Source organism: Salvia hispanica, chromosome 1 (assembly GCF_029641045.1).
Source record: "Salvia hispanica isolate PSC_SH4W2 chromosome 1, Shi_PSC_v1, whole genome shotgun sequence".
NCBI lineage: Eukaryota > Viridiplantae > Streptophyta > Magnoliopsida > Lamiales > Lamiaceae > Salvia > Salvia hispanica.
Window position 1 is genome coordinate 46209669 of NC_142692.1, and position 72089 is coordinate 46281757.

Sequence of the window (72089 nt, forward strand, 5' to 3'; positions counted from 1 at the left end):
AATGGGGTCGGACAACTTAAACTATAATGGTTGGTAAGATACAAAGACCACATTTTTTAATTATAATATTTTGTTATTTTACCTTTTAAGTTCTTGTTCTTCTCTCATTAAATAGTTAAACAAAGGAGAAACTTTTAAGAACATGTCACGGAGGACTCAAAAATTGACAATTCTATCATTAGAGTAACACTCCTTTATTCTTCTTTTTCTATGTGCAAATAAATAAAAATTTAAACAGTATGTCATGACGGGCTCGAACTCGAGTCGATTTTTTATCTCAAATATTAACCATTTTACTACTAGATCACCCACTAGAGAGACCTCAATATTTTTCAATGAATTTTCTTTCTCTTTTTTCTAAAATCTAAACGAGTCTTTATCGACTATATTAGAGTCCACATAATTTGTGGCAGTATTTTATCATATGATATTGTCACATTTTTCAGGATTTTTACAATGTACCAATGATGTGACTAATAGCTAACTAGTAAGCTACCAGTCTTATTCAGTTTTTTTTAATAGAGGACTCAATATTATTGAGGCTGACAATTAGAGCCCATGAATTAATAACCCAACAAATAGGCTGAAATAATATGGGTAGGTAAAAAATATGTGAACGATTTTCAATTGAAAAGGTGCAGACCTTTTTTGTAGGCCGCAGCAATTTATCAACTTGCTATGTGCTTTTCAATTTAATTTTCTCTTTAAGTATGTCGTGATATCCGACCTGCTTTATAATAAAATCGGAACCATCTTATTGTATTTCAGGCGTGTATAATAGTATGCTAGTATAAATTATATGAGAATCAAATCAAATCAAATCATACTTATTAGTTAAGGCTTTGCTAACTCTAGCACAGAACCTTAACGCCTAATCTACAAATTTCAGTCGGAAGGGGATTTAATCTAGGTAAGCAAATGACTTAATAATTACAGATAATCCTTGAGACATCTAAAGATAATAAGAATTAATTGGACAAGAGTTTGGGATTATGCATTGGATTAGGGCTGGGGAAAAATACCGAAATACCGAAATACCGGCCTTATCGTACCGAAAAAATACCAAAAATACCGAATTTTCGGTATACCGTGACTTTCGGTGCGGTATGATACCTTACCGAAAGATTACGGTGAGGTAACGGTATGAATTTTCAAATACCGAGGTATACCGCTACATACCGAAATTCGGTATATACCACAAATATATAAACACAATTATATATAAAATATATTTTATATATTTTTAAATTATAAAATATATTGTGAAATATAAATATAATTATGAATAAATTATTTTTAAAATTATAAAATATAAGTAATATTCTAAAAACTCTAATTTTCTAATTTAATTGATGCTGAAAGTCAGGTATACCGCAAAAGTATGGTATACCGAACTTCGGTACGGTATACCGAAAATGAGGTACGGTATCGGTATGGAAATTCGTCATACCGAATATAAGGTATACCGAAGTTCGGTATGCCGAAAATTTTGGTAAGGTAAAGGTATGACTATTTCGCATACCGTATTTACGATACGGTATAGGGTATGGTGGTTTCGGTAAGGTATATCGTATCTACCCACCCCTACATTGGATACTCGAGTTATGCATTTCTCCGCATTATCACATCTGATCATTGTTTATTTGTCTTGTTTATTTATTTTAGAGTAAAGGTCAAAATTGGTTCTGAACATATGGTTATTTTACTTTTTTTATCCTAAACATTATCTTTTGGATTTTTTGGTCCTCAACATATGGGAATTTGATCATTTTGGTCCTCTGTTAACTTTTCCGTTAAAAACTAACGGTCAACGGATTTAAATCCGATTTTGGCCAAATTTAAGTTTTAATTCTATTTTTTAAATCCTTAATTAAAAACCCTAACTATTATTAAAAATATTCTTTTAAATCTTTTAAAAATCTTTTTAAATCCTTAGTTAAAAATCTTTTAAATAATTTCTTATTTTTCACATCGCGATCTTCTTCTTCCTTCTCTTCGCGACCAGGGTTAACTGTCAAACCCACAATCTACACATTCCCTAATAAAAATCCACAACAAACAACGAAAGTTTGTGGATTTCCAAGCACATTTAATTAGATTGATTTAATAAGTGAAATGCTTTACAAAACCAGAACAGTCGAGCCCTAATATGTATAAAACGAGATTGATTTCCAAACACATTTGATTAAAAGTTTCACCTGCACAATAAGTAGTCGTCGCCCATCGGTGCCACTGGATTACGTGGTCAGGGTCGATTTTGAGGGGCAAGTGGTGGTAGCTGCCGATTTCCAGTAGGAGGAGGCAGATCCGGAGGAAGCGGATTTTGAGGGGCAAGTGGTGGTAGCCGCCGTCGTCTGCCTTGGATTCACCGTCACCGATTGGAAGAAGGAATGATCGAAGTGAATCCTTGAGCTTGAGAGAGCGAGACGTTTTGCGTAGAAATTTTCCAAGTGTTGAGAATGAAAAATTGTGTTTTGTGTTTTACAACAATTTTCTCATATAATTTCTAATTATATTTAAAAGAATATTTTTAATAATAGTTAGGGTTTTTAATTAAGGATTTAAAAATCAAAATTAAAACTTAAATTTGGTCAAAATCGAATTTAAATCCGTTGACCGTTAGTTTTTAACGGAAAAGTTAACAGAGGACCAAAATGATCAAATTCTCATATGTTCAGGACCAAAATATCCAAAAGATAATGTTTAGGACCAAAAAAGTAAAATGACCATATGTTCAGAACGAATTTTGACCTTTACTTTTTATTTGAATGTAGTTAGATTACGTATAGTAGAAATAGAACCAAAAACTCATTTTTGATTATCTAGATGGTAGCAGGTGAAATTGGTTTATGGTACTTGTAGTTAAGTTGATACATTTAGTCTCTATGGAATACGATACTCTTGCTCATCCCTACAACAATCCCATACACTTTGTGGATAGTTTTTGTAGTAAAATACAAGCGAGTCACCGAGATGGCAAGTTGTGCGGTCACCTTGAGGAACCTACTTGACTTGAATCAACTTGATTTGTTTGCTTCCTTCTGTGTCTCCACGCTAGTTGGATTCGTCTAGCTGCAATACCACGCCAATGAGGTGATTCATACCTGCAACAAGAGAATCAACAATTGAATTTATGGGGGATATCGAACAAGGAAACAAGAAGCTATGTGATGTGCCTTTAAAGTGTATTTCCATTCGACTCCAATAGGTGATAGACTCCCGGAAAACTTGCGTACAGCCCCCTTGAATGCAAGACGAGAACTATTGAACTTATATACATATATAAGGTTCAAGCTTAGGTCGTTTAGAGTTTCCACGACCTTATGCTTGAGCTTCTATAGCTGTTGAGCTAAAGCTAGAGGAATAACCTTGTGAAAGTAGCGTTGGAATTGCAGAATGGGTTATAGTTGGTGTTTTCTTTGTCAGTTTTTCACTTACAAATAATAAATCTCTTTTCATACTGAGATCAGAATCAGAAGGCTTGTTTATTCCTTCATTCATTTATGGACCCACTTTTAGGCTTTTACTTGGAATGGCTACAAATAAAAGTTACCTTATGGCGCTCTGAATGCGTGGATTCTTCAAGAATCTTATGAAGAGACCCGCCACTTCTTCAAAATCAGCAGCTCGTAATACAAAGGCTTCGACGTTTGTTAAGCAAGTAACATGCCTGTCGCTCAACAGCCCATGTCGTGGAAATCTAATACTCGTTCCATCTGAAGATTATGAATACACGAAAACGACGTATTATGAGTGAAATATAAGATGTGAAGTGAAATTACGAGAGATAAAGCTACCTGACAAAAAAGAAGTGGAAAATGGGTGCCTAAAAAAAAAAGTGGGTGATTTGAGTTTTTACCTTTACTAACAGAAGAATGTTCAAGGCACCAGGTAAGTACTCCCTCCGTCCCGGCTAAGATGACACATTGCTTAGCCGGCACGTGATTTTAGGAGTTATTGGTTAAAGTGTTTAATTGGAGAGAGAGAAGGTAGATGTAGGTATTAAAGTAGAGAGATAAAGATAGATGAATATTTTAATAGGAGTGAGAAAAAGTGGTTGAGTGTATTAATTGGAGAGAGAAAGTTACCAAAAAAGGAAATGTGTCATCTTAGTTGGGACAAACTAAAAAGGAAAACGTGTCATCTTAAGCGGGACGGAGGGAGTAGTTTTTCTCCGCAAACATCGCCTTCAGACAGGATAGAATCGTTGCCATCTTCTCCCGTGCTCTTCATCTTTCCACGAATTATAAATACTCCCTCCGTTCCCTCATAGTTGAGGCGAAACTTTTCGGCACGGAGTTTAAGAATTGAATGTTGAGTGTGTTAAATAAATAGATAAAAAAGTAAGAAAGCGAAAAAGGCAGAGAGAATAAAGTAAAAAGTGAATAAAGTAGAGAGAATAAAGTAAGAAAGAAATTTTTTTTACTAAATATGGAAATGACTCAACTATGAGGGAACGGAGGGAGTACTATTTTATCAACTAGACCACCCGGATATAGTATCTCACTGCCTCTGATGTAGGATCTTGTCTTCAGCTTCTCTTGTATAGCATCAATGACAGGTTCATCGAGAAGTTGAAAAATCCGTACCTGTAAATGGCGTATCATATCAATGATAACTAAGAAATATCTGTTAAATATGTAGTTAAGGTGTTGAGAATTTAGTTTCTTGACTAACTTAAAGAGATGGCGCCTAATATTTCGTTGAAGGTCCTCTGGGAAGTTCTCTATCATCGAGTCTTTGTTTACACCCCTACCTGTTGCCCAGTTGAAGCGTTCTGCGTCTCTGACTTGACTGCAAGGGAACAAACACACAACACATCTGGTCAATTAGGTCATACATATAGTTTCTAGCTCCTATTGTGATTTCATAATTGGAACAATAAGAAGCTATTCAAGAGCCTACTGCAGTTTGTTGTCAAGTTGTTCAATATACACTTGAGAAACCCTGATGTAACCTACTGCTAATGCAACTCGGAAAATACAACATTACTACTTGCAATAAGCATGAGACTAAAAGGTAAATTAGGAAGAGTAAAAAGCAAAGAAATGAAACAATCAGCAATGATCATAAGAAAGAAAGATAAAGAATATGGAAGCTTCGAAGATTATCAGGTAAGCGAAGATGGTTCATCCATTGTTCAACTTCGCGGCCTCTTAAAGACTTTTCTAACCTCCTGAAGGAATAAAAATGTCATTACTTAGTCCCAAAGATTTTTCTTTTACGAGCACTTGAAAGAAACTAGCTGGGAAGTGATTAACTCCACTTAAACATAAAGTGACTGGGAAACTAGAGAATAGAGATACGAAATCCAGTATATACACAATTATCATGTCATTCAGTCGAGTGTGCACCTGCGTCCAAGTTCCTGCAGAATGGTCTGCATATTTCCAATCAGAAGAGAGAAAAGCAGCAGACCTATCCCTATTATGATCATGGTGAAAACTACTTCGAGAGGCATGTAGCTCGGCTCCTGATTCCCAGCTAGCGTACTAATTTGCTTCATAAACAATCACAACACGGATTTGTATCGACCGTGAAGTCAGATTATTAAAGAATAAACAGCATAAACCAAAAAACGTGTATAACTAAGTTACCTGGAACCCCCAAAACAGTGAATACAAGTATCTATCGAAAATGTCCCTGTGAGTGGTCAGATTAACAGCAGCTTCAAATATCCCAAAGTCAAAACTGTCTTTCATAAAACAAACACTTGCATTTTCATTATTTTTCCAGTCATCCCAGTCCGGCATGGGTGTAAACCTCTTTCATAACGGTTTTACAATTGTATTTTGAATTATAAGCGCGCCGACGCAGAATAATATTGTCACAAAATTGTGTGTAATCTTTTTTTTACTCTGTACCATTTAAATTAGTATTATACTGTATCCTAGTCGAGCTCCATTTCATTGCAAAATAGTGATCCTATACACTGAAAAACCCAAATCTTGAAACCTAGCTAAATACTAAACCCTTAACGTTAAAATGTACTCATCATGACCAACAAATGAGCCAAATATCAATATAATTCTCATTCGGTCCCAGTTCAATTTTACCTTATTGATCACTTTAAAACAAACTTTAATAATAGAAAAAAATAAAATAAAAAGAATATCATAACTTCATGTTAAACTATATGAAGAGTATTGGAAAATATGGATGGAGTGAAAAACATGACGAAAAAAAATATGTGAGTTGATAAATTACCAAATGTCATATATTTATAATCCAAAAAATAGAAGATAACTACAATAATTTCCGCCATTGTATTTCTATGAAATTAGTAACGAATAAATGTGTAATAAATTTTGGAAAATGAAATGGAAGGCCATTGAAGCAATAATCTCATAATTTACTCTACAACTTTTCGGTTAATCCTCATGATACTCATACAATAAAAGGTCGTTATTCCTCATATCCAATCAATGGCAATATTAAATGTTCGTAAATATCATTATGGATTTTATAATAATTGTATAAAATACTTCAACACCAATGTAGAGACTTAAAGATAATGGGAATATTGAAACCTCAATCAAAATTCAATATAAAATAATCACAGTGTTGGGCTTTTCTAACCGAGATATACAAACTAAGTAGTCACAGTTACATCAGAAATTATACATATTATGTAGCTTTTGATATTAATGGCATTATACCTAAATATCAAGTCATTCAAGTAATTATTCTATAATTAATATTCAAATTATAACTGAATCCACGAATACAATGTTGTAAGCTGTAATCAAATTTTAAAGAATTATTTCGTTGCTAAATTTGAAACCTAACAACAATTTGAATTCCATAATTATAGGGATGGTTCCATAATCATAGGAATAGATTGTAACTGATTTATATCTATCATCATCTACAACAAAATATACGTATATTCAAAATATGAAAAATATCATGGCATTACAATTTTATACTATAGTACTATAAATTTATTTCTAAATTTATTAGCTATTTCAAAATTGTTTTATCCTAATTAAATCCTTAAATTATGACACTCTTCTAATGAAATAACCAATGAAATGTCCCTCTTCTCTTTATACAATCTTCCAATCCAATAAAAGATACATATGCCGCCAACAATATCCCTCTTCTCATCTTTTACTCACCATTCAAATCATCCAGGGGAATTCAAATCATCTGGAGGAGTGTTTGTCGTTGTTCTTTATCGATTTTCTTTTCCCTTACCTTTTTTCTTTTTCCCCCTCTTCTTCTATACGGTTTGATCATGAGGGAACAAAAATATTGACATTGGAATGCAATGTCATGAAAAAATTACGTTAGTAAACAGTGTAACTCCAAATATGGAATTGCATTGCTCAAAAACCCATCGGCTACAGCATTAATCATTTTTGTTGTTGAAGTTTTGATTGAAAGAATATGATTTTCAAATGAGTATTTATAGAGATATGCTTTGTTTCTACTGACTCTACGTATTTCTGTGTTAATTAGGTAATATGATTGAGTCTCTTCGCTTCAACAAATGACCCTTCTTATTTCTATGTTAATTAGCATTATAATGAAGAATGTAGAATGAAAACCGTTTACTCTTCTATTGTTACAATATTTGTAATAATAATTATAATAGCATTGATTGTAGAATGAAGATTGCAAAATTAAAACCGTTTGATTCCTTCTGTTGTTACATTTTTTAATGTTATTTTATTGCAATATTCATAATGGCATTTTTTTTATTTCTCCAAAACTAATCTTACATAATCTCCTCAAATGACTTAAAATTAAAAAGCATTTTTGGAAATTTAGGCTCATTGTCTTGAAATCATCTTAATGTGGTATGCATGATTTGTAACTGGATTGCGAGGCTGATTTTGCCTCACGAGAAAATTGCATATACGGAGAATACCCTCTTCCCTAATTAGTGCACCAAACCTTGCTTGTAGAATTCGTGGAATAGTTGCTTGAATCCTTATGCCTTGAACACAAAAAAAAGTCTATAGCAAATGATTTCATATAACTTGCAAAAACATAACTAAAAGGCACAAAACAACATACCATTCAATAGTGAAGCACACATTCTAAACTCACGATATTGATTTTGTCTCTAGGAACGGCAACTTCATAGACATGGATACACCGGACTTTGATAATCGAATTAGTTTTCGTTAGTTGTAGATCATCTAGCAAGGTGTGGAATGGTTCCATGATATCAACCTTGCTACTCGTGGGAAAAACAAAAAGATGAAGCTTGAGTTATATAAGGTAAATAGGTACGTGTGAATAGATCAAATGTCATATTTATAGGAGAAAAAATGAACCATGAGGTTCTTTTCAAACTTTCCACATTCTCCACTTAGGTTAAAATTAAATTTGTTCTTAATTTAGGTTTCTCCTTTCGTTTGTAAGCAAAATATTAGGAAGAATCTTTTAATTTCCTAAATTAAACTATTTTTTTTCATAGTATACGTTAAAAATTGGAATATAGTTTGATATAATTTCAACGGCAGGTGTGCATTGAATAGATTATACTAATGAATATTAATTTTTTATTTTAAATTTTCTAAATGCATGAGTGGGAAAACTAATGCTACTACATGGAGTAGTACTAATACAAATTCCTAAACGCATGATTGGGAAAATTTATTGTTTTTACATGGTGGATTGCATTTATAGTGCATATGAAACTGCCTAATGTGATTTTAAATTTGTAGCTGAAAGTCTAGATTCTAATTCTAAGTTTAAATCAGTTATATAAATTATAAATTTTTTTAATCTTGATTCAGAGTCTTTATTCTCCAATATTAATAAAATTCCAAGCGTTTATTTTTTAAATGGCCGACTAATCTAACGTAGCTAACTTATATAATAATGCCACTAAAGCCAAACAATTAATTATTGATTAAGAGAATGAGACTAATACAATTATCCTAATGATGATTTGGAAACGCCATAAATGTATATAAATATATTATTATAACTGTAAATATAATGAACCATGAGGCTCTGATTTGAAAATAATGATTTTGAAACGCCATAGAAGGTCATTCTAGCATCAAAAATTATATTTTCATAAATACCCTAAAACTCCTATTGATAATTTCATAAATACCCCCAAAACTCTCCTTTTATATACGTAGAGATATTTTTTTATTTTACCTTTTAGTTTCTTGTTCTTCTCTTATAAAATAGATAAACAAAGAGGAACTTTTAAAGAATATGTTGCGGTGGATACGAACATTAACAATTCTATAATTAGAGTTGCACACTTTTGTTCTTATTTTTCTATGTGCAAATTTAAATAGCACGTTAGAGCAATAATAGGCTAGTTATAGGCCAGCCATTCTCTCTTCTTGTCACGTCAGCAGCACTAAAAATCCACCTGCCACATTAGCATAGGCCAGTCATAGGCCAACCGCAATAAAAATAATTCAAAAACAACTACATTTTACGGAATAAAATTAACGATTAAATTACGGAATAAAATTAACAATTAAATTACGGAATTAAATTTACGAGACATATACGGGAAAATTCATTCATTTCATTAAAAAAAAAGGTACATAGTTTTAAAAAAAAATACATGATTTTTTTCAAAAAAAAAGGGCTTCCACACACGAGCCCCGCCACTCTCTACTCCTCGTCGCCGCCGCCGTCCTTGCCGCCGCCACCCGGGGTATCTAAGCCCGCGTCTGAACCCCCCACCAGTGCCCTCGAGGCATCCAAATCCACCCGCATGTTCTCGAGCATCGAGTAGAGGAACCTCTTCTCCGTGGGGTCGGTTGCAGCCTTCCACTCTTGGAAGACCGCGAACATACGTTCCTCCGTCTTTGCACGCGATAATAACGTGTACGCGCGTGGGGTTGGGGGGGCCGAGATGACCTCATGGGGCGATAGGGGGGATCCTCCTCTCGCTGCCCGTTGCGCCCGCTTTTGGCCAACCGGGTGAGGGCGACGAGCAACGGATGGAGGGGACGGAAACTCCTCAGCATCCGGGGGGAGGTCGTGGGATCCGCCGTTGCTGCCGCTGTAGTCGCCGGAATAGTTCAGCCTCTGCTTCTTCGGCCACCCAGCGTCGCACCCCGCCCGGAACTTCTCGGAGTCCTTCAGCAACACATAGCATTCCCAGAAGAGGAACTCATTATACTTCCCCGACAAGGGGAACTGACTCTCCGCTATCCTCCGAGCGTCCTCCTCATTCTGCCCACTAGTCAGCTGGCGGAGGGCGTTGGCATACAACCCCGAAAAACGGTCGACCGTGGCCCTAATGCGCTCCCACCCCTTCCGGCACTACTCCCCGCTGAAGTCCTTCCCGTGCGGGCAGTTCCTCCTGTAGGCAGCTCTAATCTTCGCCCACATGTTGACGACCCGCTGGTTGTTTGCAACCAGCGGATCGTCGCACACCGTCAACCATGCCTTGGCCACCCCGGCGTACTCATCGTTCGTCAACTTCCTCCGGGTGGGGGTGTCGTCAACAGCGGGCTGCGACGACTCGCCGACCGCCTTGGCCTTCCCCTTCGTCTTCTTCTTCTTCGGCGCGGCCCGACCCGCTGGAACGGGAGTGTCCGGATCCCCGAGATCGATCCCCATATCATGCAATGACAGAAGGTCATCGCCAGTAAACTGCGTCTCCACTGGGGTCGACGTGTGAGACGAAACCGTCAAAAAATCAAGAGAGGGACGGTATACCGTGTCCCCCCCTCCCGGTGGCCCCTGCATACCGTGCTGCATCCCTCCCTGCCACATCATCCCCATCATCTGCTGCATCATTTGGGGCATACCTCCCCACCCCGGCACTGACTGTCCGCCGCTCCACTGGCTCCCCTGCCCCCCGCCCGGCATCCCCACGGCATACCCCCCTGGTTCCCCCCTGCATCCCCCCCGGCGCTCCCGCCATCATCCCCATCAACTGCCCACAAGGGACGTTAAACCCTGGGCCCATCTGGCCCCATCCAAATCCCACGGGTACCGTGGGCATATGAGAGCCTCTCGTCGCCGGACTGGACTCGTTGTTGTTGTCCATCGCTCGATGATGCTCTTGTACAGAAAGTTAGAGAGAGAGAAAACTCGTTAAAACAAGTGGTTCAAATGAAAATGAAACTAAAATCGCGTATATATAGGTTTTCAAAAAATTAAAAAAAAAAAAAAACGAAATAGGCGCTGGTCGATCGGCACGCCACAATGGCGGCCAGCGCCCCTGAATCGGCTAGCCCACGCCGATTTTCTGACCGATTCGCCGCTGGCCGACTGCAATGGTTCGGCTAGCCGATCGGCTAGCGACGTGAATCGGCTAGCCGGCATTGTGGATGCTCTTATTGTGGACTCGAACTCCAAGTTGACTTTTGGTCTCAAATATTAACTATTTACCACTAGGTCACCCGCTAGATAGACCTCAATATTTTTCAATGAATTTTCTTTTCTTTTTTTTCTAAAATCTAAACGAGTCTTTATTGACTAGATTTGAGTCCACATAATTTGTGGCAGTATTTTATCATATGATATTGTCACATTTTTCAGGATTTTTAACAAATGATGTGACTTATAGCTAACTCGATCTTAAGCTACCCTTTTTATTCCGTTTTTTTTATAGAGGACGCAATATTATTGAGGCTGACAATTAGAATTTAGAGGCCATATTTTAATACCCAACAAATAGGCTGGTAGGTCAAAAAGATGTGAAGGATTTTCAATTGAAAAGGTGCAGACATTTTTGTAGGCCGCAGCTATATCAACTTGCTATGTGCTTTTCAATTTAATTTTCTCTTTAAGTATGTGGTAATATCTGACCTACTTTATAAAAAAAATCGCAACCATCTTTTTATATTTCATGCGAGTACTGTATAATATCTCCCTCCTTCCCACATTAATTATCACTATTAATATGTACACGAGTTTTAAGAATTATAAAAAAAAAAAAAATTAAAAAGTTAGTGAAATATGGGATTCACTTTTTTATAGTGATTTTATAATAAAATGTGAGTTAATGAATTTGAGACATACTTACCATTTATACTAAAAATAAAGTGTGACAATTATTGTGGGGCGGACCGAAATAGAAAAGAGTGACAATTATTGTGGGACGGAGGAAGTAATAGTATAGATTATATGAGAATCAAATCATATTAGTTAAGACTTAGCTTACTCTAGCACCGTACCATAACACCTAACGAATTTATCACTTCGGGAGGGGTTTTACTTCGTTGACCTTTCAAAATCGTTGGAACGCAGTAACATATATATGCATGATTGTTTTCAGCATTTATTAGGTCTAAATTTAAATGGATAATTTTGTCAATTGATAAATTATTAGTAAAAGATAAATAAATAAAAGAAGAAGAGAAAAAGAATAAAAAAGCAAAAATCCCTTAAAAAAATTTGCCTGCCTCAATCTCATAGTATTTCAAAGAGTCAAATTGAAACTCATATTCTGAAATTTCTCTTAATCTAGTTAAGCGATTGACTTAATAATCCTAGATAATTCTAGAGACATCTAAAGATAATAAGAATTAATTGGACAAGAGCTTGGAATTGCACATCGAATCCTTGAATTCAACATTTCTCCACATTACCACATCTCATAATTGTTCATTTGTTCTTGTTTATTTATTTTAATCTAGTTGCATGTGTTTAGTAGAAATAGAACCAAAAACTCATTTTTGATTGTCTAGAGTAGTTGAAATTGGCTTATGGTAGTTAAGTTGATACATTTAATCTCCGTGGGATACAATACTCCTACTCATCAGTGCAATAATCTCATACACTCGCGGGTAGTTTTTGTAGTAAATAAAGCGAGTCACCGAGATTGCAAGTTGTGCGGTCACCTTGAGGAACTTACTCGACTTGAATCAACTTGATTTGTTTGCTTCCTTCTGTGTCTCCACGCTATTTGGATTTGTCTAGCTGCGCGTGCTCGCCAATAACGTGATGCATACCTGCAACAAGAGAATAAGCAGTTGAATTTATGGGAGATATTGAAGGACACAAGAAGCACTATGTGATGTGCCTTTAAACTGTATTTCCATTCGACTCCAATATGTTATCGACTCCCGGACAACTTGCGTACAGGCCCCCTTGAATGCAAGACGAGAACTATTGAACTTATATATATGGCTCAAGCTTAGGTCGTTTAGAGTTTCCACGACCTTATGCTTGAGCTTCTATAGCTGTGGAGCTAAAGCTAGAGGAATAACCTTTTGAAAGTAGCGTTGGAATTGCAAAATGGGTTATAGTTGGTGATTTCTTTGTCAGTTTTTCACTTTCAAGAAAGAAATCTCTTTTCATACTGAGATCAGAATCAGAAGGCTTGTTTATTCCTCCATTCATTTATAGACCCACTTTTAGGCTTTTTCTTGGAATGGCTACAAATAAAAGTTACCTTATGGCGCTCTGAATGCGTGGATTCTTCAAGTATCTTGTGAAGAGACCCACCACTTCTTCAAAATCAGCAGCTCGTAATACAAAGGCTTCGACGTTTGTTAAGCAAGTTATCTGCCTGTTGCTCAACAGCCTGGGTCGTGTTAATCTAGTACTCGTTCCATCTGAAGATTATGAATAAACAAACACGGCTTATTATGAGTGAAATATAAGTGGAAAATGGGTGCTACAAAAAAAGTGGGTGATTTGAGTTTTTACCTTTACTAACAGAAGAATGTTCGAGGCACCAGGTAAGTAGTTCTTCTCCGCAAACATCGCCTTCAGACAGGATAGAACCGTTGCCATCTTCTCCCGTGCTCTTCATCTTTCCACGAATTATAAATACTATTTTATCAACTAGACCACCCGGATATAGTATCTCACTGCCTGTGATGTAGGATTTTGTCTTCAGCTTCTCTTGTATAGCATCAATGACAGGTTCATCGAGAAGTTGAAAAATCCGTAGCTGTAAATGGCGTATCATATCAATGATAACTAAGAAATATCTGTTAAATATGTAGTTAAGGTGTTGAGAATTTACTTTCTTGACTAACTTAAAGAGATGGCGCCTAATATTTCGTTGAAGGTCCTCTGGGAAGTTTTCTATCATCGCGTCTTTGTTTAAACCCCTACCTGTTGCCCAGTTGAAGCGTTCTGCAGCTCGGACTTGACTGCGAGGGAACAAAAACATACACATCTGGTCAATTAGGTCATACATATAGTTTCTAACTCCTATTGTGATTTCATAATTGGAATAATAAGAAGCTATTTGTCAAGTTGTTCAATATACACTTAAGAAACCCTGATGTAACCTACTGCTAATGCAACTCGGAAAATATGATGTTCACACTTGCAATAAACATGAGACTAAAAGGTAAATTAGGAAGGGTAAAAAACCAAAGAAATGAAACAATCAGCAATGATCATAAGAAAGAAAGATAAAGAGTATGGAACCTTCGAAGATTATCAGGTAAGCGAAGATGGTTCATCCATTGTTCAACTTCGCGGCCTCTTAAAGACTTTTCTAACCTCCTGAAGGAATAAAAATAATGTCATTACTAAGTCCCAAAGATTTTTCATTTACGAGCACTTGAAAGAAACTAGCTGGGAAGTGATTAACTCCACTTAAACATAAAGTGACTGGGAAACTAGAAAATAGAGATACAAAATCCAGTATATATACAATTATCATGTCATTCAGTCGAGTGTGCACCTGCGTCCAAGTTCCTGCAGAATGGTCTGTATATTCCCAATCAGAAGAGCGAAAAGCAGCAGACCTATCCCTATTATGATCATGGTGAAAACTACTTCGAGAGGCATGTAGCTCGGCTCCTGATTCCCAGCTAGCGTACTAATTTGCTTCATAAACAATCACAACACGGATTTGTATTGACCGTGAAGTCAGATTATTAAAGAATAAACGGCATTAACCAAAAAACGTGTATAACTAAGTTACCTGGAACCCCCAAAACAGTGAATACAAGTATCTATCAAAAATTTCCCTGTGGGTGGTCAGATTGACAGCAGCTTCAAATATCCCGAAGTCAAAACTGTCTTTCATAAAACAAACACTTGCATTTTCATTATTTTTCCAGTCATTCCAGTCCGGCATGGGTGTAAACCTCTTCTCATATCCATGATTACAGCTGATGAATTTTGTACAGTTACTGGTTTTGTTCCCGCCATGGCATGCATCTTCAAAGCATTTATTGACCCTCTGCGCTAGTAAATCAACAGATATCAGGTGGGAAATGTTTCCAGAATGAGGGATAGCGCTCTGATATGCAAGAACGAACCTGTATGCTAAGAAAATACCAGCATGAGCCAACCACATGGCTCGCTAAAATGTACGTGAGAAGATTCATGAGGAAATTTGCCCAGTCTGACTCAAAAATGAAGCCAGTTGGGGAAAAACCAGCAACCAAAGGTAAGAATCTGCACAGCCTTGGTATATACTGAACGAGAATTGCCAATGGAAGGACAAATTTTAAAATTCCAATTCCAGGTGACAAGTCAGAGTGTGGTAAGACAAATATTAATATAATCTACAGGAAAACAGATGAGTCGATTTTAGTAGACATCAAGCTTGAGAGGTGCTTGCAAAGTAGTACATGTAATTCGTGGATACGAGAAAAATAGAAGACATTCTCCGTTCAATAATGTAAGATGATGGAAGAAAAGGTAAAAATCCAGCATAGATGTAGAGACACACCTGTGGCATGGGAAGTACGACAACTAGATCAACAAGAAAGTATGTCGTGAAATAATTCCAGGCTATCATCTTAGGATCATCAACTAAATCGCCAGACCCTGCAACTCTCGTTTCAGGAGCAACATAAGCTAGCCTGAACTGCAAAGTGACAACGCACCTTCACTAGTAAAACATGCTGAGAAAAAAGCACCAGAAATCACATTGAAGCGCAATTTCGATCATATGTGTGCATGGATCATACTAAAGGTAGAAGCAAGTGCCCATTTTTGTAACAGTCGATGTAATTGTTCGAATACCAATCCTACTTCAGCTATTCAGCTTTTAGATGGACAACTGGCTTATTCTAAAATGAGGGAAAGATAAAAAATTATTACATGCATTATATAAGTACCACTCAAAATGAAAGACACCTTTTTCTGCATAAGAAAAGGCAAGAGGAAATGCTTCTACGCAATGTGACAGTGAGACTTATACCTGAAGGAGGATATGCATGAAATAAACGCAGTCGATAATGGTCCTCAAGATGAGAAATTCTCGTGTCTTAGGCCAAATTAATTCGACGCAGTTGTAATCCTGCCGGACAATGGTCAAATCAAGCCAATTGCAACTGAGTTTGTTCACATTCTTTAATCATACATAAAACATTTAATAAAATTTATAGTATTACGTAAAACATATAGGGGTGATAGTATTGACAAGGAGACCACAACCACAAAAAAAGAAACATACCTTGCGCACAAAAAATAGGAAAAAGAAAAATGGATCGAGAAATGACGCAACAATGCAACAGATAACAAAGAACTTTTTCCACCATTGAACGAGTTTTGCATGAGGATCAATAACCCCAGGAATGTAAGAAAGAAAACACGAACGAATTCTCTTTGCCCAACTTTGTGCATCGCCATAGAGCATATTGCGATACTGCAAAAAAGGGTCACACACTATGAGGGCAATGCCTGAACTTGTTAGCAGAAATAGATAAAGCAAGTAGAAAATATCAACAAATTTTCCACGAAAACACCAAAACTCATAAATGAGACTTTTTGAACATCATGAAGAACGCAAAATTTATAAGACTTAGTAGTTTGCTACCGAAAGAAATGCCAAGAAAAACATTTTACAAAAATAAATCTACTCCAAACAAAAATAATGATTGGAACAATCTCAGTACCAATCCCGTACTGAGATCGCATTGAAGCGCCATAACTGAAGGGGATGTGAGCAAACACAGCAGCACAAGACATATCTCTTTGTTTTAGTCATTTCAAAGCTAAAATGAAGTCACGTAAGCAAGGAAATCATTGGCTTCAATAACACAATTCAATAAAAGAATTGTTAAAAACTAAAACTGTGCCAAGATACAAAAAATGACACTATATTAAAAGATTTGGCATCTAATTTGAATATTTAATACAATTTCCCAATCTATTCTGATGCAGACATCTCTGTAAATTCATCACTCACCACTCAATCATTACTAACACCCTCATAAATCAAGCATTCACATATACTCTCCACAAACTGATAAATACAAAAAGGCCATGAATGCAATAAACAGTAATACCTCAGCATCAAACATCTCTGTGGTCCTTGACGGCTTCTGCTGCCCCTTAGCATCATAGAACATGGGACAAGCGGTGCAGTAGGGATCACTGCACTTCCCGAGCTGCCCAGACCTCCAGAGGTGCTCATTCTTTCCCACGTAGTCCCCATCACCATTCCTGGCCCGATTCTCAGCCTCAGCAGCTGTCTGAGGAGGCCTAAAGACAAGCTCGTTGTTCCGGCCAGGATATAACGGACCACTCATCTGTACTTGAGGATTTCGCTTTGCAGCCCTCAAAGGGCCAGTGAAACCAACTAGATTTTGCTGGTATTCAGATGGATGTGGAGACTCCGTAGCGAAAGACATTGACACACTCCTCGTCCTACCAGAAATTCCTCTTCTTGCAGAGGAGCCGCCATTATCGGACTGTAAATGTGAAGCTGGCAGCATAGGTGCTTCATCTCTCGATGAAGCATCCATTGCTTCAAATACACCTGCAAACAGAAATTACTCTTATTCTTTCCTTTCTGTTTTCTAATTCTCCATCAATCTTTCCCAAAATCAACAAATTCCATCCACAAATAGCAACATGACAGAAGAGAATATATTACCTTTCCTAGAGACTTTTCAAAGAAATAGACCTCCCAATCAAAATTGACACACAATAGTTAAAAAAGAACAGCAACAAATGCAGTAACTTTTCAGTTAATGAAAAATCTGTGAGCAAGAATTTCACAACCATCCTCTCAAAAAATATCAACAATCAGAGGCTCATAATTTCCTACACATATATAGAAGATAAATAAACAAACTCCACCAACAAATCGCAACATAAGAGAGAGAAAGAGAGGGGGGAGCATAGATTACCTTTGTCGGATACTATCGAAAGCAATACACATCCCCACCAATTAAAATTCACACAAACAAGTAACAAAGAGCCAACAAATGAAGTAAGAATTCAACAATTATTTTCACACATATATGCCAAGAAGCTAAATCAACTCACTTTCCAAAATATAATCTTAGGATAAACCAAGTGAGGAAAAAGCAGAGAAAGGCCAGCCATTTTCCCACGGCCATCAAAGGAACTGAAGGGAAACAACGACGAAAGATAAAACCTTATTTTAGCATTTTCAGCTCAGTGCTCTCAAAAGGTGACAATAAAATAGGAGTATGTCCTTCCAGAAAAGATTGTTTAACAAATTCAACATGGCAATTATTTAGTAGTAATTGGCTAATTGCAAGCAAATGGGTAAGCCGGGACTGAACGTAGTAGTAGAAAATAGTAGTCGTATTTATGCGTAGAAGAAAAACCGTTGAGCTAAGCCATCAAGATTAAAAAAATGACTCGTGTAGCGCCGCCGTGGACCGGAGGAGTTGAATGCAGCTCCATTTTGCCGGAAAGTATGAGTTCAATTCAATCGTGTTTGTTGAAGGTCGTCTAAATTTGTAATGCGGTGGTTCGATCCGAGCTTCAAAACTTGAAGGCTTAAATTTTAAATGATTATTTATAGACATGTAGGAAAATAGAAAAAAATGGAATATGAAAATAAATACTCCCTCCATAGTCCATACCACTCAAAAATTAAAAATAAAGAGGAAAAAAAATAGACATGTTGAGTGGACGGAAGGAATACATATAAACAAATTACCGAATTAAATTACACATATTGCTCTATAGATTGTGATTTTAATTATATAAGGTGGATTTGAGAAATCAGTAATTTGGTAGAAAGAAATAATGAAGATTTTCATCCCTAGGTTAAAAGTAAAAGAAACTTTGTTATACTAGTACTCCCTTTGTTCTATAATATTGGAGGTATTTTCTTTCAGTATGAATTATAAGAAAAAGGTGTATATAGTATACCCTCTGTTCCGTAGTAATAGAGTTATTTTGCCATTTTGGTACGTTTTTACAGGAATAGAGTCATTTTTCTTTTTAGTAAAAGTCAACGCATTTATTCACACCTACTTTACTCTCTCTTACATTTTTCTCTCTTCATCTCTCCACCTTTTTCACTTTCTACTTTCACTACAAAAAACACGCAAATTACCAACGGCAAAAATCCGTTGGTAATAGCAATTTATCCGTTGGCAAACAGCATTACCAAGGGATCACCAATGATTATAGGACGTCGGTAAAATGCACGACGCTAATTTTTTTTCCAAGGGAATTTAGACGTCGGAAAATTTCCCAACGGCAAATCCGTTGGTGATTATTGATTAGGGTTTAGGATAATTACCAACGATAATCATCCGTTGGTAATTCTTGATATTTATATTTTCAAATACCAACGGCATTTTACCGTTGGTAACCTTCCAGAATCTTTATTACCACATTTTATTGGTCTTCAACGTACCTATACACAAAATCATATTTCTAACTAGACCATTAAAGAAAAAACCAATAAATAATGGCCAACAAAATGAGAAACATGATAGATAAAACCTCAAAAGTATTAGTCAATATACAACTAACGTGCAAAAGCAAAAAGAAACATAAAGTATCGAGTTTTGAACTTAGTTCGTGAGACATCAATTCTATGCAGATACATCATCATCAAATCTGGAGCGCGACTTGATTATTGGGGCTGCTTGGATAGAATCATGATAGAACCTCACAAGTATTAGTCATAAACTGCTTCATCATCTCTCCCATCTCCCATTTTTTCCCGCGCCTTTGCTCGAATAATTCTTGCTGCAAAAAGGGTGAAGAATTAGTCCTAAATGACTAAATCTAGTGTTCATTTTGCCTTCCTTTCTCTAACACAAGTAAGAATTAACAACAGTACATGTTTTACCTTCCTTTTTTCACTCTTAAATGACTAATTCTAGTGCTCATTTCATGAGCAGATTCTGCTTTGTGTCCCAATGGGAAGATAGGAGGGAGAAGAGCTACATTAATAACAAAAAGACTTATCACTTAAAACATCAAGCCTTATAATTGCATATAGCTACAGTAATAGCTTTTACTCAGTCCCTGGTTCTAGCATGTTGCCAAAAACTTGTAATTTTACGGTTAGTTTGAAATCTACCTATGGGATGCTCTCTCTGGTTATGTAATATAACAGATAATGACCAAAAACTTGTGATTTTAAGTAACCAGACAGAAATCTTAGTATATGAGGTAAAACAAATTGCAGAATATTGATTATTTAAAACATCAAAACTTATAATTTGCATATAACTACAGTCATAGCATTAACTTACAGCCTCTGATTCTAGCATTTATCCAAAAAGGTTGAAAGAATATCTGCCAACATAATTGCAAAGTAATGATTAGCAGGAAAATAATCAATAGTACAAATACAGAAATAGTTTATTTATAAAAACATGAAACTAGAAACATTAAAAAAAAAAAAAAAAAAACTTGTTTCTCTCAAAACATCTACTATTATTTTATTTGCAGACTAGATGTGTACAAACAATTAGAGACACATTCCTAATTGCGTCAAAGATAACTAATTGCAATTAACATTATTAAACCACTTCTTCACAACAGGTCGGTGGAGCCAGCAAAGCTCCACCCCAAAGCTAGCCACCAATTTCTAACACCCTAAGGCATGCTCTTAAATAATGAAATCATGGCACAATTGGGCCATGTTCCAAAATAACTAAAATAAAAATAAAAGAGATTCACCTTTAGAGTTTATATCTTCACTTCAACTTTAAGCTCTAAATCTCATAACTTTGCTCCTCAAATAAGTGTGACAACCCTGTATTGAAATTAATATACTTATATTATCTTATGTAACATAAGCTGCTTTAATAGATCATGAGTACTTGCATGGTATTCCACTAAAGTGATAGTATGTATGAACTATTGTTTTTCTTATCAGTTATATCACCAAAGAAGATGCATCTGACAGTGCATATAAAAAAATTAATGGGCAGAAGGCTATGCAAGAGCCAACAGTGGGCAGGTTGTGCTGGTAATTTCCACAGATAACCAAGGAGATGTGAAATTAATGTTACAAGTAGTTTAAAAATTAGTACTCCACTTGCTCATAATTTAGTTTACATCGCTCACAACCAAAAAAAAAAGGGAAACGGTTCAATATCAAGAATTGTTAACTCTTCCTCTGCCTGATTGGGCAAACCGAATATTACTAACCTTTCCTCCACCAGCAAGAAGTTCGAGAATAATTTATTGTACCCTCTCCTACTCCTCGTCTCCAAACTAATTAGGAAGAAATGAAAAGATGGTGATTCTTAGACAGTGAAATAAGGGGGAAATTCAATTAAAACTAAATAGAGGGATAAGTATGAAAAAAGCAACGACAATTCGTATATACATCTATGAACAGAATTCCAATTCTGACCTTTCATATACTGACCGTATAGTTTCTACCACGGATCTATTGAGGACAAGATCAACTTCTTTATCACTACTGGCCCGAGACTCAGCAAAATCAACCAACCCGTCCCTTGGGCCATTGAGAATAGCCTTCATCCAGATAACAGAGTTTAGGGTCAGACTATAACGCAAGCACTTTTTCTGAGAAAAAAGAAGATTGCAAAAAAAACAGTTAAATGATTTCACATCTCACAGAAGAAACCATAAAGACTCCTTGCATGTAAGCAGACTCCCTAAACAGCTAGAATTTACCCCAAACTCATTTCAACATATATCAGAAGCAACAGATAAACAATCTTTAGCACAAATTACACACATCACAGCTTACTCAAGCAAGCCCCAAATAATAAAAATGTGACTGCGGCCGTTTACAGAATAATCTGAGCTAAAGTAATCGACTAGTAGTCCGTGTGCGGATAATTTTCTTGCAACTTACTCCAACTCTCCAAGTAATTCATGAAATGGAACATCAAGTACAGAAAAAAAATTTAATCCATATCTCGGCACTTAATTCTGTTCCTTGTGTGCATAAGTTAACATCTTACATTTCCTATGTGTTACAGTCCATAATTTGTAACTCTTAACATATCTAGAAATGAATATGGCCAGCAGTAGAAGTCATTGCATATATAGCTTTGTAATATGTCAGGAACTTAAAGAGAAAAGGTAATAAACTACCAAACTTTAAATTTTCAGATAATTGGCATGAGTATGGATGCATACTCAGTAATCTCATAGATCTGAAAACCTGATCCTTGAGCTAAAGGAAAGAGAGAAAACTGGAGCTAAAGGAAAAGTCCTTAAAGAAGCAAAGACTACATCGGATCATTGTTAACACTTGTAATGTGATAAATGCATTAAGCTCAGCACATACCTTATCATGATTCAAAGCTAACACGGATTCTGTAGGATGCTCTTGTTAGTTCTTCATCTAGCTTGGTCTTATTGGTAGTGCTGTAAGTTATCAGACAGATAAACAACAAATCAAGCCAAACTCATTCAAGAACTACTAAAATCAGATGAAGTAAAACAGAGATAATAACCACACCTGAGAACTTGAAAAACCAATCTGAAGTGAAGCACACAAATATTGACTCACTCCATATCTGACAAACTAAACCGCAAATGAAAATGAATCAAATCACAGTTTCCTCCAGCTCAATTCATTATACATGTTCTCTAATAATCTAAAATTAAATATTGATGCACTTCAAGTAAACTGATTAAATGATTTTAATAGCAGCATTTGAGCCTGATAAATCCAAGTGGAAATGGTCGAAATGAAAGTTTTGAAGCAGGCGCATCTACAAATCGTGGTGCAATAACTTAAAAGTTTTTGTAAAAGTTGTTGAAGATGGAAATACCAACTCCATAATCAAGGAGTGAAAAATACGATAGAGAGAAAATGAGAATTCTGATTCCAGATCTCAAAAAACTCAATTTATAATCTCATCAGATCTCAAAATACGAAACATACTAACATATCTCTCCTAATTAACTACAAAAAAAGAGGGATAAAGCAAAATTGAAAAGGACAGAACAATCACCACAACTCTCTCTCTCTTAGCTGCGAAGTGCCACTTTCTTCCTCTATATAACAGTTTTGTTAAGCACCAACAGGGGCTTCCGATTCCAATTTTCCCCAAATCGTGTTCAACAAAGATCATTAACCTAAGTTCAAAAAAATCTACGGAAAAATATCTTACCTCCACGAATCATCTGCCAGAGATCTCTTCCACCGGAGATGCTCCAGGAAAGTATGCCGGATTGGAGGACAGAACGCCAGATTGGAGGAGAGATCTATACTCAGTCGGCGTCGTAGAATGGAGGAGAAAGAGAAGAATGCCGTAAAATTAGAGCTAGGGTTGAAAAGAAGAGTAAAAAGTGAAATTAGCCTATTTAATTTAATTATGATTACTAATGGCACATATCCTAGGTAAATAGTAGTTGTTTAAATTTCCAACGGCAAAATTCCCTCGGAAATATATATAATACAATAATAATAATAATAATTATTAAAAAATAATAGTTTTACCCACGGAATTCACCGTTGGTAAAATAATTGGCCAAAGTCCGTCCCTACTCCGTTGGAAATGATGTCGGTAAAATTACCAATGGCTAATCCCTTGGTAATCCATCGGTAAATGCCGATGGATGTATTGTCGTCAGTAAATCCCTTGGTAATTAGCTTGTTTTTTGTAGTGTTTATTCTCTTTTTATTTACACAATTTTTCTTAATATATGTGCCGAAAAGAAACGCCTCCATTACTATGGAACAGATGGAGTATTTCCTTATTTCTAACCGTCTTTAAATGTTTATAGGCTAATTAATTGTGAATTGAAGTTCACCTATCACCGAAATTCATTGAATGCTCAATATATCGTTATTATGTGATGTTTGACACTTGAAAGAAGATATGATTGTTATAAACTCAAAAGACAGACGACGATGATAAAAAAAAATCATAGGATATGGGTCATGTAGACTATATAAAGAAAATGTAGCATTTTGGTAAATTAATAGTAATATAGAATATGGGTCATGTTCTTGAATTAATGAACTGCATTAAACGTTTTCCGGCCATCAAATATATTAACTTGAGAGACATAAAGAGTTCCATTTTTTATATGTAGATTTCATGATTTGAAGCCTCTCAATTTTTGATAGTTCATCACTTCTCTTGGCTCCTCTTCTCGCTTCCTCTTTGGGAGAGACATTATAGCTTTGGCCAATGCTACCTTCCTCACAAGCAATCTCCATAGCTCATCACTTTCTCCCCCATCCGGCACCTCCTTCGACTTGAACTTTCTGTGAAAACACGTGTTATGCACGGTCGAATATTTACCAAGAATATATCAAGAACAAGAACAAAGACAAATTATTAGCAATCAACAAACATAAAAGTATGATGTGAGAGAACTGTTCCTAATTTTTGGTCAAGTCTTGAAACGAGCACGAATGAGCATCAACATCCGTAGGATGACCTAGCGCGACCCTAACGTCTTTCCTAGGATAAGAAGTCATGCCCTAGTTGGTACGTCGCTGGTCAAGGATAGAAATATCGAGCTAAGCCATCACGAATGAAAGAATGACTCGTCGCTTACCATTACTTTGGAAGAAAGGCACACTTTAGGAGACATGAGGTGACAATGACCATACATGTCTTTATTCATCATAGCTTTTGTGATTGAGAAGAAAGGTAATGACCATAAGTTTTTTAGGGGAAAATGGCAACAGTCAAGTACTCCATATGGGACCAGGTCTGGTTGTGGTATCAAATAATAAATCTAGCAAGATTCCAAGATATACACATATCTATATATGAAAGTAAAAGCTGATCAATGATAATATATATTACCTGCATAGAGGGACTCTGCATTCATCATAATTGTCACAAATGGAGGAATGCAGCCTAAAGAGCTGCCACATCCGTTTACAGTGCAAACACCCTCCATTAACCCTTTTCTTGCAGCCACCAACGTGCTTGATCAGAAGCTGGAGGCCGTGGCAAGTCGAGAACTTGCTACAAGGCCCCTTTTCTTTGCTCCTATCCATATCACGTGGGCCAACCCCTCGGAGCATATATGTTCGAATCGAGGCACTACATAGCCTCACTTAGCTCTATATACAAACTCTGCTCCTTTCTTCGCTCTTCTTCATCTATTCCATGAGACTAAAACATATTTAGACCAGTTTTTGATAAGGAGATGTATTGATAGGGTAGGAAGAGTTATTTAAGCTGTTCCACGATTGTTGGGGTTTCAATCTATTATATATATAATTAACTAAGTAATCTTAATTAATGCTCCTAGTAAATGAATAAATAAAATACTGACCTGGACGAATAAAAGAAACTGGATGAACACGGAAACTGCCACGCCAAGTATGGGAATTTTCCCTTCGGAGCTCCGCCGCTTCTGCGACCGATTAATCATGCTCTACAGCGGCCTGCAAAATTTCGTACTAGAAACTACCAATCATTACCATATTTTATCAAATCCTTTTGTAGCACCGGCATTTCGGTAGCGCCACCGTGGACCGGAGGAGTTGAATGCAGCTCCATTTTGCCGGAAAGTATGAGTTCAATTCAATCGTAATTTTTGAAGGTCGTCTATATTTGAAGTGCGGTGGTTCAATTCGAGCTTGAAAACTTGAAGGCTTAAAATTTACTAATGATTTGTATAAATATGTACTATTATCTCCGTATTTTGAAATAAAAACCTTTGCAATTACGCAATCTATCTATACAATCTATCATTGAGGAGTTTTAGGAATATTCACATTATTACCATTATGAAATTGTTGTAATATTAATGGAAAAAAAAAATTATACGTGGGACCTTATCTCAACATTTTATTAGTAAGAGTGCTAATCATAGGGACAGTTTGGGATTAGTGGAGTGGTGGATGTCATAGATGGAACTACTTCTAATCCACTCAAACTTGAGGTCATTCCTATAAATCTATAATTTAAATTCTATGTGCAAAATAGGTGTAGTACGGTTGTATTTTGCTTTAGAAAATCAAGAGAGTTGATGTGTACATGTGAAATGGTAATGTAGCAGAGAGAGAAATCATGGTTTGCATCTTCCCTTAGATTAAGAGTGCAGTATGTTGGAGCCTATTCAAGACTGTCTGCTGTTGCAAGTGAACAATCATCCTAGTCTCCCTCTTTAGATCCTTCCATTGGACCAGTTGTTGCATTTTGCATGCTCCTATTTGACCCCATCAGGTTCATACATATTCTTATCATTAAACGTGTGATTAAGTGGAGTGAGTGAGAGGTTTTAATTTACCATGTCACGTGTAATTAAGTGCAGTGAGTGGGAGGTTTTACTATGTCATTTAAATTTGGTTTAAACGTTTGATTAGAATTCCGAATAAAAATATTTTTTGTCCTTTCATCGAATGCATGTGGTATGACTTGTTCGATTGTGTATTTTCATGGGTCTCATCTTATACTTTACACTACGGATGATCGTTTTAATACCCTGAGAGTAAAGCCTCCCACTCACCAAACTTAATCACATATAGCCTCCCACTCACCAAATTTAATCACGTATTAAATTGTAAAACTTCTCACTCACTCCACTTAATCATACATTTAATAACCTTTAAATTATATATATTTAATTTAATATAATTTTTTAAATAAAATGGCAATCTTGTAAATTTTTCCAAAACTCCCTTTTTTTATATATCGTATAGATACGCAAGAATGCATGATTTTAACTGTTATTCTTAAGCTAGAATCAATAACGAGGGTATAACAATTAACAAATTGGTGGCTTCTTGAGCCTATTAATCAATCTCATTCACGTTAGGCAAATTTGTAGAGTTTTTAGTGATTTGATAAAGGCCCATTAAATAGTCATGATGGATTTTATTCATAGAATTATCCAACATCAGAGCCCACACGTAATGGGCCAATATATGTCCATTTATTCCACTCGTACCTAAATATTGAATTGGTGAATTTTGTGAATGGTTGGACTAGTGGAGAAATATTTAAGCGCTAAAATTGCATTATTTTGGTACAAAATCGTACAAAGTGGTGGAATTAATTAGTTTGAAGTTTGAACTGCAGGTGTTTAATTCAACACAAAAAAAAATAAAAAATCAATGCATACGTCCGCAATAATTAGATATAATAAATGATAATTAGGGATAAATTAGATTTTATTCATGCAAAATTGGAGCTTATTGATTTATAAGTAGAACACAAGTATAAAAATTAGAACTATAGTATAATTAAACTTTTAAAAAGGAACATTAAATGTCCATGCCATGCATGCAGACAACGGCACTGCGTTAATTATATTAACAAGCATTAATTACATCTATATATATTGATGATAATTGTTAAAGTACATTTGGTAAATTCTGTATGCTTAATAAAAATAATAATATGAATAAAGATACGCCGGAGGAGTAGTAAATAAATACTCCTAATACATTATATTGTCGGACTTTGAGTAGGTACTACTACTAAATTAAAACCGAGAATAGAGATTGCAGCTAAAAGAATAAAAAAATGATTTTGATTCAATAGAAACTCAATTATTGCCTGATAATTAGGTAAGTCAATTAAAGTCTTTAAAAGCTAGAAAGCGTCTTGAATTTAAGATACACAGTAATTTGTCAAAGCTTTATTGAATCTATAATGAATAAAAGCAGCCCCACAAAAAAAGAAACCATGTGCCTTTGCTTAATTTTTCCTTACAAAGCCCGAATATTCTTCCAAAATGTCACAGATAATTAATTTCAGTCCACATTTATAGTGCCTTATCTAAAAATGAACCTTTCTTAACTAAATTACAATTTCAAAATAAATACAGTGTCGGTACTGAGATCATAAAACAACTTAATTTTATTTATTTTTTAAAGAAGTTTCAATCAAACAAGAAGAATACTGGATAAATAAATCCATATATTCTTACATTTTAGCACTTAATTTGTTACCAAATTAGTTTTAATTTATTACGAATTCCATTGGACTTTCAAGTTTTATATTCAAGTATATTTGTCTTTACCACGAGAAGAAACTTATGGTCGCTATTGATATGCATACCATGCTTCAATGTTCAAACAAATAGCTAGACAATAAACATGATATACTATAATATATTAACAAAATGATTTCCCGAAAAAAGAAACATATTTAATTAGGATTTTTCATCAAAAGAGAGACATAATATACATTCCAATTCTTATATGTACATCAACAATGCATTACTTGCTTTTATTGTAGATACATTTCAAATTTAAAACAAAAAAAAGTGGAAGACCAATCAAATATGTGGTGTTCTTCAACCCACATCCAGTCTTCTTGTGCCGCACTCCCACATTGCATGTAATAGTGAGTTTGTGCATAAATATACTACATATTCATATTTATATAGATATATATGCACACACTTTTAGCAGCGAGAGCCCTTCCGGCATACGAGAGCACCGGCACCGGAGGTGATGGGTCCCACTAGGCTTGATGGCCGAGCACCTAAGCTCGACGCCTTAGCATAACTCGACGAGGCCCCCACACCCGAAGCTACAAAAAATGCACCATTTAGCATTAGGTCTCCCTCCGATCTCCAATTCCAGTTCTTCCACTGGCTTTCGGGTGCGTCCTCGTGTTTTGTAACCTATTAGTACATGTTAATTAAATATCTATTAAAACTTTGTAACATAAAACCAGGTGAAACATACTAGTATAATCCTGCACATTTTATGATATAATTAATAAATTTGAAGTATAATTAATAAAGTATACATATTCAACCTGTTTGTTAAATCTGTCATTAGGGGCAAGAAATCTATTGCCTTGGCTATTAATTGTGGGGTCAGCACTCCCTCCAATAGCATACATCTCCCAATGAGTGTAGTCATTGTTCACCACATGGAAGTAGCCGTGTCTACATCTGCATGCAACAATATATGTAACCATAATTAAATTTCATGTCCCCTAGATATTGTCTTTTTTACATATAATCTGTAGCGTGGTAGAGTAGTTAATATCCGAGATTAAAAATCTCAGATGGAATCGATAGTGACGCAAACTTAAATTTCTTTTTATAGTATGATAAAAAAAATGAATAAATAACAATTGAATTAATTACCTTGGCATTCTTTGTACAAGCCCTTCTCCAAAGTGATTGAATGCAATGGTGACTTGCATGCCCTTATCTTGGAGATATGTATCACTATGCCCTAAAAGCATGACCTTATTATGATGAGTCATATAATTATTAGAGATTGTAATACCCGTGGACCCATGGATTGCATCAATGAGCCCATCATTGCAGTTAGACAAGGAACAATGATCAACCCACACGTGGCTCCCGCCAAAGATCGACACCCCATCACCGTCGGATAAGGTCCTCCACCCGAAGTGCTCTGGGGAGTCCCGCACCTTAGTGTTCCCGCCTTGCTTACAATCATGTATGTGAACACCATGGATGATGATGTTGGTCACATATTGTATGGTGATGCATGGACCGTTTGCAATGTGCACACTAGCGCCCCTACCATCAATGGTCTTAAATGAGTTCATGATCAATTCCTCCTTCAATTGAATGACCATGTCACGCTCGAATATGATCCACAATGGCTCGTCTTGGATCACAGCATGGCGGAGCGTCCCTGGCTTAGGGTTCACGGGATCATCGTCTTTTGAGTCCGTCACAATGTATATCTTGCCATCCCTGCCTCCGATGGCGTTCTTACCAAAACCTATGGCACAGTCGGCTAGCTTCTGGCGATTCTGCTCCCAGTTGGAGTCGCACCGCCAGCAGTCATCGATTGGGTTACCCGTGTTGCATGATAAGAATCCCAACTTTCTTCTAGAAGCATTTAATTTCCTATACATTTAAATAAGGTTAAAAAATATTATCAACAACTACTTATGAATAGAATAATGATACTTAGATAAATACAATTGAGATAAATGCGGTTGAGATAAAATATTGCAATGAATATATCCGTCTAATACAACAAGTTAAATTTTAAATATAAGACAATGATTATTCACTAGTACTGAGTGCAATCTTGGTTGTACATACCTATGTACTTCTTGGACTACAAGCTCAGGGTCTTGTAGGGTTGGCATGGCGGCAATGAGTGATGTGAATAGAAAAAATGAAATTAGGATAAGTAGGGATTGGATTAGTGAAGAGAGTGCCATTTTGTTGAGAGTGAAGAAATAGAGTAGATGTGAATAAGAGTGAGAGTTGAATGGGGATTATAAAGGGGATAAAGCTGGACACGTGTAGGTGATTGCTGGTGGGATTCATCATTATAGTAACTACGTATATCAAACTATTTTTTTTAATAATAGTGGGATATCAAAATTAAAAATATAAATAAAAAAGAATACTGTGCATTTGTTGGTACTGGTAGTTAGTGTGTCGTTGTACTAGTGTAACGGGCCATGGCTATATTTTTCTTTTTAAGGTAAAAACTTCACAAAACTTATTTTCAGATATTAAGAAAGAAACAATTTGTCACTGTTTCAATTTACAAATCCTTCACAATTTTGGCAATAAAAATTTATGGATTCAGCACAAATGTCAGGGTGAGCAGAGGCATGAGTCCACAGCACGTCGCAAACGGAAAATAAGGCATTCGATAAGTCATGGATGGAATAATTAACACCATGAACTAGTGTTAAGGTTTGTTTAATAAGTCGGATAAAAGTCTCCGACTAACATACTCATTTTTCAGATGTCAAACTGCAAAAATTGACAACAATAGAGATCAGTTAAGACAATGAGAAAACATCTTAATTATTAATTTTTAGTTTGGATGTTGAATAGATGTCTAATTGTCAACTCAAAAATCGTTGAATTTCAAGTGGCATAGATTAATACTCCACAAAACCAAACAAACATTAGCAAATTTTATATGCAGCTAACTTTTAATTTCATATGATATTCTGATTAAATCGTCATAAAAAAAATCTCCATCACCAAATCAAATTATGTAAAAAGTAAAAACTAGTAACTTCTCAAAATTTTGAACTTAAGAAAAAATTCAACGCCGCACCTATGTACTTTTCTGCATCCTTACACGTACATATGTATATGTTGATTTTTGCATCGATTTTTTCATGTACTTTAATCGACTAACGATATTATAGAATATATATTTAGTAATATAGAAAGAAAAACAAATCTATGATAGAATACATAAGTGATAAATATTGGAATCTGCATCTTCAAAGATAAATTTGGAGGTGAGCTGGTAAATTCGCAAGTTAAATGTCTAGCTATTTTCTAATTTAACTTTGTTTGCCAAAACAATAGTAATATAATTAATTATTTTATAAGTGAAAAGTAAGAATCATGTGTATATATTTATACACGGTTATGGCATAAATGCATATAGAGCCCGAATATTGGCGGAGATGGCAACAGGCAAATATTATTAAAAGAGTATAGGCCAAAATTGGTATTGAACATATGCCTATTTTATAATTTTAGTCATATACTTTATCTTTTGAACTTTTGCATCCTGAATATTTCAACTCGGATCACTCTTGGTCCTGCACTAACAATTCCGTCAATTTTTAAACGGTTTTAACCAGATTTTGACCGATTTTGATGGTTTTAACAGTCTCATTCGGGTTAAAACCGTTTAAAAATCGGTTAAAATCGTTTAAAAATGACAAAATTGTTAGTGTATGACCAATTGTGGTCCGAGTTGAAATGTTCAGGATGCAAAAATTCAAAAGATAAAGTATAAGACCAAAATCGTAAAATGTGTATTTGCTCAGGACCAGTTTTGGCATTTACTCTTAGTAAAATATAAGAGAAACACAAAGAAAAAATAAATTAAATATTAACAATAAAGAATAAGACTCACTTAATTAGAGAAGTAAAAGTTATCAAAAGTAGAAGTCAGATTATTTTTATGGGATAGACCAAAATAGAATAGAGGGAGTATATTGCAAAATTATATCTATACTACAAAATATTTTAACTGAAGATGAATAAGTTATTTAGTTTCTTCTGACGTAGATTTGCCATTATCCATTCTTAATATTGTAATTCAAGTGGCTATAGGTATACATATATGCAGTTCCTAGCTATATTATATATACTCTTACCATTAATATTTATTTAATTTTCAATTTAATATACGTACTCGCTTTCAAAGTACTATCAATTTCAATAATTTCATATATACAAGACATTTAAAATTTTTAAAGAAATCCAGTTGATTTTTTTTTTCGATTATTATTATCCAAAAGTTGATTGAAAAGACAAATCGACGACCTCTCAATAATGATAATGTAAATGCTACCTTTATATTGGTTGATCTAAGCTACTAAATACTAAGTCGTTTTCTAGCATATTCTTGAAAAAAATCATAAATGATATACTCCATAACTAATGCTACTTGTGTATATTTGTACCAAATAATTTAGACATGCTACAATATTTAGAGCCGAAACTAATGTATTTGTGCATATTTGTACATTATACCGCATATTTTAGACAATTTATCAACATTTTCTTTAGAATTATATAGGTCATTTATAAAATCCTATATTATTTATAAATTGATCACGTAAATATGCAAGAATACTGGATTTGATTGGATATGAAATTCCTTGAAATTAGAGCCACACAAAAATTGCTAGAAATTTCCCCAAATTACAATAAAACACCATTGCAAAAGCAGAACTTTTTGTCATTTCTAACTATTTGTATAATTTAAAGAAACAAATTAAGTGTTGATAGAGGCTTCCTTGGCCATTACATTTATTTTTGGGGACAAAAGTAACATGAAGGGCCATGGTATGGAGGTTGAGCAATAGTATCAATAAAATGCAGAGACATGAGCCATGTTAATAAAATTATTAGAAGAGCTTTCAACCTTGAATAAATGGGGTTATGGATTGTGACTACCTTTAGTGAGTGAGTGTTACGTGTGAACCTCCCATATCTGTTTATCTATCCATTAGTTTTCATTAAAATTAACAAACACAAGCACATATGTGCAAGTTCAGTTTTAGGTGTTGAAACAAGAAGCATAAATAATTGTTGCACTTTATTTTTAGTTTTCACTAACTTTGGATTATGTTATGATTATAATAATTGTGGATAATATTGTATATTAAATATTTCATCCGTCTCATTTTAGGAGTTCTGATTTTTCATTTTAGTCTATCTCACATTAGAAGTCCCAGTTAAAATATTATATAAATATTAATAGGCTCCACATTCCAATAACTTCATTTCACTCGTAATTTATTATGTTAAAAAATATAGAAGGACTCGGCAACGACAACTATGCTCACAGCTCTCAACCGTAAGAGTGTCCACAATAGAGTGGCACAACCACGATTCCGCCAAGGCACAGCTACAAAAACTCTTCCACAGCCACAAAAACTCTTCTAGCCCAATAGTGATCATGTCATAGCCACAAATCATACTCTCTCAGTCCCACGTTACTTGAGGTGTTTCTTTTCGTCATATGATTTAAGAAAGTTTTTTTAATGAGTTAAATAAAGTAGATGAGAGAATAAAATACTTAATAGAGAGAAGAGAAAGTAAAGTAAAAGAAAGAATAAAGTATGTATGATTAAATGTTTTGTTTTTAGACAAAAAGAGAAATGACTCAAGTAATTTGGGACAACCCAAAAAGGAATACGACTCAAGTAACTTGGGACGGGGGAGTATTATTTTATCAATTGTTGGTATATTTTAAAATTGGATTGGAACAAAATTAATTGGACAAAAATAATAGAATGAAATGTAATGAAAAAATGATTTGGAAATATATAATTTCTTGATACAAATTTTAAAATTTAAAAAAAAAATCAAAAATTGGAGTCGAACACCGTCGCGGTGGTCGCCGCGCCCAGGATCCCACCGCCCCTTCCTCCCCACCCCGCCGCTTCGCCCTCGTCCCTAGCTATAGCATGCCACGACGCCGCCGCGGCTCTTCTATTCTATTGGAGACACTCTAAGGGCATCCGCAATGCTGCGCACGATGCATCGTCCGTCGCATCGTCCACCACTGCAGCATCGCGGATGATGGGTTAACCATCGTCCGCGGACGATGCGCGGAGGATACCCCATCGTCCGCCACTGTGGACGACGCGGACGATGCGACGCGTTTCCGTTTTTTTTTTAAATTTTTATTAAATTTTCAAAACCTATATATACCTCTCATTTTCACTTCATTTTTCACTCTCTTCACTCTCAAATTCACACTACATTTTCTACATTTCAAGCAAAATGGATTCCGGAGATTACCCAAATCTGAATAGTCTGATGTTCGGTGGTGCACGATGGTCGGGTACAGAACCCGATGAATACCGGCCATTCGACACCAACACCGAGTACGATCCCGACTTCAGCACCGACTCGTACGGGCTGCCCGACATCGAGCCTTCTCCCCACCGCCCCTACGCCGCCGCCGCGTCTGGGTCCGCCACCAAGAAGAAGCGGACCAAGGCACGAGCCCAGAAGTTGCCTTCAACGGAGGTGTGTGAAGAGTTCGCCCCGGGAAGGACGAACTACTCCGACACCGACTCCATCGTCTTGACGAGATGTTGGATTGATGTTTCGGAGGATCCGGTGCACGCCAACAACCAGAAAGTGACTACGTATTGGGAGCGCATCGCCAAGAAATACAACGCGGCCAAGCCGGCGTACGCCTACAAGCGCCACAGGGAGCAGCTCCGCAAGCACTGAGATCAAATAAAGAATCAGGTAAATTTGTTCGCGGGGGAGTACTAGAAGTGCGAGAGGGAGCAGGGCAGTGGCGAGAGTCTCGCGGATGTGCGGGACAAAGCGATACAGTCGTACATTTCATTGTACGGCGATTTCAAGCACTACCAGTGCTGGGCACTCTTGAGGGACAAGCAGAAGTTCGTTGGTGGTGTGATTCCCCCATCGACGGCGGCGAGGAGGAGGGCGTCGAAGCGCACCTTCGCTGATTATACAAGTAGTGATAGCGGCGCGTCTCCAATGGACCTCAACAATCCGGTGTTCGAGGATGAGAGTTCCGGCACACCGATGTCCTCTTGGTGTCCCTCTGGTGTCAAGGCTGCCAAGGGCAAGGGCAAGGCCACATCCTCCTCCGCCGCGCCGCCTAAAGAGGGCCCGTCTCCGACCCCGAGTTCGACGCCGTCCGTGACTTCGACTGCGGCCCATTCCTACTCGGATTTGGCGGCCTCCTCCGACTATAGGATGTTGTTGGACGCGCACACCGCCCTCATGCAGGCGACCAACCCGGCTCAAATCGAAGGCATCCAGCGGATGATCGATGGCCTCAGCCACAAGTTGGGACTACTCTAGACTAGCCTCTTTTTTTTGTATTTAGTGCTTTTTTATTTATTTCTTAATTTGTAATTTTTTTTAATTAAATAAATTTAGAATTTCCTTTTAATTGTGTTATTTTTATATGTTTATTTTTATTTACATTTGCAAACATAAAAATATAAATACAAAATAGAAGTAAAAAATGCTTAGGGCATCGCTTAGGACGGGCAATAATCCGTCCCACTACAAATGGAATGAGAGGAGGATAGGGCGTCATTTAAGGCGTCCCATTGTAGATGCCATAATAACATTGCATTACTGTATTAAAATAATTAACTACATGGAAAAAAGTTTAAATCATTGTTTCTTCTCTTTTCTCTCTTTGCGTCTTTTAATATCTGTTTGACTATCTTCTTATGTACTTTTATTTTCTGCCACTGATACCCAAAATGATCATTATATATTCTCTATGACTATTTAAATTCCAAGGTCATTTAATGTATTTACGAATTTACATATTCCCTCCGTCCTCAATTAGGAGTCACGCTTTAAACGAACACGGGTTCCTCAATTAGGAGTCACGCTTTAAACGAACACGGGTTTTAAGAAATGTAAAGAAAAGTTGGTTAAAAAAAGTTAGTGGAAAATATGACCCATTTTTTTAATATTGGTTTTATAATAAAATATGAGTGAATTGGTTAGTGGAATGTGAGACCTACTTAACATTTATGGTAAAAATGAAGTGTGACTTTTAATTGGGGACGGGCCGAAATGGAAAAGTATGACTCTTAATCGGGGACGGAGGGAGTACGTATTTCCAAGGTCATTTAATGTATATACTTTTATTTAAATATTTTAGTTAACATATGATATGTATTTTAATGTAGTACATTTAATGTATTCGACAAACTTAATACGGAGTAGTGAGTACTATGCTTTTAATGTATTTACGTATTTCGGTTTGTAGGTTATTTTATCAAATCAATCTATTTATATGCTTTAATTAGAAGAAGGTAAAAATTGAAGTGTATAAAATTCTACAAAATTATGATAATATTGTTCGTAATTATTTGATTTTAGGGGTGCGTGATTTAATTATGCGATTTTAATAATTCAATTTACATTTGTAGTAGTGTAGTTCTGCACATATATTTTACGATTTCATAAAAACATTTGAGAGGGATTATTTTTGTGTTTAATAAAAACGATTAATCATAACGGATCCCTTTCCCGACAGGGTCTTCGTTAATGTTTTGGTTTTCGGTGAATAATTCATTTTGTGAATTTCTTTTTTAATTCTCCTTTTACAGTGAACTGTTTTATTTGCTACTTACCAGAACCACCAAAGACGAAATCAAATTAAGAAGGCCACTCATATTCTAATTCAAAAATAAAACTTTTATTAATTTTTTTAATTCCCAAATTATAATTTCATGTGCAAAAATTAAACTTCCGGAGTTTCTTCTTTCACTAATCTATACATATATAAAAAGCGAGTTTTGGTCTTTTTCGAAATATTTATATGTTTTGTCCTTATTATAAAATATTTATAAGTTATGGACCAATTTGAACATTTTAAGTAACTCTTATAATATTTATTAGATATTTTAATGAGCATTTGACTAATTCTTAAAGCACTACCTGACTCATTGGTGGTTACAAATATTTAAATAGAATAAGGACCATTTAACAAATTTTGTAACCTATATTGTTTTGATTTTATAATTTATGATGTTTTAATTCCATGATCTCTCATGTACTAATTTTGTACCTATAAAAGGCATAGAGTTGTGGATGAAATACACACTAACAAAACATTCTTCATTCTCTCTAAAGCTCTCAACATTTTATTGCACATTTTAGGAACATTGTTTTGCTTGATTTTTGAGCCCTATCAAGTTTATAGGTGCCTAGCAGGTTTGAGATGTTATATACGCTAGGAGGAATTCGTTTCATCTTTGGGGAAAATACGTCGATCCGAGAGCACTAACCGTGATGTAATTTTGTCTTGCGGAAAGAGGGTTTTTCTTGACTAATTTTCATTGTAATTTCCATTTTATTTATTGTTGTTTTTTTTCTTTGATTACAATAGTTAGAGTACCGCGTGTATATGGTTCCAGAATTTTATCATAATATTTTTTACAGTTCTTAGAGAGGGAAGAATTGTAACACCCTTAACTCAAACATACATAGTATTTATCTTCATCTTTACACAATTTATTATTTTTAGTAGAGAAATATGAAGGAGTGTTCTAAACATATATTTCAAAAATGTCAACACTTAATATAGTCTCTTTATCATTGTCCAAATAATTGCATTTGTCTTAATTCCATTTTAAATATGTTTAATTTAGAGGAAAGGCCAAAACTGGTCCTGAACATATGACAATTTTATGATTTTGGTCCTAAACATTATCTTTTGGATTTTTTGGTCCTGAACATATGGAAATTTGATCATTTTGGTCCTCCGTCAACATTTTTGTTAAAAACTAACGGTCAACGGATTTAATCCCGATTTTGACCAAATTAAACTTTTAATTCTGATTTTTTTACTTCCTAATTAATTTCCTAATTATTTTTATAAATATTCTTTTAAAATTAAAATTAGATAATATATTTAGGGATGGTTTCACTTCAATTAAATAATAGTCAACGGATTTAACCCAATTTTGACCAAATTAGACTTTTAATTCTAATTTTTAAGTTACTAATTAATTCCATAATAATTAGCAAATATTCATTTAAAATCAGATATAAGTTTTAGCAAATATTACTAATAAGTTTTCATCAATTCCAGGTTCCAGCTTTCATTATTCTAAAAGTTTCAAAGGGATGCATTCGGCGCTCTCCACAGCTGCCGGAGAGGCGTGAAATCTCAAGGCCTAGCAAGCCTCAAAAAGCATTTCCATCTATTCGGCTACATCAATACCTCCTCCGACGATTTCTTCGAATTCCTTGAATCCACAGTCAAAAACTACCAATTAAACTTCAACCTCAACCAAACCGGCGAGCTCGACGCGCCGACGCCAGCAAATCATCCTCCCAACTGCGGCAACGTCGACATCGTCAACGGCACTCCACGATGCGTTCAGGAAAATCGTCGAACACCTACAGCGCAAACTCAACAATCCACACGTCGCGCACTAATACTACTTCCCCAACCGCCCGCGCCGGCCGCCGGGGAAGAGCTAGCTCACCTATGCATTCGCGCCAGAGAAACAACTCTTCGATTTGGTTAGAGGCATCTTTGTGAAGGCTTTCGAGCGGTGGTCGGAGGTGACGCCGCTGACGTTTGTAGCGACGATGTCGTTCAACCGCGCGGATCTGAGGATCGGATTCTTCAGCGGCGACGGGGAGCCTTTCGACGGCGTGCTGGGGACGCTGGCGCACGCGTTCGCGCCGCCGGTGGGGCAGCTGCACTTCGACGGGGAGGAGTATTGAATTTTCCAATTTGGGGGTGTTCCTCTTTAAAAGTACAGTAGAGAGAGAATCAATTGGGGAAGAAATGGGAGAGAGAGAGAAAGAGATAATGTGATTTAAATATTAAGTTGCTTATAATAATTAAGAATGTAATTTGAGGGTTAATAATCACGTTTAAAGATTGTAATTGGGTCAAAATCGTGTTCAAAGATGTTGACCGTTACAATTTAACGGAGCCATTAGTTTAGGACCAATTGTGATCCGATTTAAAATGTGTAGGACCAATTGTGATTCGATTTGAAATGTGCAGGACCAAAAAATTCAAAAGATAAAGTTTAGGACCAAAATCATAAAATGGCCATATGTTCAGGACCAGTTTTGACCTTTACTCTTTAATTTAATGTCTTTAGATGTAAAATGAGTTGAGGAGTATATATTTATTGAATTTTTATTATATAGTAGTATATTTTTCCATTTTAAATCTTATATAATTATATTTTTTCTTATTTTAATTAATCGATTAACAATTTAAAATCGTATGACAAAAAAATATTTCGTCGTGCATCGCACGTGGGTAAACACTAGTCACGTTAATAAAGAAGACAACAAGAAGAATGTCTTTGACAAACTACTCCTGGACCATTAAAAGATCATAAAAAGTCCGAAATAATGCTATACCGAGTAAATATAGTCCAATTGCAAATATCGGAAAAAAAAATTACTACGCACTTACTAAAGAGCGATAAATAAAATATTAATGCTCTTTGTGTGTGAATTAGTGTTAAAAACTGTGGATCCATCTCCCACTATGCCTCCAAGCCTAATCACGGCCTCGATAAGCCCAGCCACCATGACTAAAAGCCCAACACTGATAGGCCCATACTTGCTGCACTAATAAATCTGCACTATCTTTATTTAATCCTTCCGTCCTAAGATAAACGAATCATTTCTTTTGGGCATAGGCTTTAAAAATTAATACTCGTATTAAATAGCTAAAGTAGAGAGAGTAAAGTATGAGAGAGAGAAAAGTAAAGAAGTAAATAGAGAATAAAGTAGGTGAAAAATAAAATAAAAGATGAAATTTTTTGTTAAAAGAGAAATGACTCGGGATAGAGGGAGTATGCAATTTATCTCAAACATTGAACAGAACGAAATTATAAATTTATCTTTAAATTTTTTGATTGGTTCTTTTCCATATTGCAAAAGAGGGTTAAAAATCACAAGGTCTCTATATAGATATACAAATATGTAGTATTAGAGTTATTATAGAAATATTATTATTAAAATTTCCTCGACCCAATCTGTCTTCTTTTCTCTTTGTTCCAAATTTTATGTGGAATCCTAGTTCTTCATTTGGATTTTCTACCGCCTCCATACAAAGTCGACGTCTCGTCGTTTTTGTTACAGTATTAATAAAAATGCATCAGTATAACAGATTAAAATGGACCTGCGACGTCTTTCGACCATAAATACCTACTTTTATTATCCTCAACGTGTTATCCAAAGAACGTTGAGAATAAAAAGCGATCCAAGGGCAAAAGCAAGACAACTATGTCAACACATTTGGTCGCCAATTATGATTTATGTGAGTTGTGATTTTTTTTATTTACTTCACTCATGTAATTTCTTTATTTTGACTAGGGGTGAGCAAAAAATCGAAAACCGAATATTCGAACCGAACCAAACCGAAATTTCGAAATTCGATTCGGTTCGGTTTTAAAAATTCTAAATGTCGGATTTTCGGTTCGGTTCGGACGAAAAAAAAAACGAAAAACTGAAAAATCGAATTATATTTTAAATATAATATTATATATATTTATTCTATTAATTTAATATATAATATCATATATATTCTTTTAATATATTTTATATAATATGCATTATATATATTCTACTATTAATTTTATATAATATATATTATATTCTATTAGTATATACAAAATAAAATATTATATATATATAGAGTCCCATTATCCACAAATCCACTCTTAAAGACCGAACCACCGAACCCTACCAAATTTGGGCTTTTAGATCTAGTTTTTTATGGATAAGATACGTAAAATTATAAATTATTTTCGCCTTCATCACGAGCCTATTTTAATTCATCCGAAGGTAAATAAGTCATACTAACATGTTACGAAGATTTAACTTCGTTCCAGAATATATTACTTCATTCTAGTAGGTTTTTACTTCATTCTAGTAGGTCTTTACTTCATTCCAGTAGGTTTTTACTTCATTCCAGTACGTAAATGTGGTTTCGCCGTGGCGTGCCATTCTTTCTCTCTACAATATCTATCACCACCGCCATGGCGCTAATATGGTTTAATAAACACATGGAATAATGAAATAAATTATTGGAATGAAGTATTTGTAGAAGCATTTGAAGTCCTACTGGAATGAAGTAAAAATCTTATCCAATGAAGTAATAACGTTTCTGAATGAAGTAATAAGCTCACTTGAATAAATTGCATTTTTAAATGTTAATCAAGCAAAAACCCACGTCAATGAATCTGAATGAAGCATATGTTGAATCATTTCAAAACCTACTAGAAGCAAGTAAAAACATGTTGTAGTTTCAAGGTATTACGTACAGAATGAAGTAATAAACCTATATAATGAAGTAAAATGGGCTTGTAATGAAGCCGGAAATTTTTTCACAGCAGCACATCTCATCAAAAAAATTAGATCTAATGGCCCAGATTTGGTCTCTAGTTATGATACGACCTCACTTGGTGGACCTATGACGAGAGCCATGACGAGGCGGCTTCGGGATGGACTCGCAACTTTCATTCAAAAGTCCAAGCGGGAGGAGCCTAGGAGGACGGATGAGCCAAAGTTGAGGATCTTGCTGAAGAATGAGGGTCGACCTGAGGTTCCAGAGGAAACGCCCGGGTCGGGCGTTTTCACATATGAAAATCGCCCGACAAGGCGAATTGATTGAGGAGTGCGAGGAGGACGCCCGGCCGGGCGTTTCGCGCGCCCGGTTCAGCGTGGAAATTCGCCCGGGGACAGGGAAAACGCCCGGGCTGGGCGTTTTTGCCTGTGAAAAACGCCCGACCGGGCGATTCTGCCGTTTTTAGATTTTGTGGGCCAACTTTCTATTTTTGGACCCATAGTATAAATACCTCTTGATGTTATTTCATTTCCTTAGGTTTTTGCTGAATTATATGCTTGAGAGCTTTGTTTCCTCTTGGAGAGGGTTTCTATCCAATTCCTAGATTTAGGTTGCTTGAATCCATCAATTGCTAGTTCAAGCATGAGATTTCCATCAATTGCTAGTTCAAGCATGGATCAAGTAGAGGTATGCTTTGAGGTTTGTGGTTCCCTTGAAGATCTAGCCATGGATGCATGTTAGTATGTTGTAAGTGTCTTAGCTTGCCTCATCAATGACTATGTATCACAATTTCCACTCTATCCAATGTTACTTCTTGTTTTGATCATCTTAGTTTCCTAAATTCTTGTTGGGTTGCCATTATTGATACAATAGAAAATCTACTTCACAAAAATATTAGATCAATCACCTACAAATTGGGTAAATCCTTGGGAAATGGATCACAAAATACATGGATCCACATCAAGTTCGGTCTTTTAAATTGGTTCGATATTGATCACAACTCTATACATATATATAGAGAGAGAGTCCTATTAACCACAAATCCACCCTTAAAGACCGAACTAGAGACCAAATTAGGGCCACTCATTTATCTTAATCTTATGGTTATGATTAATTTATAATTAATTTAATATTTTATTAAATAAAAACGTTTTTTTTATATTTTATTTTTTAGATTTTTATAATTTTTTAATTTTTTAATTTTTTTTTTTATTTTTTAAAATTTCTTTTTAATTTTTTTTTTAATTTTTTTTATTCAATAAAAACTTGTTGGAGTAAATAATGAACTATATTAACTACATAAGAGCATCCGCAACGCTGCGCGATGCGGTCTCGGTCTCGTCTCGACGCCCGACGCGTCCCGGCGAGGCCAGCCACGAGCTGGCGAGACACCCGCCCGGCGTGACGCCCACTCGCCGACCCGCGAGTGGGCGTCGGATTTATGACGTCATAATTTAATTTTTTTTAAAAAAATTAGATTTTTCGAAATTTAAAAAAAAAAAAAAAACGGTAATATGACCATTCAACGGTCATATTTTTAAATTTTTATTTTATTTTATATTCTATATATACTCTTCTCCATTCTCCATTTTACACACAAACACACATCTATTCTCTCATCTCTCTTTCTTTCCTCTCCAATCACTTCTATAAAATCATTCCTTTATTTTTTTCTTATATTATTTAATGTAAACTTATATATATCTACCTTATTATAGATTCTAGATATATTATATTTAGGAAACTATTAAATTATTCTTATCTATATCATCTAGGATATAAAATATTCATAGATATAGAAAATAATCCAAATATTCCTAAAATCTTTTGAAATCTTCCCAAAATATTTTATTTAATTAAATAATATTATTTTTAATGAATTCTATTAATTAAACAATTAAATAATCATCAAAATAATCTTTCGTCAATATCTTGCGATTCGAGGTTGGCACGAATCTACACGACGAAGATTTGAAGATATCCTCCCGGAAACACTTGCCGGAGCGGCGAGATCGCCGCCCGACTGCCGCCGGCAGGCGCGCGGACTGGGCGCGCCGCTTCCTCCCTTCTTCGCGGCGATTGCACGCCGCGAACCCCTTTCCGTCGCTGACAATCCAGCTGCGCAGCAAGAGCCGCGCAGCTCCGGCGTCTTCTCTCTGCTCCGGCGGCCTTGCGCTAACCAGCAGCCGCCGTCTCCGGCGATGCTGCTCTCGGTCGTGCGCCGCTAGGGCTAGGCGACTAGGGTTCTAGGGTTTGGGTTAGGGTTGAGGCTCGGCGCCTTAGTGGCTCTCGGACGAGCCACCGCGCCTCTCTCTTCCGCGCGACGTTGCGGATTCCGGCTAGGGTTGCGATCTCGCTCGGTGATGCGCACGAGCCCATGCTCGTCGGCGCGTCGCCGCGTGATCACGTCCCTTGGCTCCCACTGGTCTGTCGGCAATTGTCGAGCTCGATCGGGTGCCGCCTAGGGTTGCGACGAATCTTGGCCGGCGGCGCGCGCGAACCCATGCTCGCCGGCGCGTCGCCCCTTGATCGTCGACCCTCGGCTCCCCTTTCGTTGACTAGTTCGTCGAATTCGTTCGGGCGCCGGCTAGGGTTAGGCGGGTTCGGCTGGTGGTGCGCGCGAGTCCAATCTCGCCGGCGCGTCGTCCCTTGCGCGTTCGGGCGCCGGCTAGTGATGTATGTAATACTTATAGTGAACTATACTATTGTGCTTACAATGATTGTACGGTTTTGGTCTTACACTCACTATTTTTCCTTTGAGTGAAGTAAATTATGGTTATAGTGATGTATATGTTGTTTACTGTGATGTATATGCAATTTATCGTGAAGTATACGATGCTTATAGTGAAGTATTCCATGCCTAGAGTGAAGTATTTGTGATTCATGCTTATAGTGCATTATTTTATCATTTCAGTGAAGTAAAATGTGTTTAGAGTGAAATATTCCATGCATAGAGTGAAGTGTTTGTGATACATTCTTATAGTGCACGGTTTTTTCATCTTAGTGAAGTAAAATGTGTTTAGAGTGAAGTGTTTATGATCCATGCTTATAATGCACTATTTTTTCATCTCAGTGAAGTAAAATGTGCTTAGATTTAAGTATTTCATGGTTAGAGTGAAGTGTTTATGATGCGTGCTTATAGTGCACTTTTTTTTCATTTTAGTGAAGTAAAACGTGCTTAGAGTGAAGTATTCCATGGTTAGAGTGAAGTGTTTGTGATCCATGCTTATAATGCACTATTTTTTCATCTCAATGAAGTAAAATGTGCTTAGAGTGAAGTATTCCATAGTTAGAGTGAAGTGTTTGTGATCCATTCTTATAGTGCACTGCTTTTCATTTCAGTGAAGTAAAATGTGCTTAGAGTGAAGTATTCCATGCTTAGAGTGAAGTGTTTGTGATGTATGCTTATAGTGCACCATTTTATCATTTCAGTGAAGTAAAATGTGCTTATTGTGAAGTATTACATGCATAGAGTGAAGTGTTTGTGATCCATGCTTATAGTGCACTATTTTATCATTTCAGTGAAGTAAAACTTGCTTAGAGTGAAGTATTTCATGCATAGAGTGAAATGTTTGTGATTCATTCTTATAGTGCACTGCTTTTCATTTCAGTGAAGTAAAACGTGCTTAGAGTGAAGTATTCCATGCTTAGAGTGAAGTGTTTGTGATCCATGCTTATTATGCACTATTTTATCATTTCAATGAAGTAAAACGTGCGTAGAGTGAAGTGTGTGTGATCCATGCTTATAGTGCACTATTTTATCATTACAGTGAAGTAAAATGTGCATAGAGTGAAGTATTCCATGCACAAAGTGAAGTGTTTTGTGATCCATTTCAGTGAAGTAAAATGTTAAGAGTAAAGTGTTTTACCTTTGCAGTGAATATATAATGTATGTCTTATAGCGTTTTGTGTTTTCTGATTTCAGTGAAGTGTATAAACCTTAGAGTGAAGTATATGATGACTGTTACTATGGTGAGCGGGAATAAGATTGAAAATTGTATTGCCTAAAAGAAGCAGCAAGGGAATACTCAAAAGGCTAAGAGCAAAGTATTGCAGAGCATTAATATTGTCGGAAACAAACCATGAATCATTGAATAACTTGGCAACATCAAAGCATTATCAAGAATTTAGCAACAACATGGAGATAGATGTGGAAAAATGATTGTAAACTTCAAGCGTTCATGAAAATTTGTATGAAACTGATATAGTTCATAATATTTGTCATTTAGTTCAATATAAAGCTCATTGGTTACAATTAAATTCAATATTATGTTGACTATTTACTTCACTGCAGAGCATATTTGCTTCACTATATAGCAGTTTTACATCAATGTACACAAGAGTTACTACACTATATAATATTTCAACTTCACTGTAAATATATGTTCACAATAAATGAACCAAAACATGTAATTGAAATAAAAATCACTCAAAAGTGTACTAAAAATGAGTCATAAGTGCTCTACAAAGTGAACTATTTATGTCCAAATCCTCACTACCTCTATTTTGCCTTCTCATTCCCCTTTTTTCAAGTCCTCGAATCATGGTGTCCAATCTCAAGATAGTTTCCACATTTTTGACCTGGTTTAATTGATAACTTCATTGCTAACTCCTTCGAGTTCTTCCTACTTCCACTTCCCTTTGTACTGACAAGGAGGATGAACTTCAATAAAGTTCGAAACTTGTGAGCCATATTAAAATCACTATAAAGCATACGAAATATACTTCAATTTATGCTCAATATACTTCACTATATGAACAATATGCTTCACTGAAATGAAAAAACAGTACACTATAAAGCATGCTCAATATACATCACTGTAAGCATATACTAAGTTCACTACATGCTCAATATACTTCACTAAAATGAATAAAAACAGTACACTATAAGACATGCTCAGTATACTTCACTGTATTGTAGTTCACTGAATACTCAATATACTTCACTGAAATGAAAAGAACAATACACTATAAGCATGCAGAAATATACATCACTGTAAACAAATATTAGTTCACTAAATACGCAATATACATCACTATATGCTCAATATTCTTCACTGAATTGAAAAAAAGAGTACATCATACTCAATACACTTCACTGTAAGCATATTGTAATTCACTAAATGCTCAATATACTTCACTGTGAGCATATAATAGTTCACTATATGCACAATATACTTCACTAAAATGAAAAACAGTAAACTAAACAATATTGTTTACTGAAATATCAAATATCAGTATAAATATCATATTTACTTCACTACAAACAATATTTACTTCACTATAAAATATATTTAATACATGATAGAGCATATTTACTCACTATAAAGCATATTTACTACACTACAACGCATATTGAGCATATTTACTTCACTGTTCGTCGCATATACTTCACTCTAACGTCTTTTCACATCATACACAATCTAATCATGCAGAGCAACAACACTTAATTGATAATAATTGATAATTACCTTTAGATTTAGTTAATCATTCCTCCCAAGATGAATCAGAATCGAAATAATCTTCCAACGAATGTATCGGAATTGAATCCATGTGATAAGGAATCTAGACGTCGCAATTTGACGGGGAAGCGACGTCGTGATCAAAGGTGAACGAATTTGGATGAATTTGGTTCAGAAATCGCACAACACAATTCACGTCGATTCTGTGAACAAATTTGGTTGAATTTGGAAGAAATCGACGCTTGAATTAAAAAGAAATCAGCGCTTGAATTCAGAAGAAATCGACGCTTGAATTTCGGAAGAAATTGCAATTTGAATTTGGGAGAAATCATGTTGAGTTTGAGATATTGAATTCATGTTGATATACTAATTCCAAAAATGCCCTTGGGCTATTATTTTTAACAAAAATCAGGAAATTTGTTTAACCTACAAGATTAAATTGGAGTAACAAGATGTGTGGCTGAGATTTATTCTCTAGTTATACACTTAAAATTAGTTAGACCTTGATCACTCCTCTATATATATATAGGGATGTATTCACATCCTTTTTCTAATTATTGTTCCTTTTCCTTCTAAATCCTAGCCAACAATTTGGATGATCTAATGGATGAAAATTAAGCAGATTATGATAATTTAAATTACTAAAATAATAGGAAAAGGTTAATTTTGATATAGGAATAATTTTCAGTTATGGTATCTTCCATGATTTCCTCCCTCAATCTTTTTTCCAAATAACGTTGAAAGGTTACATCCCTATTACACGCCAATGTTAATCATTCTCTACCAGAATTATCATCGTCTTCTTCATTGAATACTGTCTACAATTTTTATTTTCTCATCTCATAACAATTTGTTGAGATATTATATCTCTGAATTATCATTGCAAAACCTCTTTTCCATCGAAGGCGTTTGGTGTTTAGGGTTTTCGTCACAAAACCAAATTGTTGGAGTATTCATTCACGACGCCTGAAGAGAGGAGGATTGAGAGAGCGATGAGAGTGGTGGAGAGATTCAATCACGACGCTGATTTCCAATTCCTCCACAATTGCATTCCCGATTTCTTCGTGCAGCGGTTGAGATCTATGATTTTCTGTATTTGTTTGTGATTAGTTCGTTCTTGTATTTAGTTTTATTTTGCAACAATTGCCGTTTTACTTTTCATGAAATCATTCATTGCTTATAGATTTTCGTGTTTTTTTTTCGTCAGTTACAGCTTGTAACTTTTCGACAAGTAATGTACAATATTATGTGTATAATGTAGATTTTATTAATGTACGATTATAGTTGTATAATGTATATGCCAACTTTGAATAATGTACATTGCAATGGGTGTAATGTGTGATAGAAGTTAAATTCATTCCCCTTTGGGTTTAGCAATCCATGGGGCTAGGGTATAGTACCGACCGAATAACGAAAACGTCACCAAGGGCAGAGAGTTTGAATCATTCCCCTTGGGTTTAGCAACCCATGGGGCTAGGTTATAGCACCACCACATGAATTAAATTTTTTTAATGCATTTAAGATTTGGTACAGTAAATAATGTACCAATAGTATCTAATAATGTGCACGGATCATTGAATAATATACAGACTGAATAGAATAATGTTGAAAGGAAATTGAATTCATGCCCTTTGGGTTTAGCAATCAATGGAGCTAGGTTATAGTACCCACTCACAAACGGAACCATCACAAAGGGCAGAGAGTTTCAATCCTTCCCCTTGGGTTTAGCAACCCATGGGGCTAGGCTATAGCACCACCACATGAGTTAAATTTCATCTTTTAATGTGTTCAAGATTTGGTACAGTTGATAATGTGCCAATAGTATCTAATAATGTGCACGGATTAGTGAATAATGTATAGATTGAATATAATAATGTTGAAAGGAAATTGAATTCATGCCCTTTGGGTTTAGCAATCCATGGGCTAAGTTATAGTACCCACTCACAAACGGAACCATCACAAAGGGCAGAGAGTTTCAATCATTCCCCTTGGGTTTAGCAACCCATGGAGCTAGGCTATAGCACCACCACATGAGTTAAATTTCATTTTTTTTAATACGTTTAAGATTTGGTACAGTAAATAATGTACCAATAGTATCTAATAATGTGCATCGATCAATAAATAATGTACAGATCGTCTAATACTACAGGACACAAATCGTCCATTATTGAGTAAATAAAATCCATTACACTGAAATATTTGTACATTATGTTTATCAGTTAAAACTACTCATAAAATCACAACAAAAACGTCTCATAAACATATACATTACAGGACATAAATCGTCCATTACTGAGTAAATAAAATCCATTACATTGAAATATTTTCACATTATGTTTATCAGTTAAAACTACTCTCTAACGTAGATGATATCTAAACTCTAGAGGTATGAATGGAACTCGTGGACTTTGCGCTATCACAATAGGAATAACATCATCAACCGCTTCCTCAATATCCAACGTAGGGTGCTTCGTTGCTGTCCAAAGATTCAAAAATTCAAAAATTTAACCAATGTACTAATCCGTAAACACAATGAACAAATAATGTTAATTTTCAACCATATAATGCATCAATTCAAGTGAAATAATCGCTTCAGATTACACGAACATTACCACATACATAAACACACAGCCAACAGTCAATAATGTCACACAACAAACAAATAATGCTTAATCTAATTGTGAACCAATCATTTCATATTCAAACTAAATCATGAAACACACAACAGTTACAATAATGCATAATTTATCTATGAATACAGAGTATAAATGCAAGATAATGTTCAATAATGTAGTACAGCCAAGAAATAATGCATCAGAACAGGGGAAACAATTATGTAACCTTCAGTCTGTGTTGGTTGACTCTTGAAGGGTTTGCCTCTCTTCATCCTTGATGTTATGCAATACACACCAACGAAATCAGTTGAATTCCTTCATCCAAATCGACAAAAAATATAGATATAACTCAATAATCAACCAAATCGTCAATAATGGACAGAATCGACAACACAGTGAACACAAAATCGACAATTTCCAGAAACATCTACAAAATCCGTATGGTTTCACCCGCAATAATCGAACATATACCAAATACAACTCAACAATAAACTAAAAAATTAAATAATAGACAGAACCCTAGTTCAATAGATTACAATTTCATTTTTTTTACAAAAATTGACCCAAAACCGACACTTACAAGTGTTTATTACCTGATAAGTCGTATTCTAAGTCTTGGTTACTGGTCAGTATGTCGTGAAATGCATGTATTATCTGCAAAACAGTTGCTCAAGTGTGCAAGATTAAAGGATCCAAGTCAGTAGGAGACGATTCAGGTGACGCAAGTGAAAAGGGCGCCAGAAGGGTGCAATACTGACCAGGATGCATGCCAGAGAAAAGGCTCGATATGGAGAAGAAGGATAGCTGGGATGATCATTAACAAGGGTAGAAAAGTCAAAACGTGAAGGAAGTCTACCCTAAAAGCAAGGGCAAGCCTCCCTATAAAAGAAGCCACTTGGAGAGAGAGAAAAGAGTTGGTTCCTTAGAGTTCGGTTAGGAGTTCTAAGTTCTCGGTTCTCAAACACACTTAGTAGAATTCTCTCTAGAAGATCATTCCTTCAGCATTGTCCAATCTCTCGTTCCTCGCCACAACTATGGTCACTTGACGTCCAAGAGTCTGCCGGAGAAGTCATCGATCTACCGTTCCAGCCAGTTTGCCGTAGTAGTATAGCAGTATCATCGTCCGGAGTGGCAAAACAATCATTATTTTGCTTTCTAGTTTAATCTTTACCTGTTTTTATCGTTGGATTTGTCGCAAACATTTATCTTTGTTGCTTTTTGAAGTACTTGGTGAAGATCCAAACGTTTTAGCTATGAAATTTCTATTCCGAATGTCCCTTTGGTTTGAGTTTGCTTCATTTTGTCTAGGAAAGTTAGATCTAGTCATTGCTTTTAATTTCTAAGTGTTTCCTTGTCTGGAATCGTTGATCTGAAGTTGTAAGTCATGTTTCCATTCTCATTTTCGTGCATGAGTTTTCTGTTCTGCGCTGTGATCACCACCTTGCATGTCAGTCAGTAGAAGTAAAACTACAGTTTCACCGTTCAATTTAAGTTTGAGCATTTTAATCAATGGATCTTGAGTTTGAAGTTATGAATCTGAGTTTAGTTATGGTGTTTGAGTTCATATGATTTCTGTTAATACTTGGTGAAGAAGAAAACGTCAAAATCAACTTTAGTTTGGACCACTTTACTTTTAAGTTACTTTTGCTTTTGTTCCCTACTTTTCAGTTGTACTGTCCAGACCTGTCAGAGAGCCACCCAGCCACCAGATATACCTTGTTATCTAAATTTCCTCTTTTAGTAACTGTCTACTTTTCATATGCCTCTGAGACACCTTGTTCCCTATTTTCACGAACACTACCACATGCCTGTTATTTTCACGCCTACTAGTCAGTTGAGTACCACCTTTATTTCTTGCCTAGGTAAAATCTCAACCCAAGCGTGGTAGCTAACCAAAAACACCCAGGAAAGTCACCGCAGTTATCCGAACGTGTCCATCCTTGTGGGATTCGACCCTTACCTCCACTATACTAACCAGTAGAAGTGGGTTGAGGAAACTTGTTTGAATCCAGGTCCCGGTTGTCGTACCAACGACTCAGCTGGGTCGGGAATCTCTTCCTGATCAGTTGGATACATTCCAAATTACATACGAAAACCTGACCTAGAGCACCTTCATTACCCAAAATCGAATCTTCAAAAACCAAAATCGGAACTTCAGAAACTCAATCGTGCGCGCGAAACTAAAAATCGGTCCTTTAGGCCTGTGAATTGGCGACCGACGTTGATTTTTGCGGCGAGATGACCGATGATTCTACCACGTTTTTACGGCGAGAGACGATGGCGGAAGTTTCTTCTCGACATCAATATGGGGCGGCTAGGGTTTTTTGTGGAGAGAAGAATTGAGGGAACGTGGTTGATGAGAGAGAGTAGAATGATGGAATGAGAATGGTATGTCAATCAATTTTCTCAATAAATCCCGTAATTATTGTAATCCAGTGCCTTTTTACTCTTATACCCTCATAATGCATAGAATATGACCAATAATGCAACACGGGTTCAGGTTCTTAATCTTGATCTTGACCGTCCAAATCTCTAATCTAATGGTTGATATATATATATATATATATATATATATATATATATATATATATATGGATGTATTCAAATCCTTTTCATATCTTTTGTCATTTTTCCTTCTTAATCCTAGCCCCACGATTTTGTCATCTGACGGTTAGATTAATGCCACGTATCATTTAATAATGCACATTTTCATTCTAATAATGCACAACGGCTAATAATGCAACATTATAGACTAATAATGCACATTTTCATTCTAATAATGCACAACGGCTAATAGTGCAACATTATAGACTAATAATGCATTGATCACAACCATCCAATTCAAGGATCCAAGGGCTGAGATTAAGAAGGAAATAGGACACTTAGGGTGCAAAGGAGCCTAACGCACCCCTATATATATATATATGATTTTGATCAAAACAAAAATTCCTTTAAACCAAGAAATACAGGCCGACTGTCAACCATAGGATTAGGCGAGATCATCTTAAAATTAGAATATCTAATTGCTAGATTAATTTATGAAATAGTATTATTTTAATCACTAATAATCCTATAAGGTTACTTATGTCATATCATCTAATCGGTTGTTATGGAAAATCCTATAATGTTGCCTCTCAATAACAAATCATCTGCGTGAGTGATGAATCAATATTACATAACTTCAATCTCCTTCATATCTTCCATATTCTTCACACGATCCTCTACTCATCTTCCATTAAACTTAATTCCAAGGAGAGTTATTATTCTTGAGCAATTAGTTTCCAGATTTTGTCGCTGTCGTGTTCCAGATCAATTTGTTCCACTTTCAATTCTATACCATCGTCGTTGGCAGATCCCACATATACTGACATCGTTTCTCATATCATTTTTCATTTCAGCCAGAGGTCAGAATCGTAACCTACAATTCTAGTTTATGAATCTTCATTGTTTTCGTTTAATGTTTTGATAACAAAACCCATTGTTATTTGCTTTGTATAGATTTCCGCATCCTAACTCCAAAAATGGAATCCGACACAAATTCTACTTCGCATGTAGATAATCAATCATACTTTGTTCTTGAGAATACATGTTATGGTTATGTTTTTCATTTTCATTTGTTTGTTATGCTCTAATTCATATTTTTGTATATGTGACTGTCACCGTCTTCTGTTTTATGAATCTTTTCACCTATATTATCTTATCGATTTTTCTGTTATGCTTCGATTTGTGTTTAGTATGACCCATTTTTATGGAAGATAGTTTGTACGCGTTGTATGCCACGATTTGTCTTTATTATGACCTATTATCATTCTAAATCCAGTAGATGGAAACTTGTCTTTACTTCATCGTTAGTTTTTTATGAGTGTTCTAATTATGAATCATTACAGATTTAAACCAGAATGCCCTGTAGAGCTTAAACCATTTGTTGGTCGTAGCTTCCCAATATTGGACAATGCCATTGAGTTTGAAATCTCCTCTAGTTAAGGCTGTTCATGTTGTCCAATGCCAAGATGTAGCAACACATATGAGAAGAAGATGGCACAAGCAATTTTGTTGGGAGAGATTTTGGGTTTGTACCAGGCTATATGTGTTGATATGGATTGAATTCATGAGCTGACATCCATAGTTTGTGAAGCAAGACAACAGATTTTCGCCGACGGCATAGTAACGTCTACAACCTAGAAGAAGAAACGAATTGGGGAATTTTATGGGTCTGAGGCACCCCAGGAAGTAGATGTTCGACAACCTGAAGTCGTTAGTACGAAGGGATCTGGTAGTAGACTCCCCTCAAGAGTGGAAAAGACTTTGAATTTTAAGAGCAAGCCTTTGCGTCAATACAAGATATGTCAGAAGTGGGGTCACCACGATTCAAGGAATTGCGACAAATTAAAAGAGAAAGAAAAGCGACGGTCTAGAAGAAATTCTGAAGTTTGGTACCATGTATTCTGTTTTTCAAAGTAACGTCAGTTTAACTTTTTTTTTTTGGAGTCCATTTTATTTGCAATGTTTTACTCAGTTCATTCAGATTTGTATTAGGCATTCTGGTAGGCAGTAGTTTTTTTGTAATGACTCGAATATTGGATTATTATGACTCAATTTACCCATAAACTTCCATGACCCAAATATTCATCTAGTATGACCCGAAAGAATAGATTATGTTTTGCGAATTATAACGGTATCCTTGTACTCAGTAGTTTTATGTCATGTCTCGAATATTCGATTATTATGACCCAATTTACCCATATGTTTCCATGACTCAAATATTCATTTAGTATGACCCAAAAGCATAGATTATGTTTTTTGTTATTGATTGTGTATTCTTCTGTCGTACTAATATTTATTTTTTTTAATATGTTTAAAACATGAGAACAATCGTGTATTTGGTTTTTTTAATATGTTCAAAACATGAGAATATTCTACGGTCGTACTAATATTCAGTTTGTTTGATACGAACATTTCGATCAAATTGTATGAGACATACTCAGTAGTTTTATGCCATGCCTCGAATGTTGGTATATTATGACACAAATTAACCTAACAATGCTATGACCCAAATATTCATTTACTATGACCCAATGTATCGAGTAATGCTCATCACATGGGCTATCGTCTACAAGAAACAAGAGGAAAGCATTCCAAGGCCATTGTAATGGAAGTTTTTCTCATCTTACAGATTTGTAAGATGAAGTAATATATAGTAACAATGACATCCAGCCGACATATAAACATGGTTGAAAAAATGTGAATTACAAGCTTTAAACATCGTTTCATTAAAATAGTGGTAATCTAAACATCCTTTCGGTGCTTTTGGGATCGGCGGTATCTTCTTCTTCACCGTCGTTCTCTGATACACTACGAGACATCCAACCAATTGAAGTGAAAATTTTGCCAGATTTTGTCAATTTCAAGCAATCGTTATACGAAATCTTACTAACCTTTTTCCGTCATGCCTCGCCGATCCAAAAGCTCAAGTGTCGACCATTGTTGAAGTAGGCTTTTGGTTAACCCTCCTCGTCGATTTCAGAATCGTAAATTAGGATTAGAGTTTTTGTGGAGTAGCCGATTTGTGTGGAGGTAGGGTTTTTCTTGATTTTGTGGAAGAAAAAGAAGAATTGAGGGAAAATAGAAGAGTTTAGCGTGTGGAGTAATTATCCCAATAAATCCGTTCTTAAAAAACGGAAGGGCGGTTCATTATATTTTCAGTTCCTCTTTTACCCTTACATGACACAACACGCTTATATTATGACCCAAAGAAATGGTTGACCAATCCATCATGGCCATTCATCTCCAGATCTAACGGACCATATATGGTCTGTATTTCTATACTTAGGGGCTTCTTTTGGTAGATGAAAACCCTATATATATGGATATGATCATATCATAACCCATATTTATGGTGATAACCTAATAACCCTCATTTTATGGACGAAAAATATCATTTTATGGAACAGAATATCATTTTATGGAATAAAAGTATCATTTTATCGTGTATAAATATCATTTTTAGTAAAAATGATACTTTTGACCCATAAAATGATAGGGTTATTAGGTTATCACATAATTATGAGTTATGATATGATCGCACCCCTATATATATATATATTAATGTAGGGATGTATTTAAATCCTTTTCATATCTTTTGTCCTTTTTCCTTCTTAATCCTAGCCCCACGATTTTGTCATCTGACGGTTAGACTAATGCCACGTGTCATTTAATAATGCACATTTTCATTCTAATAATGCACAGTGGCTAATAATGCAACATTATAGACTAATAATGTACATTTTCATTCTAATAATGCACAGCGGCTAATAATGCAACATTATAGACTAATAATGCATTGATCACAACCATCCAATTTAAGGATCCAAGGGCTGAGATTAAGAAGGAAATAGGACACTTAGGGTGCAAAGGAGCCTAACGCACCCCTATTAATGTATATTCTATATTTTTTTCGGTTTTTCGGTTTATTTTTAAAATTTCGGTTTTGTTCGGTTTTTGAAGTTCGATTTTTGGTTTTTCGATTTTCGACTTTGGTTCAATTTGGACAAAAATTCGAACCGAAACCCGAATGTTCACCCCTAATTTTGACTATATAACATTTGTTTCTTTTATTTATTAAAATTTCAAAATATTGCAGTCTAATTAATTAAGGACGAAAAGGAGATTAACACTTTAAAATTAATAAACAATGTAAAATTAAAAAACTACTGCAGTTAATTGAGATCATCACCGGCGCGTCTTCCCAACGCTCCACCGGCGAGCGTCGCATCTCCAGCCATCGCCTACGAAATTCCGATTCTAACCCTCGAAACCAGCAAAGCTCTGCGCAAAAACTCTGCCGAGAAAACAACTCCTCAACAGGACCAGCATAAAAATATATAAGGTGTCAGATTTCTACCAGTCCCCCCCGTTTTCTGATGAAAAAGTCTTTCACTTTATATCATCTCAACCAGAGTAAATAACCAAGATAATTACTGCCATTTATTGACATGTCACGCACATCTCACCCTCTCATTTATTGCGCTTGCTGCTTTTTACCGCTTCGCCACCTCCAAGGACATGTCTTGACGCTGTTTTGGGAGGCTCCGAGCTGTATGCTATGCAGTATGCACAGACGTAGCTGCACAACACAAGAAATAGTGAAACAATTCCCATCTGTTTCTTGTGGGCCTTCCGGAATTCTCGCCCTCGTTTGAGAATTTTCTCTTGCAGACTTCAATGACTATACGACAACGTTTTGTGACTGTTTGTTCGTCATTTTGAAGGTATTGAGACTCCTTGTTTTCTTCCAAGTTTTCCTTTTTCAAGAGTTGTCGTTTTTCACTTACCTTGATATTATCAATTTTAGTTTTTTTTGAGTGAATAAGTAACTTCTTCGTGTAGCATGTGGTTTCAGAATTCAAGATTTTTTGCGTGATTGAATTTTTTAGGTGAAAATGGGGATCATGGATGTGATCGACATTTGCAGCATTATCTTCTGAGGAAAGGTGATTGTATTTGTTTCTTTTGCTACCCTTTTGGTGAATTTTGTGTATGAAAATGCAGAAGCAATAAAGATGCATTTTTTACCATCTCAGGTTGAAAAAAGTTGAAGGACCACATTTTTTTCGCTTCTTTCCTTTTTCCTGTCGCCAATAAACTCCAATGTCTAATGCAGGAGTTGATAATATGCATATTTGGTTAGTTTTTGGATTGTAGCTCCTTTTCTGGTCAGCTTGTTCATAGGTTTGGATATTTATGTTTGAAATTTCAGCCTTTAAATGGCATAATATGCTTTTGGAGGATTTTCCTTTTTTGTGTGGGGACACAGAGTTAAGTTTTCGCTCACCCCTTTTTTTTGTTTGGTTGAATTTCAGGCTGGTGTTGTTTGTAATTTATTTGGTGCTTCATTAGTAATCAAATGTTACATGCTCTGTTCCTGTGTTGATACTTGATCTTGTTGTTGCATTGATGGATGGGAGGCGGCATTCCATTGATTTACCGATTTCAAGAACGTTGTTTGCGCTTAGGCGAGTGAGGTCCCTCCGGGATCCATCCACCAACTCGATGAGCAGATTGTCTGCTTTGGTTGACAATCTGAATTGGGAGACAAAATCAAGTGGTGCAATTGTCTTAGGATTTGAGAATGGCTGCAGTGGAGACAGCGATGATGACAGCAATTTTGAGTTGAAAAGCTCGAGATTGTTCATGGAGGATGAGGAGAAACGTCTGTGTGAGCATGAGCTGGATCCTGACTGGAGGAACCAGGAAACAATGTGTGTGAAAGAAGAGAGTAGAATGCAGTGCAAGGAGAACGGGGGTGATGTATTGCAAACTGACTCCCTTGGGTCTATGGGTGACTATGTTCGCAATAAGGGTCTGTGTGCTCGACCAAAGAGAAGACTGAAGCAAGCGGATAAGGTGTGTCGTGGAAAATCAAAATGTAGCAGTTGGAATAGGAAGCATAATAGATTGTCTAGAGTTAGAGCTGGTGATGCTTTGAGTTCTGATGTCAGCTCATGTTATTCTGCAAGTGATGCTTCGATGGAAGGCTTGAGTGGTGGTGTGCCGTTTTATGCTAGTGCAGACTTGGGCATGATGGGGTCGAGGATGAGAAACTGCCGGTCGGGAACTTCAAAACCTATAGAGCCAAAACCCCTAGCTGATTTGGAAGAACGGCCTCTCCTGTTAACGGAAGAGAGGATGGGCTGCCTGCAAAATCGTGTAGGAATCGACTCTTGTTTGGAAACTCCTAGAAGCCTATGCCAGAAGTTTATGCCGAAGTCGTTCAAAGAATTGGTGGGGCAAAATGTAGTTGTGAAATCTCTTTTGAGTGCAGTTTCTAGTGGGAGGATAGCTTCTTTGTATCTTTTTCACGGTCCACGGGGAACGGGAAAAACATCTGCTGCTAGAGTGTTTGCGGCTGCATTAAACTGTCTCTCTCCTGGGATTGAAAAACCGTGTGGCTTATGCCGGGATTGCGTCCTGTTCTTCTCGGGGAGGAGTAGTGATGTGAAGGAAGTTGATTTAGTTGAAATCAACAAGATGGGTAGCTTCAGATCACTTATTAAGAATGTTGATGTTCCACCGATATTCTCGAGGTTTAAGGTCTACATTGTCGATGACTGCCACTTGTTGCAAAGGGAAACGTGGGTGGCTTTGGGCGACAAGATGGAGGAGCTTCTGCCACATGTGGTTTTCATTGCAGTCACCCCGGATCTTGACAAGCTACCAAGCAGCATCGTGTCAAAGGCACAGAGATACAATTTTCAGATTGTAAAAGTTGCTGACATTGCCAGCAGGTTGCACTTGATATGTAAAGAAGAAGGTGTTGAAATCGACGAGGATGCTTTGAATTTTGTAGCGAGTAAATCGAATGGATCAGTCAGGGATGCAGAGACGATGCTTGACCAGTTGAGTCTGCTTGCAAAGAAGATCACTATGTCATTGGTTTACGAAGTTGTGAGTGTTTTACTATTGTCTCATTTCTGCTTTAATGCGCGATAAGGTTCTAACTCGATGTCTTGTGTTGCAGAATGGAGTCGTCTCCGATGCTGAATTGCTCGATTTACTTCACTTAGCATTGTCTTCTGATGCCTCAAACACAATAAAAAAGGTCAGGGAGTTGATAGCTTCTAGAATAGATCCTTTGCAACTTATATCGCAATTGGCCAGTCTCATAACGGACATTCTAGCTGGAAAATGTGATGGTGAGATTGATAGGAAGCTTTTCGGACTTCAGAAATGTATGTTCTTCGACTCTTCCTCCTTCCCTCACTAGCCAACTTGCATGACGATCGACATGAATAGCATACTTTTCCTCATTTACTGTCAATCTTTTGTGAATATCCTATCGTTTTTTAGCTTGAGTTGTGAATGCAAAAAAATCTTGCTCGATTGTACCATACAATAAATGTAGGTTGCGTTTTGTGGACGAAAGATAGACCATGTCCTGCTGCATGACTTGTTTAAGGGCTCTAATTTCGGTTAAAGAATATGTTCATGTCCACCGGTTGAGTAATTACCAAAACGAAGAAATCTTGTACTTTCGGTAATTGTAAATTCTTTTATGTGAATAGCCGGAGCTGAACTAGAGCAACTCAGACACGCGCTAAAGATACTCTACGAGACAGATAAGCAATTGAGAACGTCGAAGAATCAGACAATGTGGCTCACTGTAGCTCTTCTGCAGCTCAGCTCAGCAGGTGCTTCACACGATGAGGATGCTCCGAGACTGAGCTCGAAAGTATTGCACGCTCAAGGTAAATATGGAAAAGAAATTACTCTTTACTGGTCTTTCTTTCACATTAGACGCATAGTCATCTTTTGCTCTTGCAGAGGGCGAATCTCATCGTATGTCAACTGACGAATGTTGGAAGCATCCTGTGACAAGTTCATGTGAAAATGCTTCTCAGTATGAAGTCGAAACTTTGGAGTTGATTTGGATTAGAGCCACCAGAATATGCGAATCCAGTTCTGTCAAAAATTTCCTTCAAAAACGAGGGAAGTTGGTGTCCGTTCGTCTAATCCAAGGTAATCTTAACGTGATCCACTCGACTCATATTTTGGAGTTACTCAAGTTAGTCTGTACATTGGAATGTTCGAAGATGGCTCACCACATTGTACCTATTCATGCTCTACGCATTTCAGGTGTGGCAGTGGCTGATCTCGAGTTTGATCACCCTGATCACGTCTCTAGAGCTGAGAAGTCTTGGAAAGTGATTGCAGGCGTGCTTCAACGTATCCTAGGCTACAATGTCGAGCTTAGAATTAATCTAGCAAACAGCGCCTCGAAGTTGAAGAAGCCCTCTCTCAACTTGTTCAGCTGCTCGCGTAGAGTGTATCTCCAGTCGCATTTCTGTGCAGAATGCGGCAGCAGTGCTTCAGAGTACTCGATTCACACCCCCACAGCATTCCTGACCAGGGATAGGTACCTGCAAACAAGGTCCCTTGACCGTGAGCCCCAAATCCTCCATACGTGCTGCCATGGCAACGAGGTGGTTTCTAGCATCCGGAATAGTGATGGAAATGCTTTAAGCATTGGAATCAAAACTCCCCAGAAATCAGTGGTTGATAGCATGGATAGAGAGGTTCCCCCTGGATCGGATACTTTTTGCAACGGGATCGAAAATTTAGCATACATCAAGCGTGAAAGTCGATCAAGGTACACTGCTCAGTAGGTATTTTTACAGTGAAGTACATGTATGAATTGGAAATAGGAAATTTTTTCATGTTTCATTTCTCGTTGCAGAAGAAGCGAGTCGTGGAGGTGCTGTTGGAGAACCGTCATATTTCCTTTTCGGAAGGTAAAATAAAACTCTATCTGTCCCAAGTTAATTGAGTCGTCGTGTTCCCTGTTGGACAAAAACCAACCTCGTTAATCTCACTTACTTTATTCTTCCCACTCTGTAATGCTTAGTATTTTTAATTCTTGACAATTTATTGGGAAATTGCAGGCTCAAACCATTTTATCGAAGAAACTATGCTAATGAAGGATTGTTTTTGTATCAAGTTAGGTAGGCTGACATAGGCATCAAACTTTTCATTTGTAATTGTCTTGTTTGATGGCCATTTTATTCTACTAGGATGAATTTGAACATTTTAATGGCTATCTATTCCTAAGTTAATTTGACAGTATTGTAAATTAGGAGCAATTGAAAGTATTCAACTTTTGCGAAAGTAATTTGCTTACGAATTTATCAAATTTCTATATATGGCTGATTTTTTTTTTTTTAATCTAAGAAGCAAAATAGTAAAAATTCAGAAATTAACAAAAAGAGTAGTCAATTTCCTTAGCTTTTTTTTTCAAAAAAAAGTAGGAGTATAATTTTTTCCTAATTTTAGGATTATTACTTATTTATATAACTGTATATTTTGTAGTAATTGTTTTATGATTTTTATCTGCGATATTTTGCTTCGTAATATGGACTCCAAATTTAAGATAAATTTCTTTTCGTAACTTAGAATCTGATTTTAAACCAACTTTTTTGGTGACAAATCATTAATTCACAAATATTTATCAAAGCTTTCGGCTTATTTCTTATTTTGCTAATCTTTGTCCATTTAATGCTCTGTCCATTTGCCATTTCCAAGTTCGAATCTAAATTGGTTAGGATCGTCAAAAGAAAAACGGGATTTTTATTTCCGAACGGAGGGAGTGCGAAGATAGCAAAGACTTAAATGTGTTGAAGAAACACAAAATATAAATAAATAGAAGAATATATTCATCCCATAAAAATAGAGAGTCTTTCTATTTTGGTCCGTTCGATATAAATAATCGACTTCTATTTTTGTTAACTTCTTTCACGGCCTCATTTTCTACTAACATATTTCTATACTTTTTCTTTTTATCTCTTTTATGGTAAGCAATGAGTACTAAAATTGAATTGCTAAATTATTATGAGTGTTAGTTTTGATTATCTATTTTGACAATTTCCAATTTATGTTGATTTACAACAAAATTCTAATTCTGATTTAAGTTGCTGTTACATTAATATGGGTTAAAGATTAAAATGACCATCAAAACTGGGATAAAAACTTAAAAATACAATAACCCTTTTTTTTTCACTCGGCGAGTCCAATGAAGTAGCAAGTGGTAAAGGTTATTATTCACTGCAACGGTGCGACCCCATATTTTCAAAGATGGGCACTCAGAGCTTCGCCGGAATCCGGATTCTTTGCCGGAATCTGTTGCTTTTAAGGGAAGGATCCGGCATCCAATGGCTGATCGGCTCGCCCTTCTTCCCTTCGCCAACCATTGTCTCCACCGTCCGCTGCCTCCACACTCTTCCCTCCAATCCCCTCTTTCCTGACCTAGCTAAGGAATTAGGTAATCTCGATTCTACGTTACAAACCTTGAATTGGTTTTATAGCTCAATGATGATGCTGAATTAGGACCAAATTTTAGTTAAATCCGCAAATTTAGCGTTTTGGTGTGTGTATGTTGAACGCTTATTATAGACAAAAATTACATTTTTAATGGTAATTTTTAAAAACTGGAGTTGGAGCAATAGAGATGATCTAATTGTTCGTGCATTTGTATCATTTTCCCCTTTTTGTAACTAAAATGATGCTTAAATTGGTGGTGATGGGTTTAAAATTCCTACATTTGCAATGCTTAAAATTTGTGGCATATGTTGTGGTGTTGACTTACAGATGATATCAGAAGCCTGATTCCGAGGGGCTTTGAAGTGATCGGAGCATTGGTTGTTCACGATAAGGATGGAACGAAGGCAGAAAAGGTCGCAGGTGATGCTATTTCAGCTGTTGGGAGTTTTAGGAAAGCCCAGTATGGTAATGACCGTGAAGATCCGGTTTTGATTGGAGCTGTACTGGATCTCAATAGTAGCAGTAGCGAGCGTGATCTTCAGTTTTTCATATCAAGCACAGGAAATTCATATAAGTTGGAAAAAGTTAGCAGTGTCGTTTATGTGGATCAGCCCGAGAAGGAAGTCTGGGAGAGAGGTTGTATAGTTTGTTGCGAACTTCCTCTGAAGTTGCCTTTGTATTATGCGTCCGACAATGCAAATGGTGAAGCTCTAGCTCTCTCTCTTTTTCTCTCCTTGACCAATGCATTTGGTATTGCAACAAAATTATCTTTAAAAATCAATTGAATATGTACTTAAAATCTTACAATAGATAGTAAAAACATGGCTTTTAATTATTGCCTGTCTTCATAGTGGTGTGTGATTCAGGGATCTTTCTATCTTGTTGATAATCTTAAATTTGCAAATCGCTTTATCCTAAGTTTTTCCTATTTGATTAGAGTTGAGCTTACAGTTTTTCGTTCCATCTTGCCGGATATCCTTCCTTATTCATAGCTGTGGAAGGTGCATATGCACAAGCTATTACAGCCGTGGAAAGAAAACTTCGAGACCCACAAGTTGCATACATCATTGAAACCCAAGATAGACCTTCATCTGGTGGACCTCAGCCTGTCATTCTTCATGGATTCGAGTTGGATCCTGCAGCTGAGGATCTCCCTGAAAATGCCGTTAATGCTGTTATACTGGAATCAGATGAAGACTCCTTTGCAAAATCTCGTACCTGCTCATACTTTTTTTCAGAAACTAAGGATATCGCATCCTTTAACTCTGTGGAGGAGGTATTTGTCTTTTCATTGATATTAATTTACTGATCATCTGGAATTTGATTATCTGTCCTTTACGAATATCTATTGAGTTGTTTTCCTGTTTAGAATGCAGATATAATTGTAGTCAGCGTCATGTTTAATGGATCTAAAAGTAATGTCGAACCTGCTGCTCCGACTGCCGAATACTTTCCAGGTAAAAGAATTGTAGTTTAACTAGTACAGTACTATATTTCTGTGTCACTTAGCAGCACTGAGGGTATTAATCATGTCTTACTTTGATAATAGAGATGTTTTGATCTTTAGAAATCGATTTTAATTGTTTTGAAAACTATTCTGCTTTCCAGCACTTGGAGAAGCTAAACTTCTGGTTGTTAATCATAAACTAGAAGTGTTATCCTATTGTACAAAGGATCTGCGGTTGACAGATATTATCTCAAAGTTAATTATCCCTGGATTAGTTGATCAGCTACACTCATTAAAGAACAAGATATTGCCAGATCTCCTAACACAGCAGCTACAGGTAGGATGATCACATACCATACGCCTTCTCGGAATACTTGATCTATTGAAAGTGGATACAGGGTGTTGTCTTTAGGACTTACAGATACAGATGCATGTATGCATGTCTTCACTTTTGGACACGTTTCACACAAACCCTGACGTGCAAGAACCTGGAGAGTTTTGTGTGTTAGGCAATCATTTTGCAATTCATGTTTAAGTTTACAATGTACTTTTTGTTCTCCTAAAGTTATATGCTAGTGAAAGGGCTTTGTGTGTCTGCAGCTAAGGCCATACCACTTCATGCCTCCCGGCTTTCTACATCCAATCACTGTTATGTACGAGCTCAGCTATGGGGAGACAGAAATGAAGCAAGGTAGTCCTTAACTTCTGAAGGACAGTGTGTCCGGGAAGAAATCTATGATTCATCCCAAATCTTCCAATTTATCTTATTAACTATCAAAATTATCACATGCATTCTTTCTGCATTTCATGGGTTGCATGGTTAAAAGTGATCATATGACTTCCCATTTTACCTTCAATGAATTGTAAATGTGCAAGATGGAATGGTTGAGTGAATATAGTATAGGATGTTCTGGTCTTATCATTTAAGAGTGCTTTGCTCTGGCACATATTCTGTCAATAAGTGCAAAACAATCTTTACCAGTCTAGCTTAGATATGCTAGGTGCTATTCGAATGTCAAAAACCTTGTCACAGAATTTACTAAATTCATTTGATCCAGTTGATGTCAGATTTGATAGTATTGACTCTTGACTACATCACATATTGCAGTTGAAGCTCGAAGATCCCTTCACTTGAGGCTAGGGTTGCCATTTGATCGCCCTCTTTTGAGGATTGCTAATGCAATAAATGTATCGCCAATAAAGGACAGCACTAGGGGCAAATCAAATCCAAAGGGTATACATAATTTCATCATATAACTTTAAGTACTTGGTGAGACTTTTCTTTCTTTCTACCGAAGTTTGTTTAACATCAATATCATTGTTATAGTGGGCTCCTCTTTGCTAAAAGATGTTCATCATGGTATTCCAAGCAGTGGAGGTAAAATTTTAGGAACCTTGCATTTGCTCGTTGCGTTTCTTTCCATCGCTTGATTATAATTTGCTCTGCCTTCTTGGTGCTGACGTGCCCTAATCACAATGAACTTGCAGTATCTGGTGGCCATGTCTCTTTAATCCAGGGTTCCTATGAATATTATCATTACCTTCAAGATGGATTTGATGATTCGGTAACACATCTTCACGCTTGTTACTATTTTTTGCTTATTATTGCTGTTTGAATGGGGTATTCATTACTTTATAACATCAAAGTTTGTACTTAACATATTAAGGGATAATAAGGATTATTTAGACACCATAAAATATTGAACATGGAACAATTTAGCCCTTATTTCAAATCTATGGTTTGTGCAGATCCTTGAACTATTGAAATTGGGTTAAATGAGGTTGTTAGTGATGTTAACTATGTTTCCTTTTACCTATAAAATGGAATTATTTAATATATGCTCTATCTACAGTTCATTATAAGGCAACTATGTTCTTTAACTATAAGTGCTCCAAACAACTAACCCGTTGAAGGTGAAACTATGGCCTTTGTATGATTTTGGTCACTTTCAAATGGATTCGTTGAGTCATCTCGGATTATTATTCTGCTTAATTAATATATTCATTTTAATTAGCAATAGTAATTAACATGGCAGGGCTGGGGTTGTGCTTACCGCTCTCTGCAAACAATTGTTTCATGGTTCAAGCAACAACACTATACTTCCATTGATGTCCCCTCACATAGGTACTTTCGCATGGTACTCTTTAGCTCATATACAGTGCTCATATGGTAACACTCATGTTCTTTGGCTCAACTTGGATAATTGGTGTATACTTCATACACACTCCAAGTTGTTTGTATTTTCCTACGAAAGCTCTCTTATTGCAGAATTAGTTTTGCGAGATGGGAAAAGGTTCAAGTGGTACTAAGGTGTAGCAATGGATATTCAACAAGCCATTAACTGCCCAGTGAGAAGATAGATTGATGAAACATAGGATTGAGTATTTATTGGATAAGATGGTCAAGCAAGCTCATAATTAATCAGTCCATCAAAGTAAATGGTGAATTAGCTTAGATTAATTTATCTATTCATCCTAATATTCAAAGTAAATACCCCCTAACTGATTTCCAACATGCTACGCTTGCACCTTTTCCCGGCTCGAAAACCCTGTTCTGCAGCAAGTTACTACTCACTAAGGGTTTTTTTGGTTATATATTTCTTTATTCCTATGAATAGAAACCATCTACAAACGTTTCATAGAGGAAAAGAGCAGGATTGTATGAAACTTTAATCGGATTCTAAAAGACGGAATTATTTGTGGTTGCAAGTATTTCATACCTGGTTTAGTAAATGAGTTGACTGATACCATATTTTCTCGATAACTTCTGTTAAGGAAAACACAAAAAGAATTGTGCTCATATATATGCCTCACCATATATCAAAGTTCCAATTTATCTCATAAATAAAATTTCAGAGAAATACAGCAGTCGCTAGTCGAGATTGGTGATAAGGACCCTTCCTTCATTGGGTCACGTGAATGGATTGGCGCCATCGAGTTAAGTTTTGGTTTGGACAAGCTACTTGGTGTAAGTATTCATCTTTCTTTTCCTTCTTTGTGCTAGAAACTAATACATAGTTGTTCCCTAAACTATTCCCCTGTCTGAACCTTGTTACACTTTCATTACAAGGCATTTGCTTATGCATTGATCGGTTTGTAAACTCAAACTATGAAACCCCATTCTTAACAGGTCAGTTGCAAAGTCATCAACGTGAGGTCCGGATCTGAGCTCCCGGAGAAATGCAGGGAGCTCGCCTTGCATTTTGAGACACAAGGCACTCCCATCATGATTGGTTAGAAACTAATTTCACAAGCCAATTATTTTTGTTACAAGAATACGGCTCTGAGCTATTACCGTATCTGCAGGAGGAGGGGTTTTGGCTTATACGCTATTGGGGGTCGACTACAATGAAACAAGTGGAGATTGTGCGTTTCTCATACTCGACCCTCACTACACAGGCAACGAGGACCTGAAGAAGATAGTGAATGGCGGGTGGTGTGGATGGAAGAAGGCGGTCGATAACAAGGGGAAGCATTTCTTCTTGCACGATAAGTTCTACAATCTTTTGCTTCCCCAAAGACCTGACATGGTATAACCGAGTTACTACGGCTACTTGCTACTTTTTCTTTCTATACCTTCAAAATCGGAATTCTCTTCTACAATTGGTTGATGAATCCTTGTCTGGAAAACGTAGTTTTTGTATCTAACTTTCCTAGAAAATTACTAGCGTTTCTGTGAAACATCATATTTGTCTTTTCTTTTCATTTTGTTTTTGTGAAAATGATACAGAGTAGTATAATTTTTATGGACAAAGATATTATAAAATATATTCAACCTATGCGTACAGAGTATATAATTAGATTTTGGACTATAGGTATATTTTAATTTCGTCCAAGAGTGGCAATATTTTATATAAGATGTAATTTCTAGCTGTATATAATAAATAATCTATAGATTGTTGTCTAGCGTTTATACTATTGTTGTGTAGCGTTTAAGATGTGTAGTTATTTTAACTCAAACCAATTACTATATTCTCTAAAAATTCTAACAACTTTTTATTATCTCTTCTTGATAAAGATATTTTTTATCTTTTGTTTGACTAAGATATATAATATAAAAGAAAAGATAGTACTACTAATACTTATCATTTTAGTATATCCAGTATGGTCTTATTAAAATAAATGCAACATCAATTATGACGACGCATTGTAACGTCTTAACTGTATAATAGAATGACGTAATTAACAAGAGCTGTGTAATTTATTTTGTTTAACTTTATAATAGAATGACGTAATTAACAAGAGTTGTGTAATTTATTTTGTTTATGTGAGAGATTTTTATAATTGTCTACCTATTTTTATTATAATTTCTATGTGAATGATATTATGTTAGAAATAAAGGGATAAAATTCTCAAGCCGTTACAGGCGGTATTCTAACTATTACAATCGAATGAAGATAATAATAATAAGTGGAATGAAAATTACAACGGAAATAATAAAACAAACCGAACTATAAGTCGAGCCGAGGGAAGCCTTCTTTCCGCAAGACAAATTACGCCCCGGTTAGTGCTCACGGAATGGCGTATTGCCCCCAAAGATAAAACGACTTCCTCCTAGCGTGTAGAAGCACCTCAAACCTGCTAGGCACCGGCGAATTTGATGAAGTTCCGAGAATCGAGCTATGCAATGCTACTATGATGTAAAGAACTAGAGAGAAGAGAGAATGCTTTTTGTTGGTGTATTCTCCACTCCAAGATCAAGCCTATTTATAGGCTAGAGAAAGCACTTGAAATGCCTTGCAATCAAAATTATCTCTTAATGCATTTGGGGTACCTAAGATGAAAAGCCATAGATCTTGGCCACCTCAAAGGTCTCCCATATTTTTCACATGTTTTTTCCACATTTTATCTTTCCCCAAAGACCGCTTTTGTTATGAATGTTATGGCTAGAGCCTAGAAGAATTCAAGTTCTTCATCATGACATAAGAGCATCCGCAATGGTCGGCTAGCGACCGGCTAGCCGATTCGTCGCGCTAGCCGATCGGCTAGCCGAACCATTGCAATCGGCGAGGACGATTTCGGTGAGTGGATCGGCGTGGGCTGGCCGATCGCTCGTCGCTGGCCGAAGCGCTGGCCGATCAATGGCGGCCCGATCGGCCAGCGCCGATTTTTGATTTTTGATTTTTTTTTTAAATCATATATAAACGCGATTTTCGTTTCATTTTCATTTGCACCACTTGTTTTAACGAGTTTTCTCTCTCTCTAACTTTCTGTACAAGAGCATCATCGAGCGATGAGTAACGCGGGTGGTAGCGGTAGCGGTAGTGGTAGGGATCCTGAGGAGTACGAACGGAGGATGAACGAGACTATGGAGGCCTACATGAACCGCGGGATGGAGCGGTACATGCGTATGGTGGAACAGCAGGCGATACCTCGCCCTCCACGAGTTGTCCACCACCGAGCAGTGATTGATCGGGATCACGTAGCTGCACATCAGCGGCTGTACGAGGACTACTTTGCAGAGTACCCGCGGTTTCCCGCCAACATGTTCCGGCGGCGTTTCAGAATGCGCAGGGAGTTGTTTATGCGCATCGTTAGGGCATTGGAGCGTCAATATATGTGTTTCCGCTTCAGACACGATGCGGCTGGCAGACCCGGCCACACCCCTATCCAAAAGTGCACGGCGGCAATCAGGCAGTTGGCCTACGGAGGCGCGGCAGACATGTGGGATGAGTACCTCCACATCGGTGAGTCGTCAGCCCTGAAATGTCTGAAGGAGTTCTGTGGGGGCGTGATCAGCATTTTCGGTGAGCAGTACTTTCGAAGCCCTACTCCCGAAGATTGTCAGAATTTGATGCAGATGCACGGGGAGAAGCATGGGTTCCCGGGGATGTTAGGCAGCATAGACTGTATGCATTGGGAGTGGAAGAACTGTCCGACTGCCTGGAAGGGGGCCTACACGACCGGCTACAAGTCAAAGAACCCCACGATAATCCTCGAGGCCGTAGCTGATTACCGGCTGTGGATCTGGCATGCGTATTTTGGGGTAGCCGGGTCGAACAACGACCTCAACGTCCTGAACTCGTCTCCCCTCTTCAACGAGAAGTGCCAGGGCGTCGGTCCAGCCGTCTCTTTTGTGGCCAACGGCAACCGGCATGATATGGGTTACTACTTGGCGGATGGGATATACCCTCGGTGGCCGGTCTTTGTGAAGACGATCCGACAAACAAGTGATGAAAAGAAGGCTTACTTTGCGCAACGACAGGAGTCGGCGCGCAAGGACGTGGAGCGCGCATTTGGTGTGCTCCAGTCTCGATGGGCGGCAATTAAGGGCCCAACGCGTTTGTGGGATGTCCGATGCGTTTCCGAGATAATGTACGCCTGCATTATCCTGCACAACATGATCGTCGAAGACGAAGGCGTACAACTGACTAGTTGGGTCAGTGACGATGAAGCCGGTCCAAGCCACGGAACGGCCACCCCTAGTGTACGACAGGGGGTACCTCTCAATGAAGCCGGCCGACTCAAGGAATTTGCCAACATGCGCCAAGTGGATGCTCATATTCAACTCCAAAAGGATATAATTGAAGAGTTGTGGGCACGGAGGATTGCACGGCGATAGTTTTTTTTCTTTATTATGCATGTAATTTTTTTTTATCTATGTAACTTTTTTAAATGCAATTAATGAATTTTCCCGTATATGTGTCGTAAATTTAATTCCGTATTTTAATCGTAATTTTAATTCCGTAAATGTAGTATATTTTGAATTGTTTTTATTGCGGCTGGCCTATGGCTGGCCTAAATCTGATGTGGCAGGTGGTTTTTTTAGTATTGCTGACGTGGCAGGGGAGAGAATGGCTGGCCTAAGCACCATTGCGGATGCTCTAAGGGAGGGAAAGGAAAGGATAGAAAAGAGAATAGGAGACGAGATATAGATAAATCTTTTCTGAGTTCGTAATGATAAACTAAGCAAAAATTCATAAGGACTGTATTAATTTGGTTAGACTAATTAAATGTTTCTAATATAAATGTCAACGGATGGCTCACATTCCATATTTCAACTGTTTACACCCTTGAACAATAATATTTATATGGATCTATTCAATATCTTTAAAGTTTTGAGAATTGCTGGAAGAATACTCAATTCAATCGCACATAGTTATATTCTTAAACAAATTCTAACAACCTTATTAATTATCTTTCGATGATTATGATATACGAAAAGATAATACTACTGTTTATCTATGGTTTGACAAAGATAAAAAGAAAAGAGATCATAATAAATGCAACATCATGTATTGTGACGTGGCATGGTGACGTCTAAACCTTTTAATATAATGACGTAATATATATATACTAGATAATATTATAATGATTATAGCACCCTAATCCAAAATCAAGACCAAATCTCTCTCCTTAGATTTTAAAATGAGTGAATGAGATTAAATTTTACGAATCTCAATAAATAATAGACAAAATATCAACAAAAGGGTAATATCGTCATTATGTTATCATGTGATAATTTTCGTGAATATTTTTTTATATCAACATAGTGTATTACAAATATCAACAATATGATATAGGAATATCAACATTAGTATAAGAAAATATCAACACATATTTATTGAGATTTGTTGATGTATTTGTTGATAAAAATCTGGTTATCAACATTTACGAAAACTAAAATAAAAAATATCAAATTTCATCATCCGAACGTCGTCGGTACATATGCAATTGAGATCTCGTTGGTATCCTTATAAAATTATCTTTAATTTGATATATTTTTTGCAAAAAAATAATTTAAATCGAGAGAGTTACGTAAATTTAAAGTTTTAGGATGATTTCAATGAGAGAGAATTGACATTAATATCCTCTAATTTTATTTATTAATTTTTTTAATTAAAAATATAATTCATGATATATTATTTCAACCACTAGATCTTCTAATCTAATGACTAAGATTTAGATTGTTAGCAATTGATCACTCCGCTATATATATTAGCATGGTTTGTCTAATTGTATAACTTTCAGTTATGTAATTTAATTATTTAGTTTCCTACAAATTAAAAATGATATCTCCCATGTACTGGTAAAAATTTTCAACCGACATATTCTTGTAATTGCGTATAAATTATTCCCTCTTTATCAACATTAATGTGAACATTCTTTAATCCTTAAAAAAATTGTTTGTGGAGATTTTTTAATTCTCTAACCATTTTGAAATTGTAATTTAGTGAAGAGAGGTGCAATTTTAGATAAGGCAGCAACCACTATAAATGTGGACTGAAATTAATTATCTGTGACATTTTGGAAGAATATTCGGGCTTTGTTAGGAAAAATTAAGCAAAGACACATGGTTTTTTTTTTTTGGGCTGCTTGTATTTATTATAGCTTCTCAAGACGCTTTCTAGTTTTTAAAGACTTTAATTGACTCACCTAATTACCGGGCATTCATTGAGTTTCTATATAATATTCAATATAGCGTAATATTCGTTTGTATTAATTGAATCGAAAAA

The 72089-nt window shown here is 36.3% G+C and overlaps 4 protein-coding genes, 1 long non-coding RNA gene and 1 pseudogene across 14 annotated transcripts; 3 read left to right on the plus strand and 3 right to left on the minus strand.

Annotated features, from left to right (window-relative positions):
• Positions 1–2841: 2841 nt before the first annotated feature.
• On the minus strand, positions 2842–17740 carry LOC125224314 (putative cyclic nucleotide-gated ion channel 20, chloroplastic). 2 transcript variants are annotated; one of them, XM_089058404.1, is made up of 12 exons: positions 17157–17740; positions 16322–16513; positions 16067–16165; positions 15593–15730; positions 15177–15425; positions 14837–15097; positions 14594–14739; positions 14335–14412; positions 13922–14051; positions 13600–13846; positions 3554–3716; positions 2842–3104 (listed from the first exon to the last, which is right to left on the minus strand). In XM_089058404.1, exons 1-12 carry the CDS (start codon positions 17613–17615, stop codon positions 2990–2992), a joined length of 2277 nt encoding a protein of 758 aa, XP_088914530.1. In that variant the 5' UTR covers positions 17616–17740; the 3' UTR covers positions 2842–2989. The 2 variants fall into 2 exon arrangements, with proteins under 2 accessions (XP_088914530.1, XP_088914508.1); XM_089058382.1 differs by lacking the exons at positions 2842–3104; positions 3554–3716 and adding exons at positions 12605–12899; positions 13343–13505 and having other exon boundaries at positions 17157–17739.
• Positions 17741–19562: 1822 nt separating this feature from the next.
• Positions 19563–23359, minus strand: LOC125198695 (uncharacterized). Of its 6 annotated transcripts, XR_016132856.1 has the most exons (9): positions 23199–23359; positions 22541–22606; positions 22367–22446; positions 21458–21582; positions 21250–21315; positions 20776–20851; positions 20346–20388; positions 19937–20030; positions 19563–19833 (listed from the first exon to the last, which is right to left on the minus strand). It is a non-coding gene; the product is annotated as an uncharacterized LOC125198695 (long non-coding RNA). The 6 variants fall into 6 exon arrangements; XR_016132859.1 differs by lacking the exon at positions 20346–20388; XR_007172453.2 differs by lacking the exon at positions 19937–20030 and having other exon boundaries at positions 21458–21633.
• Positions 23360–28132: 4773 nt separating this feature from the next.
• LOC125218444 (putative pectate lyase 18) lies at positions 28133–30209 on the minus strand. Its single transcript, XM_048120112.2, has 4 exons — positions 30052–30209; positions 29110–29850; positions 28773–28911; positions 28133–28635 (listed from the first exon to the last, which is right to left on the minus strand). Exons 1-4 carry the CDS (start codon positions 30171–30173, stop codon positions 28414–28416), a joined length of 1224 nt encoding a protein of 407 aa, XP_047976069.2. The 5' UTR covers positions 30174–30209; the 3' UTR covers positions 28133–28413.
• Positions 30210–30555: 346 nt separating this feature from the next.
• LOC125198697 (metalloendoproteinase 5-MMP pseudogene) lies at positions 30556–38849 on the plus strand (annotated as a pseudogene).
• Positions 38850–56327: 17478 nt separating this feature from the next.
• On the plus strand, positions 56328–61079 carry LOC125219243 (protein STICHEL-like 2). Of its 4 annotated transcripts, none has more exons than XM_089059193.1 (10): positions 56328–56644; positions 56810–56866; positions 56957–57104; positions 57236–58820; positions 58894–59104; positions 59438–59620; positions 59697–59891; positions 60009–60522; positions 60610–60664; positions 60815–61079. In XM_089059193.1, the coding sequence occupies exons 4-10, from the start codon at positions 57330–57332 to the stop codon at positions 60845–60847; spliced, it is 2682 nt and encodes an 893-aa protein (XP_088915319.1). In that variant the 5' UTR covers positions 56328–56644; positions 56810–56866; positions 56957–57104; positions 57236–57329; the 3' UTR covers positions 60848–61079. The 4 variants fall into 4 exon arrangements, with proteins under 4 accessions (XP_088915319.1, XP_088915339.1, XP_047977119.1 ...); XM_089059213.1 differs by having other exon boundaries at positions 56957–57058; XM_048121162.2 differs by lacking the exon at positions 56957–57104.
• An 863-nt stretch (positions 61080–61942) lies between these two features.
• On the plus strand, positions 61943–67412 carry LOC125223020 (Peptidase C78, ubiquitin fold modifier-specific peptidase 1/ 2). Its single transcript, XM_048125969.2, has 13 exons — positions 61943–62187; positions 62514–62888; positions 63179–63462; positions 63556–63643; positions 63795–63970; positions 64234–64324; positions 64742–64867; positions 64961–65011; positions 65122–65198; positions 65670–65758; positions 66490–66601; positions 66764–66866; positions 66940–67412. Exons 1-13 carry the CDS (start codon positions 62001–62003, stop codon positions 67167–67169), a joined length of 1989 nt encoding a protein of 662 aa, XP_047981926.2. The 5' UTR covers positions 61943–62000; the 3' UTR covers positions 67170–67412.
• The last annotated feature ends 4677 nt before the right edge of the window (positions 67413–72089 follow it).

Excerpts from the sequence above, each read along its gene's own strand:
- LOC125218444 (XM_048120112.2), bottom strand. The coding sequence starts at position 30,173 with ATGGCACTCTCTTCACTAATCCAATCCCTACTTATCCTAATTTCATTT. Across the intron at positions 29,851-30,051 it reads GTAGTCCAAGAAGTACATAG|GAAATTAAATGCTTCTAGAA; the intron begins GTATGTACAACC and ends TTAAATGTATAG. Across the intron at positions 28,912-29,109 it reads CTTGTACAAAGAATGCCAAG|ATGTAGACACGGCTACTTCC; the intron begins GTAATTAATTCA and ends TGTTGCATGCAG.
- LOC125223020 (XM_048125969.2), top strand. The coding sequence starts at position 62,001 with ATGGGCACTCAGAGCTTCGCCGGAATCCGGATTCTTTGCCGGAATCTG. Across the intron at positions 62,188-62,513 it reads TGACCTAGCTAAGGAATTAG|ATGATATCAGAAGCCTGATT; the intron begins GTAATCTCGATT and ends GTTGACTTACAG. Across the intron at positions 62,889-63,178 it reads TGCGTCCGACAATGCAAATG|CTGTGGAAGGTGCATATGCA; the intron begins GTGAAGCTCTAG and ends CCTTATTCATAG.
- LOC125219243 (XM_089059193.1), top strand. The coding sequence starts at position 57,330 with ATGGATGGGAGGCGGCATTCCATTGATTTACCGATTTCAAGAACGTTG. Across the intron at positions 59,892-60,008 it reads GTCCGTTCGTCTAATCCAAG|GTGTGGCAGTGGCTGATCTC; the intron begins GTAATCTTAACG and ends TACGCATTTCAG. Across the intron at positions 60,665-60,814 it reads TCATATTTCCTTTTCGGAAG|GCTCAAACCATTTTATCGAA; the intron begins GTAAAATAAAAC and ends GGGAAATTGCAG.
- LOC125224314 (XM_089058404.1), bottom strand. The coding sequence starts at position 17,615 with ATGGATGCTTCATCGAGAGATGAAGCACCTATGCTGCCAGCTTCACAT. Across the intron at positions 16,514-17,156 it reads CAGAGATGTTTGATGCTGAG|TATCGCAATATGCTCTATGG; the intron begins GTATTACTGTTT and ends CCTTTTTTGCAG. Across the intron at positions 15,098-15,176 it reads GGTATTTTCTTAGCATACAG|AGGGTCAATAAATGCTTTGA; the intron begins GTTCGTTCTTGC and ends TTACTAGCGCAG.